Here is a 57,304-nt window from a genome sequence, read left to right as displayed (position 1 = left end):
TACGGCCTCAGATCACTATCTAAGATTCATTATTTTGCTTCAAGTGATAAATAAGACAAATGATATACGAGTTCCATGAAATCACAAAAAATCAATGTAAAGTACATTAATATGCAACCTTAAAAGGGATTTCTCCCTTCCTTCACTTCCTGCTGCTCTGTGCAACAGTGCTGTATCTGCCAGACTGCCAGACAGAATTTTGCTACTTGACTTGTGATTTGGTTGGCAAGTTGATAGCTTACATGCAAATTATCCAGAGTGCCTAGATATTTTTATCTTAAGGGGGCTCTCATGGTGGACATGCCCATAGAAGGAGCATAGGAATATTGCAAGTGGCAGCATCTAGCTGACCTTGACTGATCCCCCAAAAGCTAAGCAAGGTCATTCCATGGATCGGAGACCACAAGGAGATCCCAGGGCTGTAGGCTAGATTGGAAAGTTGGAAGGACATCTTGGAAGAAGGGAATGACAGATCAGGTTAATATTGTTAATACTGTTGCCTGAAAAGTCCTAAATTCAAAGGATTCTTCATGGTGCAGCTGAATGAAAACACACAAGTCCTGGATTATGGGGGAGGGGGAAGATACCAGTCAAAGTAGAAGAAAGGGAGGGTTGGGTCAGAAGGAATGACTTCTGCTGGTTGGGAATGAGGAGCATGAGTGAAAAAGATAGTAGGGGGGAAAGGAGTTGGAGGAAGAGGGTCAAGGGTCAAGAACACAGTGCTGTGATTTTTGATGCAGTAAAAGTCAGTTATTTTCCTCTGGGACCCTGGCCATACAGATGTAGCTGGTGAAGGCTGAAAGTGGGGTGCCAGAGTCAAGGCTTCTGGGCCATTCAGTGTATTGAGTGTATCTGATGGGAGCAGACTGGGAGGGCAGGGGTAGATATCAAGGAGAGGATCCCTCTTCCTTCCAAGGAGGATTAAGAGGAGAAACAGCTGGTTATGCAGGCAAGGTGGATGTGGATGGACCTTCATTATTTATTTATTTATTTATTTATTTATTTATTTCATCATATTTATATGGCCGGCCATCTCACAGACAAGTGACTCTGGGCAGCGTACAACAAAGCTAAAAACCATATATACAAATACATATTAATATTGTTATTATTAAAAGCTTTAAAATTATAAAAGGCACAAAACTAATGTATATACAGTATATGTGTGTGTGTGTGTGTATGTGTACAAGAGCAGGTGTTAATTACACTGGAGCCATGTCAATATTTCACCAGTCCCCTAGGGTCCCCAGGCCTGATGTCACAACCAGGTCTTGAGGGACTTCCGGAAAATTAAAAGGGGGAGGAATGTTCCATAAAGTGGGGGCCACAGCAGAAAAGGCCTGTCGCTTAGGACCTGCCAAGGAAAGCTCCCTAGCCGACAGGACCCGCAGCGTGCCCTCTTGATTAGATCTGGTGGGATGGGGAGAGGTGGTCCCTCAAATAACCAGGTCCCATGCCATATAGGGCTTTTCACTGATTGACTCTATTTTGGCTTGTAAGAAGCTGCTTTATGTAGAGTCAGACCATGGGTCCTAACTGTCTTCACCAGCCTTTCCCAGCCTGGTGTCCACCAGATTTGTTGAGATATTAGTAGTGCTACACAACATGATTACTTACAGTTAACCTAGCCCCAATTTACTCAATTATCTCAATTTTGTTGGTGTGTATGACATATAGAATCTTATATTAACCAGGTGAGTTGGGTCCACACAACATGCAAAGCTAAAATGTGGCTGGCAAGTTTTCTAGTACAGTGTATTATGTAGGGATGCACACAAATTCATTGACCTGGGAACGGAACATTCTGCAAAACTTCAAAATTCCATTTCCCTCTGGACCACGCTGAGTTTCATCCCAGGCTATGCCATTTGGGAGATTCAGCTTTTGCAAAGGTAAATCCTGCAAACTGGAAGTGGTTCAATGATTTTCTGGGTGTGCCAGTTCTGAAATAGATTTGATTCCTTTAGAGCATCATGTCTGGAACACCTCAGTCTGCTTCTAGTTAGGATTTACTTCTGGAAACCACTGAACTCCCCCCAGAATGGCATACCCCAGAGGGAAATGGAATGGTCTAGACTTTTCTGGAATATTCTGTTCCTAAGCAATCCATCTGCACATCTCAAGCGGTTTGCAAACACAATCTGCAGCCTGCATGAGTCTTGGAGTTATAATCCTAACACATATGAAGAGAACCAAGTCAGGAGGGCTGGTCTAAGTTTGACTGAAAGAAGGGTTTTGTTTTGTTTTGTTTTTTCAGAGGAAAGACATTACCTGGGGAAACCAGGAATTGAACTGGGACCTTCTTCATGCAGGCCACTGAACCACCTATGGTCCTTCCTCTCCTAGTGCTTTCTGTTCTGATAGCCTGGTGGCCCAGACCTTTGTCCTGTTGATTCAGAGTTGAAGTGGGAATTTTTCTTTCCCTTGGCATGTTGAATCTTTCCTTTGCAGAATTTCTTTGGATTCATGAGTCCTCAAAGTTGTTGAACAGAAGAAAAGTCATGGGCTGATTACTAGAAGGGGACTGAAGTAGTAAAAAGTCTGGTTGGCAGGATAAAGTTGGATCCAGATGATAATGGAGGGGAATGAGAGTAAAAATATTAAAACTATGCAGAAAATACAACACCGGTTTGCTCAGGGATGAGCAACATAGTGCCTGTGGGCACCAATATGCCCAGATCATTTTCTGTGGCTCTTGCTATCATCATCATGATCATCACCATCACCATCACCATCACCATCATCCTACAAAACATAGCATCAGCCTATCTTTACCCTTATTTACAAGGATACCCCTGGGCTCCATATAAGTTTTGTTAGAAAATAAAACTAACACATTATTATAATCAAGTGGCTTGTTTAGAAGTGTGCCCACTTGTCTCCTCCCCAAAGAGTCAAAACGGGTGGAACAGGACATCCTCTAGCACAGGGGGTGATGGGGAGCAAGCAGAATAACTTGCATTCTGGCATATACAGTAGGTGTTTTAGGATTGCCATATTGGAACTGTTTTCTGACAGTATCTATGAGATGCTTACAAAATTCCTGACATGCCCACCAGCTCCCTCCAGTTGCCATCCCTGTTGTGACTCCTCAATCTTGAGATGTTACCTATTGATTCTCAGAAGGAGGCTGAAAGACAGGTCAAACCTTGAGAACTCACTGTGAAAGGTCATTTTCACTGTTACATTTCAAGAACATTTGCAGACTTCTATTAATGTTGCATGATGAAAATCAAAGATCATAGGCTGAGGTCTTGTCAACCTATTTAGTTACTTAACCTTGGTCAAAACAATCTCAGTTGACACAAACATTCCTCGGTGGCCAAAACAGAAATAACCTTCTTTCCATGGACATGGAGCTCAGGTCTTGATTTCTTGAGATCACACAAGATTATTTTCTAAACAGGTGGCCCTTTTCAAGCTGACTGGCTCACTCTGCCTCTCCAGCTTGGTCCAGATGTTTGGAAAAGCTGATGTTCCTTCACTGGTACCAACCTGTCCATTTGGAACCCGCAATAGGTCTGTCCAGTGCCTTTAAAGAGAGGCTTCTTTCCCTCTCAGCTTGCCCATCTGCAAAATGGGTGAAACGATTCACCTCTGCTTTCCCAATTGGGCCATAAAACAAGTTCAGGCAGATAATGACCAAGTTGGGGGACGGCGGGGTGGTGGTGGTTGCATCTGGCGGTCCCCATGGAGAGCCGGCATTCGTTCCAGACGGTTGATCCAGGTCTTGGGGGAACCCAGACAGGCATGTCTTCTCATAGGAACATCTCGGGGTGTGCAAGAGCAGGCCAGGAGCACCGCAGAGCCGCTTCCCCACCGGCGCTTCTTGCGAGGGAAGCCTTATTCTGGGGCTGGGCTGGGCTCTGGGGCGGGGGTCAGGCGTGCCCACTTTTGCGGGTTCTGCTTTGCCTGCTCAGACTTAGCCTGGAGCGTATGAAAGCAACGGAGGATGCCCCTGGGCGGCAGGTAGAAAATGCCTATCTCCTCCCGCGGGTTCTGCTCCTGGCGCGTCGGGATGGGGACCTTTCCGATCCGGTTTGAAGCCGAGTCACAAACCCGGCGTGTCCTCTTCCCCTGAACTCAAGCTCAACTTGCCTACTTCCTTTGCTTGCCTTTAGTTAGTCCGCGGGGAAAGCCGTCTGCAGATGCTCGGAGGCACTCTCTTCTCCTTGCCAGGAATAACCACCCCCCGCCCCCTCTTTTTCCCCCTCTTACCTGACGCCGGGGACTTTTGCTGCTGCCGAAGGCTTCCCCTGGGACGCGGCGGTTTCTCCGCCCGGCATCTCCGCCTGCTCCGGGAGAGGAAGGGACCGGGCGGGCGGTTCGGCGGGAGCCCGAGGGAATTAGAGATGGCAGCGAAGCGACGGGCAAGGAAATCCGCTCGGAAAATCCTCGCGCTTTAATGCACCCGGCTTTGGAGAGGATTGGAGTGCAAATGGGAGGGGGAGGGAGGATAGAGACGACCCCCCCCCGCTATGCATTAAGGACGAGAGAGGGAGGGAGGGAGAGTGCGAGAGAAAGAGGAGCGCTGCTCCTTTCCTCTCTCTAGCCTTTCCGAATTCCCACCCCTCCCTCACCAACCTCGTCCCTCCCTAATTCCCGTCTCTCTTCTTCCGCATCATCTCCCCCACTTTTCCTTCCTTTGGCTGCCCCAAAGATTCTCGGGTTGGAAAATAGGTGCATGCATGCCCACACACACACACACAGCCGAATGCACCTTCCTCAAGACTCCTGGGATTTGCCCCGATTTTTGCCAAGCGCCCCAGACATACAAAACTAACCCAATTTCTGCAGGACCAGGGCAGTCTCACACCCTCGAAGTCATCGTTTAACTTGCTAAAAGGCCGTTAAAGGTCATGTAAGAGATGCAACAGTTCAGCAGCACTTATTTCTGCGCTTATTTCTGCGGTTCCACCCCAGTAATGATGCAGCCTTCAAGTGATTATTCCATGGAAATCTTAGCAGCAGGTTGTCTGGAGGTTCAGAGCAGGCATTGGCTGACTGCCTGCACAGGGACACAGAGCCTGCGCCCCCCCCCCCAGGTCCCCCAGGAAACCTTGGGGGCAGCCCCAAGAGCACTTCTAAACATTCCCACCAATCCTCCCATCAAATGCGTGAAATACAAGGGTGGGAATTATGTGAACTGCACTGAATTAGTTTCATTCTGTATTGATTACATTCAATCCTTTTTTTCATTTTTCCTCTGGCCCTGCCCACTTCTTCCTCCTGCTCTGTTCTGTTTCTGAACAGTGGCTCCTAGGACGTTACTCTAAGGCCAGGTAGGGCCTTTGCCCCCCTCCCCCAAATGGATGCCTTATTCTGGGCCCGCCCTTGCTCACTGGAGAAGTCAAGGAGCCCTTGGTCAAGTGCCAGTTCCCGCCAGTTCCCCAGTGGGTATGGAAAGGCCTGGCTTCTGAAGCCAGAGGCAGCACATAGCCCTTGTGACCACTAGTCACCCTGTCCTCCCGCCTTTTGCTTAATACCCCTTTGAAGCTGCACAAGGATGCGGCTATCGGGAGCCCACATTTTAACTAGAAGCTGTGCGCTGAAGTGCTTCCTTTAACTGTCTGGCTTTCTTGCATGCCACTTTCCCCACAATTGTCACATCAGGCATAATTTTAGCTGTTACTGCCACATCCCCTCTTACTCACCTCCTCCTCAAGCTTTAAATGAGTCAAAGGCTGTAACCTTTCCTTCCTGAAGGATTCCAACCCCCCTGGAGATTGGTTAAGTTGCCTTTCTCAGCTCTGAGAAAGGGTTCTAAGTCCTTTATGAAGATCTGGTAATGAACTACACACAAAGCTGGTTTGTATAAAACATTCCAGCAAAGCGGGGGTGGGGAGGGATGGGTTGTTTCTTGAGTTGCTTCTCCAGTGAAATTCTACAATGAATGTTACCTTTTTAAGGCAGCCGTATGCTGGGTCATTGCATGGCTGGACTGCTCCTGAGCCCCTCCATCTCTCCCTCATTCTCTCTGTCTCTCCTTGAGTTTCGTCTCTCAGACCCCGACTGTGTACCTGTAAAGTGAGGTGGCTGTTGTTGTTTTGTTAACCCCAATAGGCCTGCTTTGCCCATGTGTTGTTTATTTTCCAGTGTGATAGCCCCTTGTATAGTTCTTTGTCATGCACTTCTGTTTTTTACTAACCTGTGTAATTTGGTCATTTGCAAGATGGACTGCTATGCTGTCAATTCCAGTTATGCAAAGGTTCAGATTCAAGGCAGATCCTTGAAGAGCAACCTAGTATGTGCTTCCTGGGCTTTCACCCATCATCATCAGATGGCCTGGTCTCTACCCTCTTGAAAAGTCTCCTCTGAGGTCTTTCCACACTTGCACTTAACAAACATTTTCTGGTGACATCTTTTTTCTACATTGTCCTCATGGCGTTGCCTTCATTCGTTGCAACCCCGGCTCATGAATGAGACAATTTTCAGTTATCCTTAGCTGAATTGGTGTTAAAGTATTTTCTTCATTACTCCAACCCCATCCAAGGGCACTCAAGGTGTGCAAAATCGATTAAGTTTTGTCTCCCATTTCCTTGGAGAGAAGTCAGCTAGGACTGGGGACGGAGGCAAGAGAGGCAGGAAGGAGATGAGGAATGGGATAGCAAATTTCATACTGGCATAATTTTCTGCTGAGTCAAGGAAGGATGGAAAGCAGTTCAGCACAGCCATGGGAAAAGGCTCCAGATACACACCACCTGATTCTCCTCTCTGTATGCTCTGTGGAGAGATTAGCATATTTAGGATCTGGACCACATATAAGTGCAGGTGGTGTTGCATTGGGGTCAGCCTAGCCAAACAGCAATAGGTCAAAATCTAAATACCACTACAGCGTGGCTGTGCCTTGATTAAGACTAGCTACAAATGTTGCTAGACAATGAGCAAAATCTATGAAATGTTCCCTGGTTGATTGAAAGGTATTACCTAATGGTGAATTTTAAAAAAATTAAATAGACTAACACAGATCCCTATGAGTTTGCTGTAATAAAAAGAAGCATTCATTCATACAAATATTTACCTATATATCATTATATTCAACTATTCCTATTCCTTCTCATTTTATTCTTATGACAATCCTATGATGTGGGTTAGCCTAAGAGATACCTGACTGGTCCATAGTCACCCAGCAAGCAAGTTTCAGGGCTGAACAAGGGAGAAGGTTCCTAATATAGAAATATGAACAGCCCCTATTTTATTGGCCTTTTAAGGCTGTGAAGACCTGGGCTTCCAGTGGGGGACATGGCTGACTGAACAGCTGTGTCCGTGAGCTCTGCAGACAGAACTGACAACGCGGCAGTTTTTTGGGCATGGGCAGGCTTTTTCCTGAAGCCCAGAGTGTTTTCACAGACAAAGAAAAGGCTCAGAATCATCCCATCTGCCCTCCAGAACGATGACTTGCAGCCAGAGAATTGCAAACAGCGTCTGTGTTAACCTGGTAAGAGCTGCCGGGAGGCTGGGATTTCACCATTTCCAAGCCGTGCTGTAGCCTTAAAGAGACACTAAGTCGAGCCACCCTGTTTCTAAATCACCAAATTTATATATTTTTAAAGTTATGTACCCTAACAGAGACTTTTTACAGCAAGGAGAAGCCTTCTCTCTTGGTGCTTATCGTTATTTCTGGGATTAATTTTTACAATTTTTTTTTAAAGTTTTGGCTTGTTTCCCTTTTAAATACTAAGGAGGATTGAGAATAAATAATCACCTCCCTGCTATTATTTTTGTGTTGAATTTGAAGAATTTAATATTTTCCCACATGTTGAATCTGCTGTTTTGAATCTTCAGCTTTCTGTGGCCACTTTCCCTTGGAACTGCTTGTTAGCATACTTTCTCTTGTGTCAACAACTTTTGGAGATTTTTTATTAACACATTAACTCCCACTCTCACTAATCAAATATCTAGGGGATGCCATAATCTACTGCCTGAAACATAGAGGATTTTAAGGAGACTTTCTCAGAGTGCCATTGTGAAATTAAACAGTCCTTTGAACAGATTTTTTTCTGACTCTTGTCAAGCTATTTTGCAAGATGTTCAGGACATTGTAGAAAATACCAGCTGTAAAATGTGTCATCTGGCTGGGGAAGGTGTGGAAGAAGTTGAGGAACTCAACAACGATGATAGAAATGTCTTTACTGATAGTGAGATTGAAGTTTTTGCTGATGATGACCAGATTGTGGAACTGAAGGAATTACATGGACAGATCAAATTGCAAATTATAAATGGAATTGTTTTTCTGATGGAAAGTTATGGGGAAAAAGAGGTTCTTTTATATGGGAGGTTTTTTGCTGAAAAGTCTGATTTGTTAAGGGGGGCAGTTGGTCTTTCTGATCTTTCTGTGAAAAATGCCCTGTGTTTATTGTGGAGATATGTAAATGCTTTGGTCTATTTTGATGTGGGGTAAGGATTTGAGAATGTTTATCTGGATTGCTTTTAAGGCTTGTTTGACTTCATATTTTTTCAATGATTTGGATTAAGATTAATAAGGTATAAACAATAAATGCTGGTTTTAGGTTTAATAGGATTAAAATTGATAATTGTAGTATTATTAATTTTAAGAGTAGACAATTTATATCTGGATTGCTTTTAAGGTTTGTTTGATTTTTAAGATTTATAAGATATAATAATAACTCTTTGGTTTTAGGTTTAATAGGGTTAAGATTGTTATAGAATGTGAAAGGTCCCCTGTGCAAGCACCGAGTCATGTCTCATTGTTATAGCATTATTAATTATATAAAAGTAGACAGTTTAAATGCTTTTATAATTTGATTTTTATTGTAGTGGACAGAAATATATAGAATAGTGGTAGGAAGGAAATAGTTAAATAAATGTTTTTGGGGGGAGTCGAATTGGAGGTTTATATATATATTTTCTTTTAGTATAAGGGGAAGGAGCAATTGTGTTTAGTGATCTTTATAATGTGCTAATGGAAGGATTTACAGAAATAATGTGCTCTTAGTTTGATATAGAGTAAGGGACTGATTATGGAACTTGCTGTATATTCTTGTTGTTGAAAGTCGGAAGTCACCTCTTTATGTAATCTTCAAAAATCTTTTTTCTTGTGTTTCACACTTTTAGTTTTTTTCTTTTTGCAGTTTTTTGCTCTTTTGTAGTTTTTAATCTTTGTTTCAGACTTAATGAAATTCTTATTAAATAAAAAAGGCTATGAAGACCTGGCTCATTCACCAGGCACTGGGGGCATTGGGGACCTCAGTTTGGAAGCTCCAGTGTGGCTGCATGTGTCTAATGGCTTATGCTGAACTTCAGTGCAGTTTTAGTTGGTTTTAGTTTTAATGTAATTATTTGTTTCTGTTTGCTGTCCAGAGTTTCTCAGATAGGTGGGTGGTTATATAAATAGGATAAATGCAATGCAATACAAAGCAATGCAAAACAATGCAATAAAAAGACAGCTTCATTGCCTCCATCTCCTGGATGTTTCCAGCCTGGAAATACGCCATAGGAATGGCCCAGGAACTTTTGCTACCCAGGGCACAGCAGCTGACTTGAAGCCCAAGGTCTGATGCCTAAGAGCGATCTCTGTGCCTCTCTGACTTTGTGCAGTGTGCAATGAATAAAAAGTGGGGCAGAGGTTCTGGAAGAAATGAATTGCTGCCCCCTATACAATCAAGAACGGGGTTCACACAACACCCTAAATCCTAAACCAAAGTTAACCCAACACTATTGCTCTGTTTGCATAATAGTCTGTGAAATGGGTATTATTTGTTATGACTTAAGAGGAGAGCCTGGTTTTCACAGCAGATAAGACAATGGCTAGTGGTTTTCACAAAATGTTGTTCCCAGCTCATTTTCTATCACTGGAGCTTTGCTTCTAGATTAGGTGTTTTGGGGAAGTTTGAAACCTCCTGGTCTAGCTGTGATGCCATGGAGAGGCTGTTTGGGAGAAGACTTATCTCAACTTCAGTAATACAGATGTGCCTGACAGGGATTGTTGTGAAATGAGGCTGAAAGAGGTCAGGCTTGTAAAGCAGTGTGTGCGCTGAATAAATACAAGTGCAATAGGAAAGATGGCCCCTTCTCTATTAGTAAAACTGCTGAATTGGACAGAGGAAGACTGCCACACACTCAATTGTTCTGGTGCTTCTGCTTGAAGTCCACTTAGCTAAAGACACATGCCTTCTGCAGGCAAAGCACTGATGTGTGGCCCTTTCTTGGACCCCTGGGCTGAACCTTTTGGTTACCAAAGGGAACGGGCCATATCTTCGCTCCAAAAGAGACTTTTCCCCAGGTTAGTGACATGTAACACCTTCATAGCATCACCTTGCCATTGTTGAAGCGATGTAAAGCCAGTTGCTTTGGCACAACAATGGTTGGAGGACTCTAGAAGACCCTGTAAATCAGTAGTGGGGAAATGGCCAAAGATACAATGCAGCCAAGCGAGACACTGGAGCTGAAAGTTCGCCTTTCAAGCAAGTGCCTTGGGATGGTCTTTGGTGGTACTGTATCGGGGCAAGAGATGCCCCTGGCAAGGAACATCTTTAGAGCCATGTGTTCCACCCTCTTGAGTCTACCCCATAAAATGCACAATAGGGGGCAGAATAACCAGGGCTTGTCTCTGCCAGATCCCAACTTGTGTTACATTCAGGACTGCCAGCTACTCTTTGGACATTGATCAGACATTCTCAGGGGACATGCAGAGGAAGAGGAATCAATAGCTATTCTCACTCAGAATGGGTGGGTGAAGAAAGACAAGCATCTGCCCTCCCTGCTTTCCCACCACTGCCCCCATCCCCCTAATTCTGATGGTTGTTTTGGAGCATTTCTCTTCTCTGTGTTGTTTTCCCTCTGTTCTCCGGAAGGTTGGTGCTGAAGGTGCCCCGGGCAAAGGAGCATCAATTAAGGAAAGATGCAGCCGACTGCTCCGGACCCTGTCCTTTGATTCCCCTTCTCTCTGGCCAGCAGCCGTTGCATTTTGCTCTCTGCTGTGAGATGACGAAGGTTGCCTGTTGGAGACCAAGAGGCTGGCCTGTTTCATGGCAGGAAAAATAGGAAAGATGTCAGCAATTTATTGGTATGCACTGGAACAGAGGAAACATACATGCCAAGCTAACCAGGCTAATAGCTGTTTGGTTCAGTCTGCAGCTTCCAAGTGATGGGCTTCCTCCTGATGTGCAAAAAAAAAATGGGACATGACATTTTTAACAGCTCTTAGTTTTTGAAAATGACAGAGGCTGGGAAAGGCTGTATTGGAAAGGAGGATAACAGTACAGTTAAAGTTAATAGTTAAAGCTAACTTTAAGCCACCAAAAGTAGGGGCTGGGGACAAGATGATGGCATTGTCAGAGGGACATGGCAGAAAAAAGAGGCAACCTTCATCAGAGGTAAGTGTGGAAAAGCCCAAAGAAAAACCTCAGCTAATATTTGCCAGGTTTTCATTCCAGGACTTAAAAAGTGCTTCTTAGGAAATGCAAAGTGCATTTCCTGCATTACAGGAAAAAATACAACAATTGTTACATCATGGATTGTAGTCAATCTTCAGCTTGGAGACCTGGATAAATCTGAACAGCATCAGACCAGCAGTGGTGATGGGCTTTGTGAAGAGGCAGCTCTCTTTCAGATGCTTCGTGGCACAACTCCCCTACATCTATCAAGTACCGCTCAGGCAGCTTTTGAACATGAGTGTACCTGTCTTTGGGAAGAGTGGTGAGTTCATCTCCTTTTGAACATAGGTTTAGCACTCTTCTGGAAGAATGTTGGACTTGTGCTCAGCTTCCTTTGAAAGAGGTTTAGTGCTAAACCCATGTCCAAAAGGAGCTGATATCTGGCTCTCTTTGAATGCTGCCACACAAAACACTTCCACAAAGCCAGAGTGAGTTTTGACTGTTGGCTAAATCTACCAGTCTAGCTATCTGTCAAAACCTGAATCCTCCTGAGCCCCAGTCCATTCCTACATTAAGGACAGTGATCTATGGGTGTTCTCCTGTTGCCTAGTGTTGTTTGGTGGGACAGAAACAAAGCTGTAGGAATCCACCGATCTTTTTCCTAACATGCTTTGCGTGCAGTGAATAAGGACAGCATGATTTGTCAACATCAAGCCTATGGCAGGAGAGGACTGGCAATGACAGCAACAAATTTTATGTTCTTATCGTTTTCTGCCAAGTCAAGGATTGGCAGATAGGACTTTAACTCAGCCATCGAGAAAGGTGCTGTGACTTTAAACCATGTCTTTGTGCCATAGAAATAAGCATAACCAGTATCTAATAATGCCTGAAGATCAGAGAAATGGTAGATAAACAATTGATGAATCTAGTTCACAGAATGATTTATACAGTTAGTAGTTTACAAAGTAAAACTTGCTATGGTTAAGAACTCCCTCCTCCATCTAATTTGCTTTGGGGGAATCTTCTTCAGGGTTATAGCAGAAAAGGAAATGGTAAACTTCTTTCCTCATGTTCCCAGTATAAATTAGACTTCCCTGTCCAGTAGCAAATGAAAATCATATAATATATAGCTGGGTTTAATGTCATGTGCAATTTTGCAATGTAATTTAGAGGGGAATACCATGGAAGAAGGGGAGGGTAAAGAAATAAGAGTTACAGATGATAAATGGCAAAGAATGACTTATGACTTTTAAATTGTTGGATCAACATTTCTCAGGGAGAAAAAAAAGCAGTAAAACAAACAAACAATAAATAAATAATAGTTTAAAAAAAATAAATCCTAGCCCAAAGTATTGGAAAATGTAATTCTCTGCTATCGGATAGTATTTAGCAAAATGCCCACTCTCAAACCACTCTGCCTGTGAATATGAATGAGATGAATGATTTCAGACTCAGGCAGGAATTAAATTCCATTTTCCAATTTCCTATTTTACTAATAAAGGAATTCTGTTTTACTGTTGAAGGAAGAAGCAGCAGACTTGGTCGTGCTCTTTCTGATTCTCAGCTCTGAGCCCATTCTTCTTCTATCCACCACAAAAGAACAAACGACAGGATTTCAGCTATACAAGTAATGACCAAGTTGAGGTTTCGCAGAAGATAATTTCCTTTCACAGCCATTCCTGCTCCTCCCCTAGGAGCATTTTGAGAAAAATTGCCCTTTCAGTTCTGCTGTTTACAAATAAGGAGCAGAATTTGAGAAGACAATTTTTGCTCAGCAAAGGATATATGGGAAAGGTCGGTTTTGAGAGGATTCTTAATATATACAGCAAGGAACTCCCACATGAAGATTCTGCACCAGTTTGAAAGCACTGGGGGACCTCTCTGATCCCATAGTATTGCCAGTGCTGGAGAGCTGAGCTGATCTGGTTTATTTTTGGCCCAGCTGCAACATGGCTGAAAATGCAACAAAGTCTTTTCTAAGACTTTTCTGAGATGCTGTGGCTTCTATTTCCCCAAAGAAATGAACTCACCCCCTTCCTCCTGGTTTCTGGATTGCAGTCCTGTAAGGGGAATGCTTGCTTGACAGCTCTGCAGTTCCCCCTCAATAGCCCAAACTAAACAAGATTCTTTGGATTTTCTCCTTCTCCTGAGGAAAGGGACAATGGCTGCAAAGCATCAGGATGTTCATCCTCCCCCTTTTTTCTTCTGTTCCCTTTTGTGCAGGGCTGGGTGGGTGAAAGGACTTTTGTTGCAGCAGGATTTGCCACAGCTCACAGCAGAACAGTAATTTTTTTCTCCTTGTTCTTAGCATTTCTGGGTCAGCAGAAGCAAAGATGGTCATGGATGGCCTTCAAACTGCTTTTGAGGGTTTGGGGAGTGAAAACAAGGTCAACAACAGAATAATCCAAAGATACACTTCTTGGAATGATGGATGGCCAGGGAAAATGGATGGAACTTTTTAAGGAACAGACAGGGAGAATTTGAGCAAAACATTTTAACGTGGCTGTACCAAACCCTACAAAAGAAGAAATGCCTTCAATTTCAGGAGCATCTTTATACATTGAAATATGCAATCTGAAACCTCAGAGGCATGTGCAGCCCTCCCAATCTGAAGGTGGCCCTTAAAGTACCTCCCTAAGTTCTTACCAAAATTGAATGTTAATAAGAAAGGCAGACAAGATGATTACCTACTACAGGAGTAATCATATTAACTGTATTAAGTTAATTTTAATGAAACGGAAGTATTTGAAGTGAAGTGGGGTTCCACAGGACTCAACTTTCTCTCCCCTCCTACTCAGCTACTACATGAGGTTAACCATTGGTTTGGGGTTTGATATCATCAATACAGTGATGATACCCAGTGACATCTTTTGACCCCAGGTTGGCCAAGTGAGGTTGTCAAAGTCCTGCCTCAGTGCCTGGAAGCTGCGTGGGCCTGGATGAAGAGGAGCTATTTCCAATTCAATCCTGCCAAGACTGAGTGGCTGTGGGTACTAGGCCCAGTTATCTGAGGGACCACCTATCTCCCATGGTGTCTACCCTGCTGATACGAGCCAACCAAGTTGGTAGGCTCCATGCTCCTTCAGTCAAACAGTGTCATCTTTTGGGACCCAGGAAGCCTGCCTTCTCTCATGGTGCCTGCCTTCTCTGTCATGAGATCCCCCTGGCTCCCACAATGATGACATTCCAGACAGCCTTGAAGACCTGGCTCTTTTCCCAGGCCTTGGTCTAGGATGGCTGGAGCCTTGGATATTGGGGGTAGATGTTCTGTGTGGTCTGCTGGATTCACCACCTTATTCTTTCCCCTATTTTCTAGTGTAGTTCTTGTTCTGTATGGTTTTGTTCTTATATGTTGTTTTTATTCTGTTTATTGTAATGTGAGCTGCCCAGAGTCATTCTAGAGTTGGGCAGCACCAAATGGAATTAAGTAAGCAAACAGATAAAGTCAGATCAAATTCAGTTTAAGTCCCAGCCCGCCCACATTGTTCTGGCTCCAGCTCCATTTTGGAGATCACCCTTTGGCATGACACTCAACAGCCAAGGGGAGGGCCTTCAACCTGACAAAAGGAATGTACTTCTGCTTCTGTTTGTTGGAAATAAGCCCATTCAGACCACCCCCAGGTAAAATCCCAAAGGAAGGGGTATAATGAAGCAAAAACTCCAAAGTGGCCCAAGGTTAGAACAGCTTTAAAAGTTAGCCGAAGGAGCTTGTTTCGGATTTGGGAAGGGATGGGGTATGGTAATAGAAGAAAGATTTAGCTGAGAATACCGTATAATCTGAGCCGTAGAAAAGTAAGTGATTCTGGTTCCACACTGAAAAATCCATATGATTACTCCTAAAGGAGGCAATCATATTGTCTGTCTGTATTACTGAAGTTCAGTTTGGCTGAGAACTTGGGGAAGCATTTTATATTTACATGGCTCTGAGGCTCCAGAATCCATATCTGGAGATATAAAGATGCTCCCAAAATTAGAGGCATTTCTTCTTTTATAGGGTTTGGTAGAACCTTTCCTGATTCCTACAGGTTTGTGGAATTGTCTTGTTAGGTTAAACTGTGGAATCTATTTGGTATTCCACTTTTGCCATGGGTTTTCTGTCACAATCTGGTCCCAAAATAGCTGATCTGCAGGATCGGGTCCTTTCTGCCTATTAAAGCAGGTGATTCTGTCCCACTTTATTGGCAGCACCCACCCCCAGAAGATCAGGTGCAGTGCCCGATCCATAGGTTGGGTTGAGGCTTTCTCTAAAGTGGGATACGAGAGGCTCTCCTTTACCTGGAAGCATCCACCACTCCATGCATCAGCCTGAAGAAAGTTCCATGGGATGGGCAACCTGCTGATTGTTGGAGATGTTAACAAATCAGCATGCCTCATTAGCATATAGATGAGTTGATCCCATGATGCAATTCTCTATGTGCGAGGAAGCTGTTTGTTGCCACTCCCACTTCCTCCTTCTTCCACTGACTGAGGAGGCAGCAAGCATGCTGCTCTCTCTCTCCCTCCATTATGGCCACATGCTTGGGCCTTGAAGAAGGATTCTTCCTAGTTTCTCCATGCAGCTCTTAGCAGCTATGAGGGCTAAGAGTTCATTAAGTTTAGGGAACAGAAGAAACAAAGAATCTTCATTTTCCCACCGAAGATGGATGTAACTGAACCAAGAATAAAATCAGTAAGACTCTTTTTACTTTTAAACCTACTTTGTCTAAGCATGTGATTCTTTATGCTTGGGAGGGCTGAGTGTGTAAGATCAATGACCTGTGTTTCTCTAACGTTCTCATTAAAGCTATTTAAGTTAATATTCTTTTTCTGTGCACAGCTTCTCTGCTGTGTTAAGCTCTGCTCCATTCAGTGGTCCTAGCTGTCCACTAATGGCTTCACTGATTACAGGGGGGTAGCCTAATTAGAAAGAGGGGAGCACATGGAAAGCAGTGCCCAGAGAACAGAGGGGAGAAAGAATGCCCACACCAGCCCAAACTGGCCAATAAAGGCTGGGAGACCCCAGTCCCTGACGGCATCCTCACTAGCTTCACTGAGGAGGCCGTGTAGATCTTTTGTATGGCAAGACTTGTGTTAGGAGAACAAGGAAAATAATCCTTTGAAAGAGTTACAACTAGGCTGTCTCCATGGTGGAGAGGAGTTAAAGATGACATCATCAAGATATATCCTCTGAAAATAGTAGGGTGTGAGGAAGAGCCCAATATCTCCTGAGTTGATGGGATTTGTGGTCTAATGTACCTGGAGGGCACAAGAATAATGGCTCTATATTGTTTCAACCAATCTTTTCCTTTGGCTCAATGGTCCTTCATACCAGCTCTATGAACTGCATAGAGGACCACCTCCATAGGGACTGGGTTGAATTAATATTTAAACAATCAAGATGTCTTCCACAGCCCATCCTTCTCCTCCATGAACACTAGAAGACCTTGGATCACCTGAACCTTGTCTAAATGTCCCTCTCCTCCCCTTCCCCTCACAATTAAATCATCCCTCTTAATTAAAATAAAAGGCCCAATGTTTACTCAGCTGGATATAATTAATATTGGCTGCGACCTGTGTGGCAGGCTTTGGCTTTTCCAGCAGCTGAGGAGTTTGGGAACGGATTTGACTGTATTAGCAGGGGAAGAGACAGCTGTCTCACTTACTGATACATGGATGGGGAGGGGGACTGGATTAAAAAAGGGGAACCTGGCATTAGATTCAGTGGGTTTACACAGGAGAGAAAAGGAAATTATCCACAGAGATACATCTCAATCACTGGTCTAATTACAGGATCCATTATTCCTTATTAAAAAGGTATCTTTAGCTCAAGCTGTAAAAACATTTATTTTACCTGTGAAGACAGTTATTCTCTCTCTGTCTGTCTGTCTGTCTCCCCCCTGCCCCCCCCCAAACTAGCTCAAATAATCAAAGCAAAAGTATTAGCTGAAATACAAGATACCACGATGGGTCTGTCAAACTCAAGTGACACCAACTCTGTTAATGAATGGCCAGCTCAGAGAGAAATTTTGATGGATTGTGTGAAATAGTTTTTGAATCAACCCCTCTGGCTAGATCGTTCCATTCATCTTGCTTTGGGATACATGGGCTATCTTTAACAAGCTGGCTTCTTTCTTAGATTTCTGGCATCCTGAGATTATGACCTTGGGACCTGAGGTTGGGCTGTGATGGGGCCTGTATATTATCATCCAGTTCTTCCCAAAGATTAAAAGGGGAGGTGGGTACAATTATAGCCAGACCTGTGAGGAAGCTTTTTGACAACAATATAATAGCATGAATTAAGTGATATGTCTTGGCCTTTAGAAAATCTTCCAGGTCAGGCTTGCTCATCATGTAAATAACTAAAATACTCAGGTTTTCCTTACCTTCTGATTTGACAGACATCTCAGCTGAGCTGAATGAAGTCAAAGCTGATTTGGATTTGGTAATGATACCATATCAGGGGTCTGCAATAGTTATAGAGTAGGGGGTTGCAAGTGGCCTTTGAATGGCATATGGGGACTATGCTCCAAAAAGTAGAGGGTAGAGGCAGGAGAAAACGCTATTTCATTTCATTCACATTTAATCAATTATACCCTTACATACAATCAGTTACAATGAATTAATTTTAATAGAAACAAAATCAAATGTAGTTATTTTTTTGAGTACAGCCTTGGATTTCCAATCTAAAAGACAGGACACAAAAAGGACTGGGGTGGAGGAGTAAAACAGCAGTTTGAAGAATTAGGTTTTCTCCTCTCAAATTCTAGAGCCCAGAATCATCTAGTTAAGTGATGGGAGATTCATGATGGATAGAAGGAAGGATGTCTTCAAGATCATATGGTTAGCCTGAGGAATTTCTGGATGGCTTTAAAAGGGGAGGGATGAGACAAATCACGAAGGATGAAGCTGTCCATGGCTGCTAGTCAAGATGGCTATATATTAATTCCAGTATCCAGGCAATAAGCCTCTCAGGACCAGTTTTTTTGAGAAGAGGCTGCTTCCTTCAACTCTTTTCCTGATGTAATGGCTGCTGCCAGAGCCATTCTCTTGCTAGAAGGAAATTACTTACTGGAGACATCTGTCCCAACCAAAGTTCCCGGGATGAGTTTTCCCACTCATGATCATCTCTATCATATTACTACGTGAGAAGGGCAATAAGGCCAGTTTCCATATGAGATAGAGACGGCATAAAATGAAATTCTTATCGGGGTGAGTCTGACATCTCTGAATAGATACAAGATTTGCTGGTTGTGGAAGCCACACACATATTATTCTGAAATCTTTCCAAAACATGATAGATTCCCTTTGTGTGGCAATTCCCTTCCCTTCTCCCCCTTCTTCATGGTTTCTTTCTGTAACTAAGACCATTTTCTGACATGTCATCTCCCCCTGTGCTGGCATCCTTCATGGGTTCACTAGACTTAATCCCATGTCCTACTGCAGCCACTTCCTGCATAACCTCCTGGGATGTCATGTCACCCAGATTATGACTTTACAGGACAGCAAGGGGGAAGAATTCCAGAATAATGATAATCCCCTGGCCTCTTCCACAGAAAAATGTTGATGTTATCCATGCAGATCTTAATGAAGTTGGTAAATATGATTATTTCCCATTTAAAGTGCAGGGGGAAGCAGCGTGAGATTGATGGATTTATCCACATATTCACTGGCTCATAGGAACTGCAAATCCAAAAAACAAACTCTGAAGTCTCCATGATTTATATGTTCTATAGATAACCCTAGTCTCTGTCCAGTAGCTCCCAAACTTTGCATCGTCACTGAGTAGTGTTTTTTTCCCATCCTTCACTTATCTGCTTGCATATCCTTGGATGACTGCTGTGGAACTTCTGTACATCGCTGAGAATTTGGGGGCATATGGACAAAGATACAGACTGGCTTGTTGGGCCATCTCATCCGACTATCCATTTGTTTGGAAACCCAACCATTGCTCTCTGCAGCTGTAGACTGTAAGAGAAGATGAACATGAGTAGGCAAGCTGTAAACCATGATGTTTGTCTGCCATTATAGATTCTCCCACTGAAGAACCTCTGCAAAGTTTCTGAGAAAACCAAGGCATTGACTTCCTCAGTTTAAAATATATTCCATACAGTAGTCATTTCCATCCTGTTTTCCCTCAAATGTGTTGGACCTACCCAGCCAACCAATTTTGTATCCAACTGGGAATTAATTTTACTTAGTATCTGGTGTAATGACAAGGCTGTGGGTGTCCCAAGTTTAAATATCTTTGCAGCTATGAAATAATATTATTTGTATTTTCAAGTAATGCTATTTCCCCCACTTAGATAATGGATTTTTCTTTGTTCTCAGCATGATTCCAGAGTGAGAGATTTTGCAGCTAATATGCTTCAATGCACAGGAAGTATCCAACTGTATATTTCTATAAATTGTTTTAAAAATGTATTTAAAGAAATGAGCTATGAGGTATTATGCAAATAAATCTTTTGCTCATGCACACACACAAAGTCCTAGATTTTTATTTGAAGGCATCAGATTTCAGTCTAGCATCAGGCCAGGAGAGGGTATATCTCAACTGGTTAACTTGTGTATCACAAATTTATTATTTTACTTTTCTTTTAACCAATGGGAAAGATAGCTTTTGAATTATTCTACATTTGGTAGCAAAATCTCTTGGGCTGGCCTTGCCAAATTCAAATTATCTTCCAGAATTCTTTCCAAGTTTTTTATTGTAATATAAGATGCAAATAATACATTACATAATACAGATATTAGCTGGGTACAGCAGTATTTATACAATAGAAATTTGAAATTGTTAACATTATAGTGATTTAGATAACTTAAAACTTCCAGAATTAAAAGTAAAACTTTGATTTCAAACCTTAGCTGCAGATAATTTTCCCCTTAAATTTCTTACTTTGACATGTAATGTGTTTTTGAAAATAAATTCAAAAAAATGCTGTGCCAGAAGAGTCTTGCTTTGCAAATTAAACTATTCATTTTCTTTCTTTTAGTTCACTTTATCTATGCAAAGCTCTCCCGTTTACATTACAGGCAACCACGCATGTATGCACAATACACTTAGAAAAATCTCCTTTAGACCTTGGCATTTGCATTTCATGCATTCTGTTATTCCTCTAGTTTGTGCAACTATACTGAAGGCCTAACTTATTTATATGCATCTACTCTGAACCTGTATAGCCCACTGGCAACACTAGTTCCATAGTTCTTCAGATCTTATTTTCTCTAATTATTGGAGTTGATTTTCTGTTCGCCTGTTACATGCTATTACTGTACTCAGGTGGGGAACCTGTCTGGCCCTCCAGATGTTCCTGAACTACAAGACCCCTGGCTAACAAGGTGAGGGACGCTGGGACATGGAGTTCAAGAACACCTGGTTTTCTACTGCTGCCTTATTGGTTCTTTTGGTACATGCATAGGAAATATAATCAGAATAAAACTGTATTTTTTTCTGGACAGGTCAGCATGCTCTGAAACAAAGCATGGGGCTGTAAGCCTCCTACAGTTTCACTTAGGGGGTTAGGTGAAGCTCAGAGGCATCCTGCAAATAAAGATAATGCTAGAGGCTGTGCTTGCTTTGCAGCAGGTCAGTTGAATGCATAGGGGTGCCCATGGCTATCATGTTGCCTATCTCCAAGACAGGAAATGAGTTTGCGTAACCTTATTCAAACATGTTCTGAAATGTTACTCTCATTCCCTCTACTCACAATAGCCTAGCTACACATTAAGAACAGGTCAATAATTGTTAATTTATACTTGAAAGACACAAGAGGTATCTATATTCTTTTGCCTTACTTTCCCGTATCGGCTGTTAACTTGGGTAACTGCTTGAGTTCTGAAGTACTGTGGTTGTGCCATTAAAATGCAACTTCATGGGGTCTGTTTTCCTACATATCTTAATTTCTGCTGTTACAAATCACTGTGGTCTAGCAGTGAGTTGTCTAGCTCCATCTGGTGAGAGGTGGTGGTAGGAAATTCATTTGCCATTACAAATACATGATGATGTATCACCACTTTCTCCATCTGCAGGCAAACTGAGGATCTGGGAAGTTGAGGTCCCACACATCTGGATGACACCAGTTTGGGAAGGCTGGCTTTATAATGCAGTGGCCAGAGAAAAGAAGGAAAGAGCTGTTACAACTCTAATAGTCCAAGAGAAGATTTTAGAAAATGAAGTTTGCTTGGTATCTGCTGAATTTTCATATTCCATGGACTATTAAGCTACTGCACTTCCATTTATTTCTCTTTCCCTTTGCAATCCCAAATAGCCGTGCTCTTGATTTTTCTCCTGATTACATTTTGCCTGGGCCATTCCTCTTTTTGGGATCAAGGGGCTCTTTCATGACCTCAGAAGCAAGTGGATTGACTGTACTCTCCCCTGACTCATTGGCATGCAACAGTTCTTTATGTATTGCATTTCATTTCTTGCCAGCCGCATGGGGAATCTCAAAGCAGAATCATTTCTATTGGGATCATTCCACTAAAATGCAAATGTAATTGCACTGCACGCAGAGAAGCACCAGTGAGATTAGCTTCAGACCAATTAGTTGTCTGAAGCTGCTGTAAAATTGTTTAGTGTTTGTTGTCCAATTTTTTTTGTTTCAAGAAACTGAGTGTATTTTTCACCCTGGAGTGTCTTTCACGTGGCATCTTGATGGATGCTATTTATGGACATGTCTATTCTCAGAGCATCTCACCAAATCGGCATTTAAAACAACGATCTCTGTTGTTACATGATCCTGCTTCAAAGATTATCTTCTACACTCCATTTTTGGTTTTCTTATAAAAAAAGAAAAGGAAAAATGTGAGAGGGGTGCTTGCCCTGGATCTCCAAACCCTCGGCACCCCCAAGCACGGCTCTCAAATCCTGGGCTTCTTTTAGCTGCGCACTATTTGCATTGTTCCTTCTTTAATGAACCTGCTCTTATTCCAAAACTAGAACCTTAGTGAGTTAGCCCAGCTTGCTTAGTCTTTAATCTAAGGGACATCTTCTCCATAGTGGACACTGGAGGTCTGAAGGCATCTTTTTATGTGCCAGTGAAAGGGTATAAGTAAGAGATACTAGGAAGTGGAGGTGCATTGTGTTTCTGTAGATGTGACTTTCTCACAGGAAATACCATGTTTTGGGTTACATGTATATTTTAGAAATTATCACTACTAAAAATTAGGGAGGCCTACAGATGTTCAGAAATCCTGGGGGAAAACAGGGCTGCTGCATAGCTGGAGGATCTGCCTAACATTTGAAAGAAGAGTTACACTTCTGTTCAAAATTAAATTTCATGGCATACATCATTTTTTTTATCCAAATGCTAATCTTTATAACAAATGCAAAATCCCATAGAAGCCCAGGCCACCGTTTGCAAATACAGGGAGACCTCGACTTACGACTGTTCGTTTACTGACAGTCCAAAGTTACGACAGCCTCAGAATGGTTGCTTTACAGCCTGTAAAGCACTTCTGAGCATCACAAAATGTCACACCAACCCCCATGGTCACATGATCGCATTTTGGGCACTTGGCAACTGGTTCACATTTACGACCATTTGCAGCATCCCGTGGTCACACGATCATGTTTTGTGACATTTTTTGCTGTCTTCTGGCAAAAAACACCCATTGGGGAAGCTGGATTCACTTAATGATCGCTGTAAAAATGGTCGTAAAATTGGGGTCTGGTCATGTGGTGAGTTGAGTTACAACTTACGATGGAAATTCTGGTCCCAACTGTGGTCGTAAGTCAAGGACTATCTGTACAACTGATCAAGGAAATGCTGCAGTAATGAAAGGAAGCTTGTGTGGAGTAGGGATTCATAAAGAGGAGGGGGGCATTTCCTCTGACAGTAATTTCAGTGCCTTGCTGTGTGACATTTGATCAAATCCATTGTGAGGTGGCTGCTGAGTTATCTGCTCCAAACAGACATGATTGAAAGGACTTGGATAGTAAAGGCAGTATGGCCCATTATACAGAAGCACAGTGGGAGGTTTGTGGGTGGCTACCTCAAGTTCACAAATGTCTTTCATGATTTCATTAATTTCTTGCTGCTTCTTAGTAATTCTAGAGTACATTCTTTGCAAATGACCAACCTGTTTCCTTCTAAGTAGTCTCCATTGAATTAAATGCTTACTTCAGTAAGCATAAGATTTGATCAGTAATCTGTCAGTTTCAATGGCCTTTCTTTTCCCCATTTCCCTCTTTAGCCCTTCCCAGCCTGGTGCCATGCAATACTGTTTGTGAGTCTGATGAAGAATTTGAGGACTGGCGCTTCTGGATGAGGACTGATGGCGGCTCAGATGTCCCACTGAGTGGCTATGTGAGCAGGGACAACACTGCTCTGGAATCACCGGCCAGGAGCCAGGTTCTGGCTGACGAAAATCTCTCCAGAGAGAAGGAGAGATCTGGGGAATCACCCATTTGCACTCTGGAAGAGCTGCTCCTCACGAGGAGACCACAGGAATTGAGTTTCTTGTGGTCAGTTGCAAGTTGAGCGGCTTGGGAGCTGAGGGGTTATCAGCGCGCCCTTAACCGTTGTGCAGCTTTTACGGACATATGACCAGCAAAAGCCTCACCTTCTTAAACACTTTTGAATTTTATTAATTTATCACCTAAGAGAAATATTCCCAATGGCAGGGAAGATCAAAGATTCTTGGTAAGATGCTTTCTTTTTGGAATTAAGAAGAGGAAGAAAAATGCTATCTTAAAGGATTTTAATTTAAAAGCAAAAAGCTGAGCAAGACTGTGGTCCAAAAAAGTTTTAAACAGATAAAGGGTACCATAATTTTAAAAAAACAGATTTTTTTTTGACAACCTTATGGACTTTTTGTGTAAAAATGAAAAAAAAAAGAATTGTGATTTATGGTTTTGATGATTAGACAGGATAGATTATAGAAAGAAGAGAATCTTGATGTAACTTTAGAGAGAGGTTAAAATATAATTGTACTTATAACTGCTGTGAAGAATATCAGAAGCTACTTTGTATCTTTGTTTTCTTTTCTATTTTTTACTTTTTTCTTTTCTTGCACTTTTAGAGTTCTCTTAGATTTCTTTCTTTCTCTTTTTTCTTCCTTGTGAAAGGTCCCCTGTGGAAGCACCGAGTCACACCTGGCCCTTTGGGGGGACACCGCATTCGCAACGTTTTCTTGGCAGACTGTAGCGGGGTGGTTTGCCATTGCCTTCCCCAGTCGTCACCTTCCCCAGCAAGCAAGCTGGGTACTCATTTTACCGGCCTCGGAAGGATGGAAGGCTGAGTTGACCTGAGCCAGCTACCCAAGAGAGAATCCAGCTTCTGCTGGGATTGAACTTGGGCCGCGGGGAGAGTTTTGGTTGCAATACTGCCGCCTACAACTCTGCACCACATGAGGCTCTTTTTTCTTCCTTACTATATATTAATTTGTATTAGTTTTTATCTTCTTCCTTAAATGTTTTGATAAAAATTATATGTAAAAAAAAATGAGGAGTTATTGCCTAAACACCTCTGGAGGCCACCAGGTTGGAGAAACTGCACTAATTCATCCGAAAACAGATGGCAGCCATGGCTTAGGAGGGCCTTTGCACAGATGAATCTTATGTACCAACTGCACTTGTTCCTAAACTGGGAGGCCCTACTCATTCTCACTCATTCTTTGGACATCTCTCATTTTTATTATTGCAACCCATGGAGTGCCCTTGAGACAACCTAGAAGCTACATCTGGTTAATTAATTCTAATTTAACATTGTCTATTAAACAATGCCACCTAGTGGGACCCAGGAAGCATGCCTCTTCTCTCATGGTGCTTGGCTATGGAACAGTATACCCCCCCACACACATACAAAATTCAGATGCCCCAACCCTACTGGTGTTTCATAAGACCTGGCCTTTCCCCCAAGCATTGGGCCAGACTGCTGGGTGAGCCCATTATGGTATGATGATTATAGGTTCTAGGGAGCATTCTGAATCTGATGTGTCATTTTTCATTTTTTACTTTTTATTGTTGGTTTATTATATTGATTATTAGCAACCCAGAATTGGGTGACAGTTTGGTGCCCGTATAAATTTATGTAATAAATAATAAATAAACCAGCAAAAGAAATCCCATGAGATTTGTGCCACTTTTAAAGCTAATCAGTGTGATTATTTTGTAAGCTTTTATAACTTAAACCCACTTCTTAAGATGGGTGGAGTAAATTCTTAGCAGAAAGTTAAACGCTTTGTCCCCACTTGCAGTTTACAGCATTAGCTTAATGCCCTGACAACCCAAATCTTCCCCCTTGATCACAAAACGTTGGCCTCACTTGTTTCCAGATCATAACCGAAACAGACATGTCATTACTTTCTCTACAGGAATAAAAGTTGTTTTCCCATTTTAGTCCAACACTATTCAGCTCCACCAAGGATAAAATCGATAATGTTGCACTGTTCTTTAGCTTGAAGATGAGGTCAGGTAACCTGTTGCAGGTGCAGCCAGAAGTGTTATCACTCATCTAACTGATTTAACTACATGCCAGAATAGTTTTCTGACAGCTGAAAGACTGGGTGACAGCATTAAATGAACTGTGAGGAAGAGCCCATGAAGGGATAGATAGTGGTGTTTTTTTAAAGTGGGTTAATTAATTTAAAGTGGGTTAAATTAATAGAGGGGAAATAGCCACATTTGTAAGGGGTAGGTACCCCACTGTTTTTAGAATTGACACAATTACAGTGGGATGTCTGGCTTTATGGACTCAATCCTCAGACCATGTGCCACTGCCACTCCAAATTACATATTAGATCCTGAGAAAACTACAAGGCATAGATACCTTCCCAGGAAAAACCCTTCCAGCCACTGTAGATATTGGAGCCCTCAATACCAACATCCCAGATGATAATAGATTACAATCCATCAAAAATATTGTTCTTGATGATACTCTTAAACAAGAGAACTATCAAGTTTCGCCACTATTGTTTCAGACTTGGGGCAGATAAGTGGCAGAGTCACTGAAAGACTCAGAACAATGTTTCCTGTTCTTGTTTGGGGGAAAAATTATTTATTTTATTTTCCCTTTGGTTTTCCCAACTCCCAAATGGGAAAAAAGATAATGAAATATTTTAAAATTTCATTATACTTTAAAACAGTATATAAGATGGTTAGGATATGAAAGAAATTAGTGTCGGAAATATTCACATCAAATCAAGAAATTAACATGAAGGGACGGAGAAGCTTCTCTTTATAAGCAAAACTTCAGATTTCAGAAATGAATGAAAATGAGAACATGATAAAAGATGACAAGGTGTAGAAACTTCTGATAGGGATAATAAATTTTAAAAAATGAAACTGATTAGTCAACATTGTGTGTGACAAACTGTGTATTCTTAGACCTTTTCTGTTTTTCTCATCTTTTATTCTGGAGCTTTCTGCATCAATATAATACAATGAAGAACAAAATCCCAGAAGATATACAGTGATTATACTTTACTACAATGTTATTGATTTCTTGTTTTCAGCCTTAATTTTTTTGTCTGCCTGATTCTCCTAAACAAGCAAAAATGAACAAATACTGTACCACATTTCTTAAAAGTTCAGAAGCTTTCAACTTCATTGATAACAAAAATTAAAAGGTCCAAGGAAGCCAAATACATTTCTGGAAATTACTGTGATGAATAACAAATAACTGTCAGTATTTTATAAAGGAAATCATGCTTTGTGCAAGAGGGGCGGTGACAAAATTTGAAATATAAATAAATAAACTGATTGATCCCTAAATTAACATACCTCCAGCTTCCATCCAGAAGATGCCACAAAAGCTACTGAATATTACCAGGCCCTATGATATTATCATTTCTATCCAAAGATAATACAGTATCTACATCTAATAAATATGATGAAGATACACAAGTTAGGGATTTTAAAGGCCTTTCTCCAACTATAATATTCATCCAAAAACCAACACATCCCCAAGATAGCTGACTGTGATGAACAGCCCACAAGAAACTCCTTCAGATCCACAAGAGACTCCTTCAATGGTATTTCTTTCACTGCCACCTATAGCTTTCAGATTAATCAGTGTTCTGCAGTTTATACCAGAGAATAACTTTCTTTTTTACACACCTTGAGTAGCAAGTTTGAATACAGACCAAAATTTCTTGTATGGTGCAATATAATCTACCAAGCACCTCTGACTAAGTTTAACATTCAGTAAATTGAATTTTAAAAATGATGCACGTTTGACCTAGAAACATAGTAAAAAATGAAAAAAAGATGGCAACCTTAAGCGAGGGATCATTTCTGCCTTTCCAGATTTGTTGGCCTTCAGCTCCCATCAGCCTACAGCTGCATGGCCCAAAACCACTCTAGTTGAGAATTGCAAGAGTTCACGTTCAACATCTGTAAAGGGCGGGAAAAGGCAGACCTATTTATTTGTACAGAGCCCCTCTTTACCCTTCCTTCCGCCGTGACAAAAACATTTCCTCGTAAGAACGAGATATCAGGTGAGCCGTCGATCCGCGCGCGCAAGTTAAACATTCGAACAGGCAAGACTTGCACACAAATCCTCCCACGCTTGATCGGCCAGCTTGCGATTGGCTGCTTTGGCATTCCTCAACCTTAACCTCGTCCCATCGCCTCTGCTTCTTCATTCGTCGGAGCTGTTCAAGCCCCGCCTCCTTTTCCGTCGATCTCTTGCCAACGGAAATGCTCGCTTCCGTTTGCGACAGTGCCGTTAGTGAAGATGCGGCTTAACCAACGGGGAGCACGTTTGAGGAGGACGTGAGGTAGAAGAAACTCCTTGAAGAAAGTAAGAGGTAGCAAGGGAAGATGGAATAGGACATTAAATTAAAGCAGAATTAGTAAGGGGTGAGAAAGAACCCGGTGTCCTCGAGATATTTTGGATTATTTTTGTTGTTGTTTTATTTGTTGTCATTGTAAGCTTCCCAGAGTCTGACTTACTCATTTATTCATTTATTTTTAATTAATTTTTATTAAAGAAGTTTTTTGCAAAGCAAAAACAATACAGTGTTTTTTTAAAAAGAAAGTAAAGTAAGACAAAGAAAGAAAAAGAAAAAAGATATATATAAAGAAGTGGCTTCCGATTTTCTTTTACAACAGCTATAAATGCATTTATATTTTATTCTGTCTGAGGCTACATCATGGCACCTTTCCAATTTATTTATTTGTTCATTTATCAATCAGTCATATTTATATAGCTGCTCATCTCACAAACTTGCCTCTGGACAGCCTGCAATAAAAAACAAGCCATAAAAAAGAGACAAGCATTAAAAACTATTCCATAATTTTAAAAAAATCAATATTTTTAAAAAGACTAGAAGAGAGCATATCTATGGGATGGGCAGTTACCTAAATTTGAATAATGAATACATTAATTACAATGCCCTTAAGCCCTAGCATCCTGGCCAAGAGTTGCGGGATGCTGTGGTGCAAACGTGTGCAGGATGCCAACTTGCCTATTTTACTGGGGACAGAAGGAAAATGTGTTGGGTGAACACAAGCAGGGGCAGTAAGACCTATATTATAGTGGAAAGACAGGAGTGCATACCCAGCTGGTGATCTGGGGAAGATGAATAGAAATAACAAGCTGAATGTTGCCTTGAAGGACTACCATGATGTGGTTGATCTTTGTTCTCAACCATCTTTGGGCTGTAGTAGTGGTGAGTTGTGGATAATCTGTTTGGGAACAAACATGCTAGAAATTCAAGGCTAGAGCATTGCAGAGTGCCACCTGAGGATCTTCTGTAATAGATATTAACTTCTTGCTTCCAAGGTTTGTTGGTAATGCTTCTAATCTACAGAGCTAGAGAGTATCAGAAGCAATATATTGTGGGAGACAGGAGCATGTACCTAATTCTCTGTCACAATTACACACAGAGGCTTTCTTGTCTTGCCCAAATGTGTTGCAGATGTCTTTCTGTAGAAATGATGGCATTTATGCTGCTGGCTAGCTAGTTATGGGCTTTTGGAGAAATTGCAATATAAATTTCAGGTAATAATTGATTTTATATAATAGTTTTGAGGATGTGGACGAGAAAGGAAATTGGGTGGTGGTTTGACAGAAAACATTTTCCTTCTAAGCAATTTTCATTATTCTTGCCTTTTTTTTATTATAGAAAGAAAATAGTTTTCCAGTTATATCCATACATTGCCAATAGTAACTAAGAGCAAAAACCAAATGGCTGATGAGGGTGCAGGAAAACTCCAGCTGAAACAGGTGACTGAAGACTTAGTAATGAACAGTGAAGAGGGAGGAATAGAGACAGTCTCCGAAAACAAGGAAACAGAAGAGGATTCTCAGTTGGATTCCTCTAATCAAAATGGCAACAAAAAGGTTGTGCCTGGCATAATTTATCTTGGTCATATCCCTCCACGCTTCCGACCTCGGCATGTCCGAAACCTGCTTTGTGTCCATGGTGAAGTGGGACGTATTTTCTTGCAACCCGAAGGTAAGCTTGTATAAGTGTGTTATAGTCAGTAAGCAGTTCTATGTATGTGGAAAAGAGAATGCTAAATAAAGTTAATATACATTCCAGTATAAAAGGCTGGGTTAGCAGGGGACCACTGAATGTCATTTCTCATTACACTTTCATTAACATGAGAAGTAGATGAAGGGCGTGGTATTCAGATGGAAGCTGTCTTCAAGCTGGGTGTACTTTTAATTGAAATGCTGTACAGTTTTTATCATCTCAAAAAGAAATTATTAATGGTTACATTTTACATGTGGGATAAATTGGTTTTATTATTCATAAACCAACAGGTGTGTGTGTGACTGTTCTGGGCCTAGTCCAAATTCTGTACAGTTTATGACTCTTGTCTTTTTGCATTCCTCAGAGCGATTTATTCGAAAGAAAAAGAAGAAGGCTGGTAGTAATGCCAAAAACTTCACTGAAGGTTGGGTGGAATTCCAGGATAAGCGTGTGGCAAAGCTGGTAGCTGCTAGTTTACACAATACTCCTATGGGTGTTCGTAAGAAAAGCCAATTCCATTATGACCTGTGGAATATAAAGGTGTGTTACCTGGGACTGATTACTCTGTTATCTATTCCTAATCTAATTGCTATTGGGAACAACTCATCCTGTTTTCTTTTAATTGGCTCTTGAACAGAATCAAAGGTTTAATGGTTGATACGAGTTTTTATCTCCTTCTGGATAGACTGATTCTGACCTGAAGTTGTGAAGGTGCTCCTTCTCCTGCATTTCCAGCTTCTATTCATGAAGTCTGGTGCAAGATCACTTGCTTTGCTAAACTATATTTGGTTTGGTGAGAAAGCTCAGCCATGTATAGAGACATTAGAGGGATTAAATCCATTTTTATATGTACTACAGCTGTTTTCATATAGCATGCTTGCTCAAAATGCAATGGGTTGAGTCAAGAGATGGTCAGATGGCACCCCATAGACCAGTGTACACCCTCAAAATAATTCTTATCTAGCACGTGACAGTCCTAATTTAAAAAAATCAATTTGTGATTTAATATTCCACTTACTCTAGAAGATGTAACAAATCCCTATATGTATGTGTGCATTTGATAGAGTACATTTTGGAATAGTAATAGAGTAAATATATTTCTTGAGGAGCTGTTTTGGAAGCACTCATATCTCTTCTCACTTCTTTAAATGGATTGCTGGTGTTCAGGTGCGTGAACTCTATACCTGCAAAGTATCTTTTTTTCGTTTGGTCAAGGGATGAAAGTCTGTAAATGATTAATTTCAGATCACACATCTATAGTGCACTGGATGATTTCTTTTTTATTCCCCTCTTTTTCTTCTTTTGGGAGTATGTCACAGATAGCTCAGTCTTGTATCAAGACGTAAATGCTTGCAGTGAGCTTTTCCGATTAGACTGAAGGCTATGAATGGTCCCACATTTGCCATTGAACTTCTACTACCAGGTTGTTTATTACAGGTTTTAAGCAGTTCTGAGGAGGTCAGATTGTTCCAGCCCTTAGATTAATATCTGGATATTAATCTAGATATTAATATCTGGATTAATATCCAGATATTAATCAGAGTAGCCTCAGGCAATATGGAAAGTATTTAAGCCTGGGCTACAAGATTGTCAGCTCTTCTCAATCTTGAGTTGTTATACCTTGATATGATAATTTTATGACACATTAACTAGTTTCCATATCTTTCTCAGTATTTGAACCGCTTCAGATGGACTCACTTGAGTGAGCAGCTTGCCTATGAAAGGCAGGTGCGGCAGCAGCGCATGCGTGCTGAAGTTTCTCAGGCCAAGCGTGAGACTAATTTCTACCTGCAGAATGTGGAGAAGAGCAAGCACTTTTCAAAGAAGGGCAGTCAGGGAGAACACGCCGAAAAGAGCTGGGGCTTTGTTCAGCGCTGTACTGAGGATGAAATTCAGACAAGCAAAGGAAAGAAATGTCTCAAGCAACAGTTAGCCCGGTCTGCTGAGATCCAGCAGAAATCCCAGTCAAGCAAATCTCTGTTGACCAAAATCTTCAATATCCAGCAATAAGAGATGGACCTGTGGACTGAAGGACCCACTCATGATCCTGGTCTAGCAATGTTGGCAGCCAACTTTTGCAAGCAGGGCAAACTAAGCACGCCATCAATCCTTCTAGGGGAAAATGCTCAAGTTGTTCCAGTAAGTACTTGGCCTGCTGTATTGGTGGGCTGGTGGTACAGAAGCTGCAGACTTGCCTCCTGAGCAGAATGTTTCTTTAGGGAACTATATAGAGTTTCTAAATATGGACCAATATTAAAGCTTTCCTTTTACTATTGGGGAAAAGGCAACGTTTTCTTTTGGCTCTTCCTTTGCTGATTGAAGGTTGGTATAATCTAGTGAAAGCCAAGGTATTTTAGTCCTGCCTCCATTTGTAGAACTGATATAAAGTACTGCTAAGTAAGAAAAATGTTGAGAATTCCTGCTTGCTATGTGGATATAAAGACTGATGTTACAAGAATATATGTCATTGGATATGCCAGTCAGAGGTTTGGGTTTAGAAAAGTAATATTCATGCAACCCTGAGCACATGCTGCCGGACTAAAAAAAAGTGTTTTTTCCTACTCTTACGAGTTTCAGATTTCTTATCAGAGATCTTATTTAGAATTTAGAATCAAATCTGTCCATCTTTTGTAATCTAAACTGTGTCTTGGCCCAGCCTACTAACAATTGTTGTAGTGGGGGAAATTGGCAGGAGGAATACTGTGTACACTGTTCCTGGAGGAAGGGCAGGATAGAGATCAAATGAATGAGTGAATAAACAAATAAATAATAAACACTTCCTTAGCAGCATTTTCTGTGTGATTTTTAATCAGAATGTTTGGAAATTAATATGGAAAAGGGAGCTGATCATTCCCTTGTTTAGCAATGGAAGATTTTGTTTATTGTATGAGTGATATTAAAATACTTGGTTTTGGGGGAGTTGCAGGCAAAGTGTTGTTCATGATCGAGGACTTGGAGTACCTTTGTTACAAGAAAAAGCAATAATAACTGTTTAGACTGAAAAGCCCACAGATACAGAAATTATGCATGGTGTAAAAGTATCCTTTTAAAAAGGGAGCACTTGAGGCATTCCCTGAAGGGAGCTGTATCAAAGCATCAAGGCTGAGTCTCTTCCTTCAGCACAGGAGCAGTAGATGTCCTATATAGGAGTGCAATCCAAAGGTTAATTGTGCCATATCATTCACTCATAAAAACAGGTGGGAGCTCCAAGGAAATGAGAAATCCAGGACCTGTTCTCTCCAGAGGTAATTTTTGCTCTCTCTGAGTTAAGTTTTGAGGGATCTGATGAAGTGATAAATTCAGAATGGCTCTGGTGGATGCTTTTATTCATCCTCCCCCTCTGTCGTGGAAAGGACCAGGAGAGGCCTCAGCCTTCTTGAAAAGGAGATTTTTTGCTTTTTCTAATCTGTGAGCATCTAGATAAACTGCTGGGCATTTGAAGCTCAGAACTGTTGCTGCCTCCTCCTAAGCCTTGAGAAATTGAGTTTCCCAGAGAAATTGCAAGAGGTCTTGCTAGGGCCGATAATTGGCTGCAGTTAATTAATTGCAACCCAGCCATGCACTTGCATGCCGATCCCAAGCCTGGATAAATGGGCTGTGTGAAATTTGACAATAAATGACAGCAAAATACTACCTGTCAATTTAACGAATTGCTTGGTACCAAAAGAACAGAATCGTCTTTTGTATATTATAGCCATTGATTGTCTGGTTAAATATGCCATCTTTCAACTTTGGGTTATACAGTTTGCTCGTAACTGAATGGCATGACAATTTCCAGAAAGATCTGAAGACAAGATGCAATAATTTGCAAAGTGAATCTTGGAACAGTGCCCTGACTGTTCCCAGAGGGACCCTATGCTGGCTGGGGAATTCTGATTCCTGAAGTCCACATCTCTTAAAGTTACTAAGGTTGAGAAACACTGGCCTAGAGTGTTCCTCAGATTGCTCATGAATATAGTAGCATATTGTATTAATAGGATTCAATATATCATTGTACATTTTTGACAGATCAGTCAACTATTTCTATGCTACTAAGAGGTCTACTTACACTTAAGTCATTTGAAAACTTTCCTTTCTTGTATCCTGCATGGAGATGCAGCCTGGTTCTTGGATTCCTGTAGCATTTCCTTAACAAGGTGGAGGATATTTTACTGGAGTCAAGACTGTTGATGATGCCCTATTTTTAGCTGCTGATTCTTGTAAGGAGATGCAAATGACAAAATACTTATTTATTTGTTAATCGAATTTATATCCTGCCGCAATTATAGAATACTCTTGGCAGTGAAGCAGTACTTAGAATCAATAATAGGTTGGGTGGATGGATGGACACATTAGGAAAAGAGATCCGGGCGAGGTATAGGAATAATATTAGGAGTTTCTATTCTGGGAGGGGCTGCAATTCTTTAAAAGGAAGAGGTGTGGGACTTCGGCTGTTCTCTGGTCTTGCAGTGTCACTGTGACCCAGTTGGCTTCAACAGCATGGGGTACTTTGTTTCTTTTGAGTGGTTCATCCCATTCTGGAATCAGGATCATAATCCAATAACTACCCATCTGCAAGGATTCTTTAGGGATAGTGAAAGAAGAATTGCATTGAGCTTGCACTTATGGAGGGCTCTCTGTCCAAAATACGGGTTAGAAATGTCCCTAAGGAAGGATCGGTATTTTTCATCCAGGAATGTGAGACTAATCTACAATATAATCCTAAGAATTATTTCAGAATTGTGATTTCCCCACACACTCCCACTTGTCCATTGACTTGAAGGGACAGAAGAATGGAGGAAAGTAAAGGACACTGCCATAAGATATAGTGGGACAGGAGTGGATAGTGGTGCTGGTGGTGGGTTTAAAATGATCTCTCTGTCCCTAACTTCTGAATCTCACTGAAATATAATATATGTGGAGCTGCCCTTGGAACTGACTGTGAAGAATTGCCCTATATTCATGTCATGCCAAATGAAAGAGAAATCAAAGGCTCGTCTTACCAAAAACTATGTTGAGCTAAGCAGTAAACTGTTTCCCACATTTTATTGCTCACCAGGAGACTGCATTATGCCCGAAGGTTGGGCTACTGTTTTCATATGTTTCCCTACCTTCAACCTGGTGCTACTTCTGCTACCCTTTGTTTACTGCCTCTGTCCCTATTGCTGCTGCAGTAAAACCGTTGGAAAGGTGCTCTCTTGCTTTACAGAAGTAGTTGTATTGATCTCATTATAATTTATTTCAACAAACATCCTTAGGATTGTATTGCAGAGACTCTTAAGATCTGCCCCCTGCATCCTTATGGGATCCTAGCTAAAGATATGCTGATGGACAGTGGGGTTCCAGAGAGAGCTTGGGGTTTTCCGTGAGGATCTGATAGGTGGCTCAGCCAAGGCCCTGATTGCTGCCTGGGGAAGATACTAGGGTGGCCACCTCTGACAGCTAATCGACAGTTCCAGCTGCAGTCATTAAGCAGATCACTGCAGGTTGTTAAACGTGACATCATGTGACCATGACTTGCAACTTCCTGCCAGCTTTCCCATTGACTTTGCTTGTCGGAAGCCAGCTGTGAAGGTTGCAGATGGCAATCATGGGACCATGTGATGCTGCAGCAGTCACAAATGCATGCTGGTTGCCAAGCACCCGAATCACAATCATGTGACCCTGGGGACACTACAATGGCCTCAACTTTTGACGGCCAGTCACAAGTCTCCTTTTTGAGTGCTGTTGTAACTTCAAATGGTCGCTGAATGAGTGGTCAGTAAGGGAGGACTACATGTACTGTTTTGTATAGTTTGCCTTCAACAGAGTAAATAAAATTAAAAATGAAATGACTTTAGATGAAGCTGATGTATTATTCATTCAGTTCCTCCAAGCCCAGCTTTCTTGCAGCTGTGGTTTTACATTTCCCAATGGTACATTAAGTTCATCAACTTTGCTTTAAAAAATCAGATACATCCCAGCAAGCTACATGTGTGTTAAATGGATCTATATACATGTTATTCTACAAGGGACATTGAGGAAAACATCCTCCAGACCCACTCCTTGAAGCAGTGAAGCAGATGGAAGGTTGAAGGTGGCTGCTTTGAGACCATCCTTCCTGAGGCTCTTCAGGAACACATCTACATGCCCAGATACTTCCAGTTCTGGCTTCCAGATGAGGTTCATGGCAGACTAAGACATGTCTGAAGAAGCAGAGATGGTGTTGTAGCGGTGACCAGAGGCCAGATGATGAATTCTGGCTGGCAGAGCCTTTCCGGATAAGGAGAGACCAAGAGATCGCCCACCTGCACTCTGAATGGCTGCTCCTTGTGAGGAGACTGCAAGAATTGAATGTTCTTGTGGTTGACTCATGAGTTGAGTGGCTCGGAGATGAGGAAAAGACAGCACACTTGTACCCTCAGCACAGCCTCTAAAGGACACTGGGTTCGCTCAAAGCCTCATTTTCTTAATGACTTTTGGAAACAAATCAATTTACAGTTAAAGAGAGATCTTCAGAGCAGCAGGAAGAAAAAAAAAGCCACTCAGTAAGTTAGCCTTCATTCCAGATCAAAGAAAGAAAAGAAAAAAAAGGAAAACAATAATTTTAAGAATTTAAAACTAACAGCAAAAACTTAGTAAGATTTTGAATACTGCTCACTTGAGGGAATGATATTAAAGGCCAAACTGAAATACTTTGGCCACATAATGAGAAGACAGGACACCCTGGAGAAGATGCTGATGCTAGGGAGAGTGGAAGGCAAAAGGAAGAAGGGCCGACCAAGGGCAAGATGGATGGATCACATTCTAGAGGTGACGGACTCGTCCCTGGGGGAGCTGGGGATGTTGACGACCGACAGGAAGCTCTGGCGTGGGCTGGTCCATGAAGTCACGAAGAGTCGGAAGCGACTAAACGAATAAACAACAACAACAATTAGATGAATAGACCATACCTTTGTGGGAATGCTGATTGTTTAACATCAAAGGGAAAAGACAATTGCTGGATTTTATAAAATGAAGAGATAAATGTAATGTGAGATAGACTGTGTGACTAATGAGAGAGAGAGAGAGAAGAGAGAGAGAAGCCTGAACTATATTTACTAGTGATTTATTAGTGACTGGAAATGCCTTACGGACTTTTGATTTATGGATTTGATGATTAGAAAGGGTAGACTATGAAAAGTAGGAAGTTGTAACCTTAGAGAAAGAGGGTAAAATATGAATGTACGTGTAACTGCTGTTAAGATTGGAAGCCATTCTTTATAACCCTTTCCTTTCCTTTCCTTCTTTGCACTTTTCCCCACTTATTACTTTTCTTTACTTTCCTTTTTTCTTTCAAAATCTGTAGTTTTTATTCTTTTAAATATTTCTTTAAACAGATACACACACACCCACACACTTGTGCCAACTTATGCAGTAGCTGGGGCTGCTTCACTGTTTCAAAGGAATTATGAATGTCTAATGTGTGGTTTACGCAGCAGCAAGTAGTTCCAACTTGTCTTCATCTGTCAACCTGGGAAAAACGGTGTCTGGAGTGCAAACCAGAATTTACACTCAATTTGAATTTGAAGTATTTGAATCCAGAGTTTTCTGGCTTTTTACACGTCCACCAAACGTGATGAAATGTCCCTTCTTGTTGTTCACATTACCAACATAAATTTGAAGTGCCTTCATACATTCCAGACAATTTCTCTGGTGACATATATCAGTACACCATTTTATAAAAATTCTCTTTAAGGTTATAAATTTCAATCCTTTCAGCCACATATTTTCCCACTGTTGCATCTATATATTATAACCGAAGATTTCAGCTTACTTTATCATACATTCTTTCATTATTCTTCTGTTTCAAATTTCAATAAAAGTTTATACATTTTAGCAATTACATGTTCATCATTTGTACGCAATTCTATTTCAAACTCAGTCTTACGATGTTCAAAACCATAAATTCTTTTGTCCACTTTAAATCTTTCAATAATTGTAAATAAAAGAACCATTGAAAACTATATCCCTCTGCCACCAGTTCTTCTCTTGATCTTATTTTACATTCCCCTTGACAAAATTCTAGTATCTCACGCTAAGTTAGCCATTTGTGTTTGCCTGTAAAACGCTTCTTGTGCTGAGATCCGCAAAGGTATTTTCTATTCCATATTCTCAATATAGCATGTCTAACATGATTTTTAAAATCCACATTAACCTTGACCTTGACTTTCTCATACTACAGATACCCATGTTAGAAATGTGTTGGACATTTTGGAATATTTGGAGCAACATAATGAAAAACAAGCTGCATTGATCTTTTTAGATGCAGAGAAGGCCTTTGACAATTTGAACTGAGCTTTCTCGTTCAAAGTTTTGGAAGATACGAACTTTGGAGAGAACTTTATAAAATGGGTAAAATTGATTTACACTTCACAGAAAGCACAAATAATTGTTACTGGAGATCTAACAAAACCCTGTGAGATACAAAAAGGAACAAGACAGGGATGCCCACTGTCTGCTCTCTTGTTTATTTTGGTTCTTGAAATACTGAACAGAGATAAAAGACAGGATGAGAGGATTGTGGGAGTAAAGATTAAAAAAGAAACTTACAAGTTGAGGGCTTTAACAGATGACTTGGTGTTGGTCCTGAAAGATCCTTTAAATGGAATTGAAATAGTAATGGGCAAATTAAAAGAATTTGGTGCATTAGCAGACTTCGAGATGAACAAACAGATGTTAACAAAAAATATGAAAATAGAAGATCAAAACAATTGATGAATAAAATGGGTTTTAAGATTGAGAAGGAGTCATAGTGATCTGGGTATCACTATGACAAATCTGAAGTGTATGTTATTTCAAAGTAACTATGTTAAGACGAATGAAGTATGTTAAGATGGGAGAAACTACAACCGTCATTGCTGGGGAGAATTTCTGTGATAAAAATGAATGACAACTGGTGCACCATTTAAACAGTGGCAGGAGGATATATCTGAAGTTAAATATAAGGTATTACAAGATGCAAAGGAAAGAGGATTGGGTTTACTTGATTTGAAATTGTATTTTGCAGCTTGCTGTTTGGTTTGGATGAAAGGGTGGGTGTTGCTGAGAAATAGAAGGTTCTTGGAATAAGAAGGCCAGACCTGAGATTTGGGTGGCATGGATATTTGTGGTACAAGGTCGAGGTTAATGTGGATTTTAAAAATCATTATCCTGCACTGTTTTTTCATTGGAGAGGCTGCCTGCCTACCACATCTTCTCCCAAGAGTTTCACATTCACATAGCCACAGGTAGTTGGCTCCTGAAGACGTTTGGTTTACACTGCATTGGGAATGGCTTGCAAATCAAATGTTGTGAATGAGCTCAGGATGAGAGGTTTTGGGTGCAGCTGCAACAGGTTCATTCTACCCACTTGAAAACAGGAACTACTGTGACCTTCATTCAACAAAGAAGCTGAGTAACTGGGGCGTCTTTGGCTATTTGGTGAAAGTGAGGGGGCAAAAAAGTTGCTTTAAATAATTTTCTTTTCCTAGTGTTCTCCCACATCCAAAAATAATCTTGGAGGGAAAGGAACCTTCATACCCAGATGTTTATAAACAGGAACTGTTGCCTTCCTTGCCTAAAAATGGAGTCACATTTCCTCCCCATCAGTTTACAGATGAAAACAGGGACAGATTTCCAACATCTTATCTGTTCCCCATCTCCCATCTTTTTAATCTGCCTTGGTAGCATGGTAATTTATGCAGCAGTTTCCCCTATGAAGGTGGGGACCTGGAATGAGAAGAGGGCAGGTAAGACCTGTCCCTTGGACCTCTGAAATGATCCCGTAAAACCCCAACGTTGGAGGCTGGGCTACTGAAACAGGAGAGGCCTTATACCTGCCAACAGATGTTTGGCATGACAAAGTGTTTTGCTGCTGATAAGTTGTATACATCTGGTGGGGGGCTGAATTACTCCTACCCATCCGTAAGTTTTCTCCTTTTTCAATCTGTTTCAGTAATGTGTTCCCATCATTATGCTGCTGCAAATGTTGTTATCTTGGCTAGATATACACTTTACCTGAACATGTCCTGTCTCCTATCAGAACACAACTAGATGTTGTTATTCATATAACAAAACATGTCAATATATGTCTTTTTTAATGCAGGTGGGCTGCTAGCTGATCTCCACCAGGATCTGGGCAGCAGCCATCTTTTGGCTCTGGGCTCTGTTGTGGCCTTCCGCATACACTGTGATGGTGCCATGTCTTGTTCTGCCTTTACCTACATGTGCCCCTAACTGGCTTCTTAGCAGTCACTGAAGTAGCTAACATGCCCCCTGGTCATTTGTACCTCTCCAACCCTGTTGTGCATTTACTCTCAAAAACAAAACACTACAGACCTTTGCAGCTCAGAGACTTCCTATTTCAAGTATTTACTTATTTATCAACCCAAGGTTCAAATCAGAATGGAGCAGAAAAATTCTGCAAGGTCGAACTAGACATGTGATGCTTGTATCACTTTAGATGCAAATGTATCAAATATGTACTTTCTTCTAGGAGAAAAGAGTTCTGAAAGAGGAAGAGAAGGGGGAGAGGGTGCCATGCAAACCGGCGCCCCCAGGACTCATTTCAGCAGTGTGGTTAGAAAGGACATCATGGCTGAAGCAATAGCAGCCAGAGTGGTCCAACACTGGCTGAGTAGATCCTGACCAACAGTTTAATCTGGGACCGTCTCAGTCTCAAAAAAAGTTTGGAAACAATAATAAAATGGGACTAAACATTTAGTTCTATTTAAAACATGTTTGGAGTTGAAATGCCACCATATTATTGTCTGAACAGTACAAAGGAAATGATTCAAAATGAGACACTCAATGACTTCTAGAAGAAATTTATTGAAAAATAAATATCCTTGCAACACTTTTAAGATCTGGTCTTAATGCTCAAAATTATTTTGAGGACACTGTAAAAAAATTTATATAATCTCTGCTTCCCACCCGCTGCCTTATGCTCAATCTTGCTTTGCCACCACCTGTAGGTGATGAAGAAAAAACAGTTTTGATATAAATGTATTTTCTTGCCTCAGCACCACTGAGCCCAACTTTGATTATAAATTAGCAATGATATAATGCAAGTCTTTATCCTGAAATCAGATTTCTTTAGAATTAATTCATAGAATCATAAAGCTGAAAGGGACGATTTAGGCCTTTAAATTCAACCTTTCAGTCAGGGTGGGAAACTGCATTAAAGCATCCCAGACAGGTGACTGTCTGCTACTGCGTGCCAGGATCCAGCAAAGAGGAATCACCTCTGGATTCCATTGTTAAATTGCTCCTGTCCCTGCCCCCCGCAAACATTCAATCATAATCTGTTTTCTACAATTTAAGGCCATTATTTTATTTCCTGTACTCTGGACAATGGAATGCAGCTCTTGGTCTTCTGCATGATACCCCTCCAGGTATTTGAAAGGTGCTATAATACCCCCTACAAAATGGGCTAAAGCTACCCGGCTCCCTCAGCGTCCCTAAGGCTTGGTTTCTGCTTCCATGTCCAGAACTGGGCTCACTACTTGGACTGGGGTCAGACCAATGCAGGATAGAGCACTATTTCTTGTAATTTAGACACTATGAGTATATAATCCTTAATGATTTTTGTGACAGTAGCCCCTCTTGGGATCTCCCGCCGGCTCATTCTGAAAGACAAAGAAAGGAAGTATAATACTTTTGTCCTGAAGCTTTCACGCACCTTTGGAAGAGAGAACACAATTACACCAAACTGGCCTCCCTGCAGCCAATTAGTAGAGATTCAAATGTCATTCTTCAATGTAGATTTCAAAGCTACAAGAGACATTCAGCAGACTTTCTCTGTTCCTCAGAAGTTACCCTTCCAGGTTCCATTTTCCTGACTGGCCTGTAATTACCATTTATTTTGTCCTGTTTCATTTAGATAAACGTGCATCATAAAATAATTCTCAGCAGGCTGTAAACAAAATCACAATCTAGACTCAGAATTAAACTACACTTGTGATTAAGAACACCTTTGCATCTAACCTAAAAAAGGCAGTTTCCCACAACTGAAAAAAAAATGTAATTACCTTAGTTGGGTAACTGATAATTAAAGAAACCAGAATGGCAATATAGAGGGAACATAACCTGTACCTTTCCTGCTTCCACCCTGAAGAATTTCCCCATCATACACATGCGTTACATCCTTCTGGTGCCAATGGGAAACTACTTCCCTGCTTCAAGCAACTCCAGCTTAAGGGATTTTATTGCCAGAAAGATAAAAAACTTAATCTGTCTTCTATGTTTGCTGATCCTATTTTTCCAGATGATACAATTCTAATTTTTTAAAAGCCTACTAGTGAGGCCTATAGAACAGCCTATGGCTAGCAGATCAACTAATGCCCCATCATTTTCAATGAAATTCTTACTCCCAAAATAAGAATATGGAAAAATACTCTTAGGAATTCCTACTTTAGCCATTTATCCAATACTTGTGAAGCGGAAGAGGGGAACTGTTACTATTTTTAAAAAGTAGTTCTTGGTATTAGGGTATTTCCTCTTTTGCTTTGTGGGGTGATCACTTGGATGCAAACAGTACGATGGCTTCTGGTCAAGAATTTACAGGATCAGGGTAAAACCACCTTAGCAGACATTGCAGGAAAAAAAATGCAATGGAATGTAAGGCAGGCAGGGATTTTTGTTGTTGCTGGGGGCTGTCCTTTAAAAAAAATCTTTGAGGGCTACAGGTGGTATGGCATTATCCCTGAGGGGTGTGGGGGCAGAGATATTTATCCTATTTTGTGTGTTTTTGTGGATATTTAAAATAAAGGTAGCGCTAAGCTTTTGCTTGTCTGAATTTCCAGAGTTATCTGGGGTGGTGCTGGGGGCTGCAGGCCGTGTACAACCCACTCAGCGTATATAAAGCCACAGGACACAAAACTTGGCCTAAAAGCGGCAGCAGTGGGTAAGCTATTATCACTCTTTCTTCCATGGGTCATTCCAACGAGTGGTATTTGAAAGGGATGGGATGGGACTGTAGAGTACCTCTTAGGAGGATGAATTGGGAGCAATTATTTGAGAGCTGATGCTGTGGCAAAAGATTTCATTATCATTTTTTGCTTGAAAATGGGAGAAATACTTTTTATCACAACCCTCACATTTGCTTTGATGATCTCTACAAAAAGCAAAATTAGATTTTTGAAGGAAAACCTTTTAGAAACCACAGCAAGTATTTTAGTAAAGACTGAGTGTCCCACCTTAAAAAATTATATTCCAAATTTCACAAGCCTTATTAGGCAGGATGCCTTCTTTGTTGCTTAATCAATTAACTCTATTAGATCAACATAACCAAAGGCCCATAGCCTGCCTTGGCTGAGAAGGGCTTTGCGTGGCTACATATAGTAACTTATGGAATTAGTACTCCCCTCCCCAAAACCTATTACATTGGCTGACTTGAACCTCTAATATTCAAGTCTGTGAATGACCACATCAACATACGCACAAGAAAGAAGCTCCAGAGAGGTACCCAAAGAGAAAGTCTGTTTTCAACTCCAGCCTTGAGGTAAACTCTCTTCCAGGATCCAGAGGTGCCCCTTCCACCTGCCAAATAAAGCCAGGTTACAATTCTAGTTCAGTATTAATTGTGTGATAATATTGGTCACACAATGGTCATCCAGGTTCCTTCAAGGACAGGTTTTAAACCATGCATTCAAGAGACAAGATCAAAGACAAGGATCAGCAGCTACTTCATTATAGAAACAAGAGGTTGACTCAACACAGAAACAAGGCTGATACTAGGTCTTCTGAGGTCACTTAAGTAATGTAGAACAAGGTTGCACTATAGGTCAGTTACTCTGCAGCCACTTCCACTAAATACGATGTGCAACTCAACACAGCATTCTCTTAGAATATTCTGGACCCTTGCATAGGATTTACTCTAACTGAAGCTTAAAGTGATTTGACACCCAGAAGTTTCCCTTCTGGGTGGGCATATTAAATTCTTGAAACAAGTCCCACCATCTATTATCACCAGCTACATTGGCCAGGGATAATGGAGTTAGGAGCTAACACATGGTATCACATTTACAAGTTTGGTATTTTTTGTAACGGTTTCATTTTTCTAACATACGGAGTTTATCACACTTGATACCACTCTTTAGACCTCTGACTTAATTCATGCTGTTGTCATCTCCTCCCATGGGGTGGGGGAGCTGCATATTAAAACACTTCAATATACTTATAATTTGGTATGAAGTCTTCCAGTTTCATTACTTGCATCTTCGTTTCAGTATTTGCACTGTTTTACTATTTTCTATTACATACCTATGCCACATGAATTTTGTGGTTTAAAGTGATAAATGATACCACAAAATCAGCAAGGGGTCAACAAGCTGTCCTTTTCCAACTGTTAAGGATAAAAGGCTTGGGGCTTAAAAAGCAACAGTTCAGAAGCCCACTGTCACAAAATGATTTTTATAAATACAGTAAAAGGCTAGCTTAGATATCCTTTCTGAGGCCATACAGATTGACATATACTCTATTCCACCCAGTATCAAGAATCTGCATGAACAACAGCTGAATTCTAGTCAGTATTATGAATTATACCAAGGAAATTTGCATGATTTTCTTTCCTTTTTAATATTGTATAATATAATTGCATTTGCTGATTTGAAGGATGGTGAATGAATTCCGCAAAGGACTGAAATCCTGCCCTAATAGCCCTTTGCTCTAATGCTTTAGCAAGAAACACATATACATTCAAAGGTATTTTAACAGCCGTGTATCTAGAAAATTTCTTCCGCTGAAACAAAACTTGTTTTCAGAAAAATAATGCAGACCTATTAGATGCAAATTTTGTAGCTCAGGGTTGAACTGTGGAGTCCTTGGTGCTCTCTGAGCTGTTTTCTTGCAGACATTTCATTGCCAGACTAGGCAACATCTTCAGTGCGAACAGGGAGAGGGCCTTGCTCTGTTTATATATAGTGGCTTGCCCTGCTTGTGCTGGTAGGGGTATTGTTCTCTCCTTGGGACAGACTCAACCATAGTTTCAACTGGGAAATTGTAAGCATCCTAAACCAAGCCAAATCCAAAAAACACCAGAGAATTCCTGGAAGCCTGGCACTCAGACAAAGCAGCCAATCAACAGACACACAGAGGTAAACACATACTATTCAAGAGAGACAATAGAAAAGCCAAAAGATCAGAACACCTCCTCACCAGCAATCAACACTCAGATATGCAAAAATCAACACTAGGATTAACACCAGATTGACAACCAAACAGCACAATACACCCTAATCAAGGAACTATTAACTCAGTCAATCAACCAAGCAGCAAACAACAGCCCAAAGAACTCCCAAGGTGAGAATACCCTCACCAACACAGGAAGGGCAAGCCGCTATATAAAAACAGAGAGCAAGGCCCTCCCCCATTTGCACTGAAGATGTTGCCTAGTCTGGCAATGAAATGTCTGCAAGAAAACAGCAAGGCTGAGAGAGCACCAAGGACTCCAGACCTAATAGAGTTTGATGATTCTCTAACTCAAGTGATTATGCATACAGCCCCACTATGTATTCATTGTGATTGTCACAAGATCCTTTAGGAACTCAAGCTTCTGGGAGGATCAATGTGCAAGATGAGCAATGACTGACAATCATCTTTTAAGAGTTTACATATTCTCCACTCATGGATAAAAAACTGAGGCAGCAACAAATGATAGTGCTTGGGAATGTGGAACCAGATGATAATTATGTCACCATAGTTAAATGGAATCTCACATTACTGATTATCTTTTGTAATGTGTTTATTTGCTGTATCTAAGCAATGCATAGGTTGGCAGGGAGTCCTAAAAGGCCACAATGGTGTCTTGTATACAAAGCTTTAACAGCCCTGTATCATACAAAAGAATCAATAGAGAAGTGCAAAATTTTTATTGTGAAACACCTATGTGTAAATTAACCATTTCAACCATTTGGGACGCAGTCTAAACTTCAAAATACTTCTGAGACTTTCACAAAATTTCACACCTGAAATGTTTCAAAACAAAGTATTTTGCACACTTCCATGAGACAACACAGAAAGGATCCGTCTATTCTAAAGCTTGATTTTCAAGCTTTTGCTGAAACATCTATATGAAATCACCATATAAAATCTTATGGTTGTAGCCTGCCTACTTGTGTGATGGAGTCTTCTATCAAGGTTTCTGTTTATCAAGTACCCATGTAGTTACTTAGCATGTGCGCCAGTTACTGCAGCCTTAACATGGCTAAGAGTTGAAGTGTTAAAATGTCAAGAACAGAATTCATTTTCAGAAGGGCATTTAATAGGCTTCGTGAAGCCAAAGAACTGAATACAGGAATTCCTTAACCACTTTTAGTACAATATTGAGTTACATGTGAGTCTTCCAGTTTAAAAGAAAAATATAAACAAACAGTTTTTCAAGAACAACTTGCAGGTTCTGCAAGCTTCAAGTTCTAGGTACATCATACAGTATAAATTCTGATTTCTGAAGATCAACACATGAGTCTCCCTTAATAATCAAGGGGGGTTGCCTTCCACCATGCCCCTTCCTCACTACATCATAGGACTTTTACAAAACTACAAGGTTAGTAATGCATTTATAAAAACAAGGAGGATCTTCACACCTTGCTCAGACTCTGGGGAATCATGGGTGAAATATAGGTCAGACCCCCCCACCTTAGCTTGTTAAAAGAAATCCGGGGGGAAAAAAGCAATGAAAGTATTATTTAAAATGCTTAAATACACCTGTAAAAAATAAAAAAGGAAAAATAAAGCAAATTAAAAAGTTTTCCTCCAAAAAGCTCTAACAGGCCATCCTGTAGCAGAAGCTGTTGGGCTGCTTGTGATAAGACTACAAAAAGGGAAGATACAGGTAGAGAACTAAACAAGATTCAGCGAAGCTCCAAAAATCTTTATAAATACAGCCATTGGAAGGACGATCTTGATTCAGGAAGAATTTATGCTCGGTGCAAGCTGAGAACGAGAAGCAGGTACAAATTGTAAAGCACACTGAAGAAACTGGTACATTTTACTAAACTAGTCTCCCTCCTCCCAACCCAGGCCAGATTGTTTACAGCCTTGGGTGATGGTGCTGTCAACTAACCTCAGAGAGAGTGTGAGGAAAGGGGGGAAAAAAAAAAAAGCTTCCTTTGTTATGGGGATGTTTGCACACACTTTTCTTGTTCAAAAGAGGTATGTGGTGGTTTATTCACCAAAATTTATGGTTCAGAGGATGTTTTTGTGCACGAGGACTGCAGTCAGGATTTTTACAGACTTGCCCAACAGGGTCCTTTAAGAATCAATTTGTAAAGATGTTGGACTGTCCCACTGTTTTTCTCCAGCAGCAGGACAGTTCGTTTATGCTATATTCTGCTGGCAAAGTTACAATAGGCACTTGGAAGGCTAAGTTCTACGTTTTACTAGCTACTACATAACAAGAGCAAAGGATGCTTAAACCCACTTGAATGCACCAAAGAAACATACTTACCTAATTATCATAATTGTCTCTGTAGGAGCTTCCAGAGTAACGGTCCCCATAGCCTCCCTGATTCCTGGAAGAAAAACCGCAAAAAACTGATTTAGGCCACTGCTAGATTACAGTTAAATTGCGCAAATAATGCTCATACTGAGAACAGAACTCATTACATGCAAGTAAAAAATTACTTTCTCCTTTTAAACTTCATTATTACAAACATGTACAAACGACAGTTGCGTCATTCTGGATATATTTTATCATGGCATCTAATATAAATTACAAGTAGGCAAAATCAACTATTTTCATGCTTCTATTAATTATGTATTTCCTACAGAGATTTTTTTTCTTTGGTTGTAGTGCTGAGCAGAGGTGCTGATTTAAAGGGTGAATGTGATCCGGAGCATGGACAGGCAGAGAGTTGGCACCTGTCCAGAACTGCTTAAAGCAGTTGCATCTTTTCCTGGGGTTATGTGGTTGCTGCCATGCTATCCCAACAAGAGAGATACTTGGTTAAGATGCTCCTAATAGGTGTTACATGTGCACACATGTGCACTCTTGATCATAACCTGCCCTTTGAATCCAGAACTCTGCACAGCTCTATCAGTTTATATTACCTGGAATTAGGCATCCAAGTTATGAATGGATTCTCATGTAATTCTGTATTTAAGAACCCCCCAAATTCGTCTTCAAACTTTTTTTAAGTATTTATCTAAAGTCTCATACCCCTAGAAGATGTAAATAACAATAATCAAGAATTCTACTGCAACCAAGTCAAACTGTATGCAATTGAAATTGTCTCATATTCTTTCTCTGCTTACATCTGTTTCAATCTCTCCCCTTCTAGTTTCCCTTTGTTTTAGATTACGAACCCCTTGGGTTAGGAACCCTTTCAAGCCTCTACCACAAAGTATTATCATACATACAAATGTTCTATACAGTAATGATTTTACTGCAATATATAACAATAATAATTGATTAAATTTATATGCCACCCAACTTCCAGTGACTCTGGGCTGCTTACAAATTGTTAAAAACATTTGAAACAAACAAACAAAAAAATACAAAACAAAGATGGCAGGGATAACAATCCAAATGGGAAGAAAAAAAAGAAAAGGGAGCTTCACTCATGCTTGCCACCGGCCTGGGTGAAGAGCCAGATCTTCAGGGCCCTTCGAAGCACGAGGGCGGGGGCTGTTTGAATCTCAGGGGGAACCTCATTCCGGAGGGCAGGCACCGCTACAGAGAAGGCATGCTTCTGGGGTCCTGAAAGATGGCATTGTTTTAACTGAACGAACCCAGAGAGTGCCAACCCTGCCAGACTGGCCTGGCCAGGAAGATACTATGGGAAACAGGTGGCCTCTCAAGTAACCAGGCCCTACGCCATGTAAGGCTTTATAGGTAGTGACCAGCATGATGAATTGCACCTGAAAGCAACCTGGCAACCAGTGTAGCTCATGAAGCAAAGGTGTTACATGGGCATACTGAGGCATGCCCATCACTGTCTATGTTGCTGCATTCTCGACCAGTTATAATTTCTGCATTGTCTTCAAGGGTAGCCCCATGTATAGCGCATTGCAGTAGTCAAGCCACGAAGTGACCAGGCCATGAAGTGACTGTCTGAAGGGCTTCCCCCGATCTAGGAAAGGGTACAATTGGCACATCAGTTGTAGCTATGCAAAGGCCTTCCTGGCCACAGCTAAAACCTGATCATCAAGGAGGAGCTGAATCCAGGAAGACCTCCAAATTATGCATCAACCTTGAATGAGGAAGTGCCAGCCCATCCAAGGTCAAAGATGGGATATTTATTTATTTGATTTCTATAGCCGCCCATCTCAGCAAGTAACTCTGAGCAGATATGCCCAAATCTGGGCAGTCCAAACGCCTGCAGCCACTTGGTCTTAGTAGGATTGAGTATTTAATTTAATATATTAAATTCATATCCTAAAATACATCACAAAACACACCAACTGTGGCAATGCAGAGTTTGGTCTAGTGATTAAGATGCTGGGCTAGAAACCAGGAAGCTGTGAGTTCTAGTCCCACCTTAGGTATGAAAGCCGGCTGGGTGACCTTGGGCCAGTCACTCTCTCTCAGCCCAACTCACCTCACAGGGTTGTTGTGGTGGAAAAATAGGAGGAAGGAGTATTAGGTATGTTCCCCTCCTTGAGTTATTTATAAAATAATAAAGGCAGGATAAAAATAAAATAAAATGCCTACTAACCTTGGCAATACCTACTAAATCTTTACATCCCTTGAGGGCAGAAAAAAGCAGAATTCTGAGCACACTCCCCCCCGCCCCGACATTCTAATCAACCCAGCTACAATACAGGAAGAATCCAGCATATTCTATTAAATTATAACTTTGTACCTATCTATTCCAAGCAGTTTAGAATAGTGTGTTAAATATATTATCCTTTCTTTAAGACACAGTATGTTATTAACAGCAGGGAAGCACGTTAACACCAACAGTTATGCATAGCCAATTCATTTTCTCTAATTGTTAAAAAGGCATTTTTAAAAAACAGCTCTCACATCAAGGTTAAAGGAAAATTAACTAAAAAATCCTTAGTATGGAAAAAGGATGGCAATCCATTCAAGGATGTTCTGAGCTGAATTAATCTGAAGCAAAGCAAAGTATCATGAGGGGCAGTATCAGGTCTTAAGACAGAGTAGAATTGCTGGAAGCAGCAACTAGCTGCTTCTGACATACTTTGCTCTATCATTTCTAGAACCACAGTTGACTTTTAAAAATTGTCATTGCTAGGAATGAAATAGAAAACCTCCGGTGGCATCCTGGAGTGATTTTACAGGGCAAATAGGAGGCTGGTATGCAATGTCCCCTTTCTGCCTTCAGCAGCTCCCAGCATGGCTTTTTCTACTGACCCACCCACCCCTATTCCCAAGGGCTCCCCTTCCCTTGGTTGCCAAAGTATTGGCCTGTGTGCCCATTCTTTAATGTAATGTAATGGCTTCTCAGTAGTATGAAACCAGTGTCCAGCATGCAATACCCCACTGGCCTGCCCACACCCAATTCCCAATGCTTTCCTTTCCCTTCTCGCCCTCTTATGGGCTGCTCCTTGGCTTTTCATATTTTCCCCACCATCCCCCAACCACTTCTGCCTGGAATAACCATATTTTGATCAGCATCTGGACCAAAACACTATTTTGTTCTGTTTATTGAACCAGTATGTATTTGTGTATGTTTCAGTTCAGGCATGGAATATTTTGAGCATCCCTAGTTGTCGTTTTTCATGCCCAATCTGCAAGGATCACGATTTGCCTCTAAAAAGCTTACCTGCTGCCATAATAGTCTCTGGATCCACCATAGCCACCGCTTCTGTTGTCGTAACGGCCTCCTCCATATCCACCGCCTCCTATGGCAAAAGTAAAAGGATCTGTTAAGTCTTATTGTTTCCATGCAGTGGAGGTTTATGACAAGAGTGAGTATTATAGGAAAACTCACCTCTAGAAAATCCACGTCCACGCCCTCTGCCTCCAGAAGAGCCACGGGAGGACTTTCCAGCCTGGTCAACTCTGATCTGGCGCCCATCCACAGACTTAATGGAAAGAATGAAATAAACGCTTTTTACCAAGAGGATGATATAATTGCACCTACTGCCAAAAGGAAATTCCTCCTTGGGGTCAGGAGGAAGTGGGTATAGCTGGGTCAAAAACTAAATTTGATTACAGCATGTATGTTCCTTCTCTTCAACAATACCAATTTGATGGCAATTTTTGGAGGGGCTATAGGGGTCGTTCAGGTGCCGCTTGTATTTTTCCACTTTTCAGCTTGAGAAGAGGAACAAACTCCTTTCTATTGCTTATTACGTAATACCCAGAAAACAAATACAACCAGTAAATTATATTCAAACTTTCTGCAGCGTATCAGCATTTCCTTCCTGAGTCAACTTGCCTCCACTAAGCCAAGCAAGTGATGAGTAAACTTTAACCTAGAGTCAGGCCATACCTCAAACATATTTAAATCTCAATAATGCAAAAATTATCTGTGAAAATGCCCCAATGTCTTAAGTGGGCCCAGGATTAGTTTGTTATAGCTTTCAGCTCACAGTGCACATTGGTGAAGGGGAATTACAGTGATTCTGATGAACTGTTTTATGGAGCTAGTACTTGTAATCAGGCTATTCACCCATTAGCTGACATTACTTTTGAGGTGTTTAACGAGTTTTTGGAGGCCTAGGTATTGTTGAAGTTAAAACTTACACTCTATTTTCAGCCTTAAATTAACAGGATTCTGTGAAAAAACCCTAAAATTTATGTAGTCTCTACAAAAATTAAAGCGTTTTCTTCTTACTACTCAGAGTTTAGAAGACATTATGTCCTTCTATGAGGCACTGCTTCAGCAAAGATTAAAAAGGTTGGATTAGATGACTTCTGAAGTACTTTTGAACTCTAGGATTCTAAAAGTTTGATACAGTGGCCCTTACTGTGACTAGATAGCCGTGTAAGTAATGGACATAGCTGCAGGATTTGGGGGAACAGTGTAATATTACAGTTATCAATCTATATTACAGGACAAGTATGCTAGGAAATAGCAAAAGCATAAACCTTCAGTATAAGCATCTTGGTAGTCATCAACTGAAGTTCTCACCTCTCCATTCATGGCTCGCATAGCATCCTTGGCATCTTCAGGACGACAATAGGTAATAAAACCAAATCCCCTGGACCGCTGGGTCTCTCTGTCTTTCACCACCACCACTTGAAATTAAGAAGAGTGTGCAATCTTAGATCACAGATGTTCATGTCTACATCAACTCTTCCAATACCTCTTTTCAGCCCATATTAACTATGTTCAGTTGATTACCATACAAGTAAAATTCATTATTAAGCAATATCTTAGTCCTTACAAGTTAAAATAAATAGCTGATCAAACACTCATCAGTGGAAGCCTTCCATAATATGAAAGAATAAACCCTTACAATTAAAAGAGTGCATACTACTGCACAATTTTAAATACTGCCACTCAAATGAAAGTGAAGGTAAAGAAGCAAATCATTTGTTTAGGATTATGTTACAGACAAAATTACTTTGAAAGTAAAACATTGTACTAAGACTTAAATCAAGCATTATACCAAATGATAATTTAAAAATCTTACATTACTAGGGATGGACAGTGATGGCCGATTTCATGATTGAAATGGCATGCTATTGAATGACTTGCTACATTTTTTTAGTTAATTGGAGTCATGTTAAAACAAGATGGGCAAATCAGATGTTGCTGTTAACTACATTACTCATCATTATTGGTAGTGCACTAAAATATGGGCCATATTTTACTGCAAAATTACTTTTCACAAGATACACTGCCTCCACTCAATTTTCAAGGATTTCTTCCCTGCCACCCTATTTCAACCTATATTCTACTCTTTGTGTACCTGAAAGGTATGGCATACCAATAGATGCAGTGAAGTTCGCTTTCATCTGATCATCCCAGTTATACGTGCTAAATCTGGACTGAGTTTAGTGATCAAGGATAGCATGCCCCACCCCAAAAGGGGTGGGCCAGGCTACAGCTACCTCTCTGACATTCTCATTTTGCATGTGCAGATAGATTTATTCCACAATGAATGGCCATGCCAATTTTTTCCCACCCAAAACAAAACCCACAACCTGTGCTCCCTTCTGCCTTAACCAGGCAATTATTATACCTTGACAGGACTGAAAGGAGTGGATAGCATGTTACAAAGTTTTAGTACATCTTTGCTACCTCCTAATCTTGTCCAGATTTTTGCAGACTGAATCACACTGTTTCTCATGGATGAAACACCTGAAACTGTTTTGGACTATTCTTTGGTCAAAAAGCAAGATCAAACAAACCTTTCAGGATTTTACTTCTGCTCAACTTGAACAGAATGTTAGAACTTCCAGATCAGTGTTTTGTTTGTCATTTAAGGCAAAGTACAATTGTTTTGTTTATACCCTTACTGAAGAGCCATTTTATATACTGCATCACAGTACTGTTGCTAATGTTGCATCTAAATTATTACACAGAAATACAACTGAAGTAAATAAATAAATGTGATTTTGTAAAGTTTAATATTCCAATGTTGACACATTTGAAACTTTTTCTCACCTTCTGCAATGTCACCATATGGTGAGAACAACTGCTCCAAATTTTGTTCATTGGTGTCAAAACTGAGTCCTCCAATGAAGAGCTTTCCTTCATCTGATGCCATTGTCTAAGTGATCTGTAACCAAAAGGCTCTTTATTTAATTCTGACAAACACAACAATGTACATAAGGGCAAAGACGACACTATTTAAAATACTTCTATACTGCAACTTTAAGTGGCTCACAGCAATATAAATACAGTAAACATGGATACACTATTTTAATAGAATCAAGGCTTTAACAGATTATTCATTCTTGTTCAGAAGCGTATTCCTTTATTTAGAGATATGCAAAACATTTCAGATGCAAATTCTTTGTACTGAAAATAAATTTTCTGTTTGACTAGATATTTGTGCTCTGAGCTTGAAATAGTAAGTGTTTTGAACTTTAATTGGGGCCATTTGTAACTGGAAATCTTCTGACAAAGATGGAACAGCTTTTTGAATTTGAACTGTTTTGTGCACCAGTACTTTTTTTTTTTTTACCCTGACAACTGCAGTAAATTACTTACTAATTTAAACTAACAGATGATATAATTAACATTAGTGACTAGACATTGCCCTAGATCAGTGTTTCTCAACCTCAGGAACTTTAAGATGTGTGGACTTCAACTCCCAGAATACCCTAACGAGCATGCTGGCTGGGGAATTCTGTGAGTTAAGTCCACACATCTTAACACTGCTGAGGCTGAGAGTCACTGCCATAGATGACTGGGTGCCAAACTCACATTTTAATTTCCATCCCAGAAATAATATATATGCCTTTTTAAAAAAAGGTCACTGTCATGGTCTGCAGACTTTCACCATGCACATATAGCTTCAACTTTATGTCTGCAATTAGTTTGTTTCATTATCAGCCATTTTATACCTAAGTGAAAGCCTTAAGAATCTTCAGTAGTTTAGCACTACAAAACTAGAATGTCTTCCTCTTGTCTCGCAACACAGACACTTGCAGAGCATGGGTAATTAATTGCCTGTTCCTATATTTGCAGCTATTTATTTTTTGGGAAATAATTTTATTCCAATGATCCCTCTTTCCCATTCATGTTGTTCAATTAACATTTACTTAGAAAAAGCAGTGGAATACAGCCACATAAGTACGTGTATTTAAAAGTTATATTGTTTCACTAAGTCTTACTACCTACAGCACAAATCTAAAACTGCACCTTTACTGCAATTCAGTATAAAGATTTTTTCTGGAGATAAACAGTACTTTGTTATTTCTTTAAAAATCTAAATATGTGCAAAATATTATAGAAGCACAATTTTTTGTGGATTTTAAAGACTAAGCAAGTAATATCTCTTATCCTTTCAGGGCAAGAAAAAAAATTAAACAGGATAGAGATCTCTCATTGTACAAAAAGCAACATTAATTAGCATTTACTAGGCACAGTGTCAAGTTTTATGATACATTCCTTTATAATTTTCGGAACAAATAGGTATAGCAGAATGAGAGGGAGGTTATATATCTGTGTCCAAATCAGCAACCCTAATGAAACAGCAATGAATCAACCACAGCAGTGCAGTTAGCTACACTACTCAAGGATTCTTTTTTGAATTCATCACAAATGCGTAACTAAATTCCGGAGTCTTATTTCTTCATATCAAAAGCACTACGTTATAAACCAGATAGACTTGTGAAAGTTGCTGAGGGAAGTCTTGAAAACCATTTCCCTTTATGTCTTTTCCAATGCCAGTTTTTGAAGACAGGGAGGATGTGTTAACCAATTACATCATTTTATTTTTAATTTTAAAATGGGTATGCCTCCTTCGACAATGTATATCATCCTCTTAATCTCTGGAAAATTGAGAGTCTATACTACTTTCCTACTGAGGAAGCTGTCTTTCAGGCCAACTACAATAATTCAACCTGTGAACTGGGATCAAAGGTATCAGTATCAAACATCATGTCTCCTTTATAAGCTCCGCCTGATCGTTTAGATTTACAGCCTTCATGGCATTGTTACATTCACACAATTGTGAAATACTTATTTCTTGTTTTAAGCGGAACAAATGTACTTCCGTACACTTAAAATACTTATTTACCAGCATTTTTTCTGGAGATTTACATCTAGATACAATATGCACAGGATTTGGTTAAACCCTAATGATCCCAACCGGCACAGGTTATTGTTTAAGAGAATCTAATGCTTTCGTCAGATAAGGATGACAAGGTATACGAGCCTGCCCCACTGCATGGTTCCGGATGGATGGGATCCGGATTCACCAATATAAAGAAATGAAGGCTGTATTTTACCTTCGTGGGTAACGGGGTAAAGGAATAAAGTACCACTGCGGTTATTAAGGGCTTACCTAGAGGCATCTTCCCTCCCAATGAATCCCCCCCCGTAAAATGGCCGCGAGCACGTGGTCCGACAGAATGCGGGAAGGCGAGCGCAGCGCACCTCACGTTCCAGAGAAAAACCCAACCGAGCATGCGCGAAGATAGCTCCCTCGCCGCCCCGCGCGGGGTGAACAGTCTTTGCACACGCTAAGAACTCTCCCTCCGCACCCCGCTATTAGTTCCGCAATCACCGCAGAAGACTATGCTTATCAAACTTACCCCGTTCCTTAGAGCGGCGCGTTGTTTCCTAACCGTCCGTTGGGCGTAAGACAGTGAGAACTGGGTTTAAAACTAGCGCATGCGCGTAAGCGCCCAGTAGTTCTTTCTGGGCAACCGCCATTTTGTAAAGCGTCTCTCCCTCCACCATTCCCCGCGTTAAAGAAAGCCTTTCTCCCTAATTCTCTTCGCTAGTCCTCACCCCAGCAACCACCGCTCCCACAAGAGCCCGACCGCTCTCCGACCAAAAGCACTCACCGAAACCGGCCTCGAAGCAAGAGCTACGTAAAGACCCGTCAGCTACCGAGGCAAGAGGTATCGCGATGGCGGCGAGAAAAACACGAGTGTTAAAGTGAGGCTGGTTGGCCACGCCTACTGCGCGGCTCCGGAACAGCTATTGGTTGGAGCTGCGAGCGGGTGGGGCTTAGCGGAAATAGCGGAGACGCCCATCTGCTCCGGGAAGACGAGAGAGGCGGTACGTACCGCGGAACCACTATTCGCTCCCCCTCATCCGTTTCCTGCACCTTCCTCCTGCAGCCCTATCAGCGCTCGCTTGCTAGGAATTGCGTCTGTGTAAACAGGCGTACACGAACGGCCCTCGTTAAAGAGCACGGCCGTGTACGTGTCGCAGCAGCCACAGCTGGCCTCCAATTCATCGTGTTCCCACTTCCCTTTCCGAGAGAATATAACGGAGAATGAGCCAAAACCAATTAAGTTGCAAAACGCCTTACCCCCAGTTTAGGGGATGATAAAAGGAATGTTTTGCTGAAGGAGAGGAAAGACTATAGTTTAGAAGTAAACTGCTAATCCAGGGTTTCTCAACCAGGGTTCCATGAGAATCCAAAGCATGTACCCTATTGATAGTTTGGATCATGGATTGGATAGCAGTGACCTACGTTTTATCACATTTTTCATCCCTGCAATATATGACAGACTGCTATTATTCTGAATTTCATTTCATCTGTATCCGCATTCAGGGATCATGTTACATCAACAAAATGGAAGCAAGGGGTATTATACTTGCCAGATTAAATCACATTTGAGACATTGAAAAATTTGATTCCACACATTTGTGTAGTGTTATATTACGTGCATCAAGTCAGTGTCAACTCTTAGTTGTGCTTTCACAGTTAAATTACAATACTTCATTTGCAGAATTTGGAAATTTCATTTTTTGCCTTTCCATCAGGTCGGTAGACTATTCCTTCAGTGGAGGTTGCATATTGAGGTGTTATGAAAAACAGTGAAGTCAACTCACAGAAATGGATGCAGATGTGGAGCAATTATAGGAATACTAGTAAAATATATTTCAGTACACTGAATAAAGTGGAGCAGGAAGGTGAGATAAAGTCTTCCTCAACTCAAACAAAGGTCAGTTCTCACATCTTTAAAGATTCTTTAAAGAATCTTTTTTAAGAAGCTGTTTTGGCATGTGAACAAGTACTGTCTACAAAAACATTCAAAT

The 57,304-nt window shown here is 40.9% G+C and overlaps 2 protein-coding genes across 6 annotated transcripts; one reads left to right on the top strand and one right to left on the bottom strand.

The window, feature by feature from the left end:
* Window positions 1-27,955: 27,955 nt before the first annotated feature.
* ABT1 (activator of basal transcription 1) lies at window positions 27,956-32,528 on the top strand. 2 transcript variants are annotated; one of them, XM_063294086.1, is made up of 4 exons: window positions 27,956-28,064; window positions 29,385-29,717; window positions 30,103-30,278; window positions 31,410-32,528. In XM_063294086.1, the coding sequence occupies exons 2-4, from the start codon at window positions 29,447-29,449 to the stop codon at window positions 31,746-31,748; spliced, it is 786 nt and encodes a 261-aa protein (XP_063150156.1). In that variant the 5' UTR covers window positions 27,956-28,064; window positions 29,385-29,446; the 3' UTR covers window positions 31,749-32,528. The 2 variants fall into 2 exon arrangements, with proteins under 2 accessions (XP_063150156.1, XP_063150157.1); XM_063294087.1 differs by having other exon boundaries at window positions 27,964-28,057.
* A 7,999-nt stretch (window positions 32,529-40,527) lies between these two features.
* On the bottom strand, window positions 40,528-56,218 carry LOC134490798 (cold-inducible RNA-binding protein-like). Of its 4 annotated transcripts, XR_010067248.1 has the most exons (8): window positions 56,042-56,184; window positions 53,243-53,357; window positions 51,761-51,867; window positions 50,615-50,708; window positions 50,447-50,525; window positions 47,164-47,227; window positions 43,159-43,256; window positions 40,528-41,344 (listed from the first exon to the last, which is right to left on the bottom strand). XR_010067248.1 is itself a non-coding variant. In XM_063294083.1 (7 exons), exons 2-6 carry the CDS (start codon window positions 53,343-53,345, stop codon window positions 47,164-47,166), a joined length of 447 nt encoding a protein of 148 aa, XP_063150153.1. In that variant the 5' UTR covers window positions 53,346-53,357; window positions 56,042-56,184; the 3' UTR covers window positions 40,528-43,256. The 4 variants fall into 4 exon arrangements, 3 of the variants coding, with proteins under 3 accessions (XP_063150153.1, XP_063150152.1, XP_063150151.1); XM_063294083.1 differs by having other exon boundaries at window positions 40,528-43,256; XM_063294082.1 differs by lacking the exons at window positions 40,528-41,344; window positions 43,159-43,256 and adding an exon at window positions 45,957-46,649 and having other exon boundaries at window positions 56,098-56,218.
* Between the last annotated feature and the right edge of the window lie 1,086 nt (window positions 56,219-57,304).

This window comes from Candoia aspera, chromosome 2 (genome assembly GCF_035149785.1).
Source record: "Candoia aspera isolate rCanAsp1 chromosome 2, rCanAsp1.hap2, whole genome shotgun sequence".
NCBI classification, from domain to species: domain Eukaryota; kingdom Metazoa; phylum Chordata; class Lepidosauria; order Squamata; family Boidae; genus Candoia; species Candoia aspera.
This window is presented reverse-complemented; position numbering and strand designations above follow the sequence as displayed.

Coding starts and splice junctions, on each gene's coding strand:
- ABT1 (XM_063294086.1), top strand. CDS start 29,447: ATGGCTGATGAGGGTGCAGGAAAACTCCAGCTGAAACAGGTGACTGAA. Junction 29,718..30,102: donor TATTTTCTTGCAACCCGAAG/GTAAGCTTGTAT, acceptor TGCATTCCTCAG/AGCGATTTATTCGAAAGAAA. Junction 30,279..31,409: donor ATGACCTGTGGAATATAAAG/GTGTGTTACCTG, acceptor TATCTTTCTCAG/TATTTGAACCGCTTCAGATG.
- LOC134490798 (XM_063294082.1), bottom strand. CDS start 53,345: ATGGCATCAGATGAAGGAAAGCTCTTCATTGGAGGACTCAGTTTTGAC. Junction 51,868..53,242: donor ATATGGTGACATTGCAGAAG/GTGAGAAAAAGT, acceptor CTTAATTTCAAG/TGGTGGTGGTGAAAGACAGA. Junction 50,526..50,614: donor TGGACGTGGATTTTCTAGAG/GTGAGTTTTCCT, acceptor CTTTTGCCATAG/GAGGCGGTGGATATGGAGGA.